Source organism: Triticum aestivum, chromosome 7D (assembly GCF_018294505.1).
Source record: "Triticum aestivum cultivar Chinese Spring chromosome 7D, IWGSC CS RefSeq v2.1, whole genome shotgun sequence".
Taxonomy (NCBI): Eukaryota; Viridiplantae; Streptophyta; class Magnoliopsida; order Poales; family Poaceae; genus Triticum; species Triticum aestivum.
The window spans coordinates 205,428,698-205,491,175 of NC_057814.1; the positions used below are offsets into that span (position 1 = coordinate 205,428,698).

The 62,478-nt window shown below is 45.3% G+C and overlaps 2 protein-coding genes, 2 non-coding genes and 1 pseudogene across 5 annotated transcripts; 4 read left to right on the top strand and 1 right to left on the bottom strand.

Annotated features, from left to right (window-relative positions):
- Positions 1-43,883: 43,883 nt before the first annotated feature.
- TRNAD-GUC (transfer RNA aspartic acid (anticodon GUC)) lies at positions 43,884-43,957 on the top strand. The gene has a single exon. It is a non-coding gene; the product is annotated as a tRNA-Asp (tRNA).
- A 5,757-nt stretch (positions 43,958-49,714) lies between these two features.
- On the bottom strand, positions 49,715-51,499 carry LOC123170559 (ribosomal protein S2, mitochondrial-like; annotated as a pseudogene).
- Positions 51,500-53,576: 2,077 nt separating this feature from the next.
- LOC123165018 (NADH dehydrogenase [ubiquinone] iron-sulfur protein 3-like) lies at positions 53,577-54,382 on the top strand. Its single transcript, XM_044582648.1, has one exon. It carries the CDS (start codon positions 53,756-53,758, stop codon positions 54,326-54,328), a length of 573 nt encoding a protein of 190 aa, XP_044438583.1. The 5' UTR covers positions 53,577-53,755; the 3' UTR covers positions 54,329-54,382.
- A 689-nt stretch (positions 54,383-55,071) lies between these two features.
- On the top strand, positions 55,072-55,154 carry TRNAY-GUA (transfer RNA tyrosine (anticodon GUA)). The gene has a single exon. It is a non-coding gene; the product is annotated as a tRNA-Tyr (tRNA).
- A 347-nt stretch (positions 55,155-55,501) lies between these two features.
- On the top strand, positions 55,502-60,705 carry LOC123165021 (NADH-ubiquinone oxidoreductase chain 2). 2 transcript variants are annotated; one of them, XM_044582649.1, is made up of 3 exons: positions 55,510-55,950; positions 58,362-58,933; positions 60,342-60,705. In XM_044582649.1, the coding sequence occupies exons 1-3, from the start codon at positions 55,797-55,799 to the stop codon at positions 60,528-60,530; spliced, it is 915 nt and encodes a 304-aa protein (XP_044438584.1). In that variant the 5' UTR covers positions 55,510-55,796; the 3' UTR covers positions 60,531-60,705. The 2 variants fall into 2 exon arrangements, with proteins under 2 accessions (XP_044438585.1, XP_044438584.1); XM_044582650.1 differs by lacking the exon at positions 60,342-60,705 and having other exon boundaries at positions 55,502-55,950; positions 58,362-58,957.
- Positions 60,706-62,478: the final 1,773 nt, after the last annotated feature.

The window sequence follows — 62,478 nt, forward strand, 5'->3', positions numbered from 1 at the left end:
ACTAACATTTTGCAGGAGTTCGCTGACGTCTTCCCACAAGACGTGCCACCGGGATTACCACCTATTCGAGGGATTGAGCATCAAATTGACTTAATTCCCGGTGCATCGCTACCCAACCGTGCACCATACCGTACCAATCCAGAGGAGACGAAGGAGATTATGCGTCAAGTACAGGAGCTGCTCGACAAAGGTTACATACGCGAATCTCTTAGTCCTTATGTTGTTCCTATTATACTAGTGCCTAAAAAGGATGGTACGCCGCGTATGTGTGTTGATTGTAGAGGCATTAATAATATTACTATTCGTTATCGTCATCCTATTCCTAGGCTAGATGATATGCTTGATGAATTGAGTGGCTCTACAATTTTCTCCAAAGTTGATTTGCGTAGTGGATACCATCAAATTCGTATGAAATTGGGAGATGAATGGAAAACAGCATTTAAAACTAAGTTTGGTTTATATGAGTGGTTAGTCATGCCTTTTGGGTTAACTAATGCACCTAGTACTTTCATGAGACTAATGAACGAAGTTTTACGTGCTTTCATTGGACGATTTGTGGTAGTCTATTTTGATGATATACTGATTTATAGCAGATCTTTGGAGGAACATTTGGAACATTTACGTGTTGTTTTTATTGCTCTACGTGATGCACGTTTGTTTGGTAACCTTGGGAAGTGCACCTTCTACACCGACCGAGTATCTTTTCTTGGCTATGTTGTTACTCCACAGGGAATTGAAGTTGATAAAGCCAAGATTGAAGCTATTGAGAGTTGGCCGCAGCCCAAAACAGTCACACAAGTGAGGAGTTTTCTTGGCCTCGCTGGATTCTATAGGCGTTTTGTGAGAGATTTCAGCACCATTGCTGCACCTCTCAATGAGCTTACAAAGAAGGATGTGCCTTTTGTTTGGGGTACCGCACAGGAAGAAGCCTTCACGGTATTGAAAGATAAGTTGACACATGCTCCTTTACTCCAACTTCCTGATTTTAATAAGACTTTTGAGCTTGAATGTGATGCTAGTGGAATTGGATTAGGAGGTGTGTTATTACAAGATGGCAAACCTGTTGCATACTTTTCTGAAAAATTGAGTGGGCCTAGTCTGAATTATTCTACTTATGATAAAGAATTATATGCTCTTGTTCGGACTTTAGAAACATGGCAACATTATTTATGGCCCAAAGAATTTGTTATACATTCTGATCATGAATCTTTGAAACATATTAAAAGTCAAGCTAAACTGAATCGTAGACATGCTAAATGGGTTGAATTCATTGAGACTTTCCCTTATGTCATTAAACACAAGAAGGGTAAAGAAAATGTTATTGCTGATGCATTGTCTCGTCGCTATACTATGCTTTCACAACTTGACTTCAAAATATTTGGTTTGGAGACCATCAAAGATCAATATGTGCATGATGCTGATTTTAAAGATGTAATGCAGAATTGTAAAGAAGGAAGAACGTGGAACAAGTTCGTCATTAATGATGGATTTGTGTTTCGTGCTAACAAGCTATGCATTCCAGCTAGCTCCGTTCGTCTTTTGTTGTTGCAGGAGGCGCATGGAGGAGGATTAATGGGACACTTTGGCGTGAAGAAGACGGAGGATATACTTTCTACACATTTCTTTTAGCCAAAGATGAGACGTGATGTTGAGCGTTTTGTTGCTTGCTGCACTACATGTCAAAAAGCTAAGTCACGACTAAATCCTCATGGTTTATATATGCCTTTGCCTGTACCTAGTGTTCCTTGGGAGGATATATCTATGGACTTTGTTTTAGGTTTACCTCGAACAAAGAAGGGCAGGGATAGCATATTTGTTGTTGTGGATAGGTTCTCGAAAATGGCACACTTTATACCATGTCTTAAAAGCGATGATGCTGTGAATGTTGCTGATTTGTTCTTTCGTGAAATTATTTGCTTGCATGGTGTGCCAAATACTATTGTTTCAGATCGCGATACTAAATTTCTTAGCCACTTTTGGAGATGTTTATGGGCTAAGTTGGGGACTAAACTGTTTTTTAGTACTACTTGTCACCCCCAAACTGATGGACAAACTGAAGTAGTCAATAGAACATTGTCTACTATGCTTAGGGATGTTTTGAAGAATAATAAGAAAATGTGGGAAGAATGCTTGCCTCATATTGAATTTTCTTATAATCGTTCATTGCATTCTACTAAGATGTGCCCTTTTGAAATTGTGTATGGCTTCCTACCTCGTGCACCTATTGATTTGTTGCCTCTTCCATCTTCGGAGAAGGTTAATTTTGATGCTAAAGAACGTGCTGAATTGATTTTAAAAATGCATGAGTTAACTAAGGAAAACATTGAGCGTATGAATGCTAAATATAAACTTGCTGGAGATAAGGGTAGAAAACATGTTGTGTTTGCACCTGGAGATCTTGTTTGGTTACATTTGCGTAAGGATAGATTTCCTAATTTGCGCAAATCAAAGCTAATGCCACGTGATGATGGTCCTTTTAAGGTGTTAGAGAAAATAAATGATAATGCATATAAACTTGAGCTGCCTGCAGATTTTGGGGTTAGTCCCACTTTTAACATTGCAGATTTGAAGCCTTATTTGGGAGAGGAAGATGAGCTTTCGTCGAGGACGACTTCATTTCAAGAAGGGGAGGATGATAAGGACATCAATACCATTGTTACACCCATAGCCCCTGCTGCTATACATACTGGACCAATTACTAGAGCTCGCGCACGCCAATTGAATTATCAGGTACTTTCGTTTCTTGGTAACGATTCTAATCTTCATGAGAATATGATGCTGCCTAAATTGGATACATTTGTTTTGCTTACAAATGAAGGGCCTAGCTTGGACAAGAAAGATGAACCTTGGAGCAAGTTCAAGCATGGAGATGGTGGCATGCGCAAGGGGAACAAGAATGGAGCTACAAGTGATGATTCCAGGACTTTGAAGCCACCATAATGAGTGCATGAAGCCTTGGACGAAATATACAAGATGCCACTTCATAAATTTCGTCCAGAGGCTATTCTAGGTGCTGCGTCACCTTAGTTTTGGGCCAGGCCCATGTAATTTCGAAATACTTGATTATAGGCAATTTTTAGAGTCCGTATGTGTGGGGAAACAAGAGTTAGGGTTGGTTTCGGACCCCTCCTCCAAGGGCCACGAAATTCCGCCCTCTATCCTCCATATATACTGCCCTTAGGGCATCATTTTAGACTTTGGGTTTTGTTTAGATTAAAGTTCGCCATAGCTGCAACTTCGCGTACTTTGTTTGTGTTCAACGACCAGACAAAGGCGTCACAGAACTCCACCTTGATTAACAAAGCTTTCCTCTTATGTTCGCAATATCCAGATTGCAACCTTAGTTTCTTGCTTGTTCTTCATTTGCCTGTAGGAAACAGACCTTCATGGTCAGGTTGATCGTGCTCCGGCGTGGTCAATAACCTCTCGGAGTTGGTTTAGCGATTGCTAAGGTGCGACGTCCTCGCACGTTCGTAGTCGGATCGTCAAAGTTGACTTCCTCCAAAACGATAGCCACCATCTCATCGAAAGATGGGACACCCTCGCCTCTATCACCATGGGGAGTCCTACTCCCACCGGGAGTAGGATTCCCCCTTCCCTAGTTGGACTAGGAGTGGAAGGAAGGGGGAGGAAGGAGGAAGGAAAGGGCGCGCCCCCCCTCCCAATTTGGATTGGGCTTGGGGGGGCGCGCCCCCTCCTTTGCTCCCTTCTCGTCTCTCCCACTATGCCCCAATAAGGCCCATATACCTCCCGGGGGGTTCCGGTAACCTCCCGGTACTCCGGTATATTCCCGATCTCAACCGGAACCATTCTGATGTCCAAATATAGTCGTCCAATATATCGATCTTTATGTCTCGACCATTTCGAGACTCCTCGTCATGTCCGTGATCATATCCGGGACTCCGAACTACCTTCGGTACATCAAAACACATAAACTCATAATACCAATCGTCATCAAACTTTAAGCGTGCGCACCCTACGGTGGTTCGAGAACTATGTAGACATGACCGAGACTCATCTCCGATCAATAACCAATAGCGGAACCTGGATGCTCATATTGGTTCCTACATATTCTACGAAGATCTTTATCGGTCAAACCGCATAACAACATATGTTGTTCCCTTTGTCATCGGTATGTTACTTTTCCGAGATTCGATCGTCGGTATCTCAATACCTAGTTCAATCTCGTTACCGGCAAGTCTCTTTACTCGTTCCGTAATGCATCATCCCACAACTAACTCATTAGTTACATTGCTTGCAAGGCTTATAGTGATGTGCATTACCGGGAGGACCCAGAGATACCTCTCCGACAATCGGAGTGACAAATCCTAATCTCGATCTATGCCAACTCAAGAAGTACCATCGGAGACACCTGTAGAGCACCTTTATAATCACCCAGTTACGTTATGATGTTTGGTAGCACAAAAAGTGTTCCTCCGGTATTCGGGAGTTGCATAATCTCATAGTCATAGGAACATGTATAAGTCATGAAGAAAGCAATAGCAACATACTAAACGATCAAGTGCTAAGCTAACGGAATGGGTCAAGTCAATCACATCATTCTCTAATGATGTGATCCCGTTAATCAAATGACAACTCATGTCTATGGCTAGGAAACTTAACCATCTTTGATTCAACGAGCTAGTCAAGTAGAGGCATACTAGTGACACTCTGTTTGTCTATGTATTCACACATGTACTAAGTTTCCGGTTAATACAATTCTAGCATGAATAATAAACATTTATCATGATATAAGTAAATATAAATAACAACTTTATTATTGCCTCTAGGGCATATTTCCTTCACTATTGTCAATGGAGAGTTGCATCATCGCAGTGTCACAGGGGCGCAACGTTGTGTTTCTCCTGAAGAAGGCTATGAGATTCTATGAGAGATTCATGAAGGAGATTGTGGTCATCATGCCGGCTCTAAATCTCTTGTAGCCAAAGCTTTCCGTTATGGGTTTTATTGGCTGACGCCTCATGCGGATGCTGAGGATCTAGTCAGTAAATGTGATGGTTGTCAGAAGTTCTCGCGATGGGCTCATGTGCCAGCTCAAGAATTGAGGATTATTCTTATTGCTTGGCCGTTTGCAGTCTGGGGGCTTGACATGGTTGGGCCTTTCAAAAGATCCAAAGATAAAAAGACTCACCTTTTGGTGGCGGTTGACAAGTTTACAAAGTGGGTTGAAGCAGAGCCGGTTAGTAAGTGTGACGCGGCGACGGCGGTTCAGTTCATCAAAAAAGGTGATTTTCCGTTTTGGCTTTCCCCATAGCATTACCACTAATAATGGCACTAATTTATCCAAAGGTGCTATGAAAGAATTTTGTCAACGTGAGCATATCAGGCTTGACGTATCATCAGTGGCTCACCCCCAATCTAATGGTCAAGCTGAGAGAGCCAACCAAGAGATTCTGAGAGGTATCAAGCCCCGGCTTATGGTTCCTTTGCAAAGGACGCCGGGTTGTTGGGTGGAGGAGTTACCCTCAGTGTTATGGAGTATCAATACTACCCCCAACAGATCTGCGGGTTACACACCTTTCTACATGGTTTACAGAGCAGAGGCGGTTCTCCCTAGTGACATCCGTCACGACTCACCTCGTGTGGCGGCTTATGTTGAAGCTGACAATGAAAAAGCACGTCAAGATGCAGTTGGCCTGTTAGACGAGGAGTGTGACCTCGCGGCGGCTTGTTCAGCGATTTACCAACAAGATCTGCGTCATTATCACAGCTGTCGGGTTAAGACAAGAACCTTTGAAGAAGGCGACTTGGTGCTCCGGCTTATACAGGATCAAAATGATATGCATAAGCTATCCCCACCTTGGGAAGGGCCCTTTGTGGTCAGCAAAAATCTGAACAATGGGTCATACTACCTTATCAATGTTCGAGACCACAAGGACTCACGTAAGTCGGAGGAGGAGACCCGCCGACCGTGGAATATTGCTCATCTTCAGCCTTATTACACCTGAGCTGCCGGCTCTTGTGATGTACATATTTTTGATAGTGTATATAGTATGATGAATATAATAAAGCCGGCATCCCTGATAATTCAGGGCCTCTGTCGTTTTACTTCTTCAAAACTAAGTCTTTCTTATCACCTCACATGATCACTTAAGAGGCTTAAACGCCGAAGTTACAGGGACCAAAGAGAGTTGGATGCACAACACAGCTCAAACATAGGTACCCGCGGAGCATAGCTCAGAAATATATCACTTGGGGGCTTCCTGTTCAAAGAACACAGCTGAAATACCCAAGTTGATTGGCATGGATGCCAGGTGTATTCACCAAAAATCCGGGTTATCCGGCCTGTATCCAAGATGCTCTTCAACCAGGTAATCCTGGATGACCCACCCTGTTCTTAACAAGTCAATCCCTTAAAAGAGACCCTGAACTTGTTAAGGTTAAGACATTGATCGGGTCATGAAAGAGCCGGATTATAGAACGCAAGCAGAAGCTCATGCTGATCAGCCGCCTTCCTTGAAACTTGGTTAAACCGGCCTGTTTTGCACGATGCTACTCCTACCCCGCCATACTCTCGATAAGTTAATCTTTTAAAGACCCTGAACTTATCCAGGTTAAAATGTCGATTGGGTCATGTGAGAGCCGGCTTACAGAAAGCGCGGATACTCCAGTGGCTATCATGCTAGTTTCAATGAAGAAGAAAATTTTGGCTTGGCGGCCTATGAAAGCCTCGTATTTTTTGGGTCTTCTTTTCCATCTTGGATTTATATCCCTCTTTTTTATTACCATATGGTTTTCATAAATTGGGCCAAGTAGCTCTGACTGTCTCATATTTGAGCATCTTTGGGTTTTTATAACCCGACAAGATGGTGGACTTTAAGTCGTCAGCCAATAATAATTTTATGCTTAGAGTTATGGCTCTAAAGCTTGGGATGTTACCCCTTATTTACGGTATTATAATCCTATAGCATGAGTCCATTGAATATGGCGATGTGCTCTCAATCTTTGGGTTAGAACCCGTACTTCACTGGTATGATAAGCCGGCAGCGTGATCAAATATCACAGGTATGATGTTATGATTATATATATATGGTTATGGTTAAACCGGCACTAATTATGAACTGTTTTAGTCACCAGTGGTTTTATATAGGGTATTATGACCCGTCCTGCGGTAAACTGCCAGGGCACTTGTAATCTGCTTGTGTGTAGGGTAATGCTAAATCTTATCAGCATAAATCGATGTTATCATAAGCATAAAGTGGTCGCTTTTCAAATGGTGGATCAAACAGTATTATGCAAAACAAAAACGTGCACGATGGCATGACAGATCAAAGTTTCGCTAGTCTATTACGTGACTCGACGAGCCAAAAGATCCAGTGTTTTCAGAGGATCAAATATATGAACCGCCCAGTGGTTCAATCTTCTTGGCCTTGATGGTTTGAAGCTTCTGGATCATCCTTCTCCGGTTCTTCGTCCTCCTCCGCTGTCTGGAAATTTGGTGATGACCAATCGATGCCACATAAGGCTTGGAATTCAGCTTCATCATCTATAAGTTCGGACGGTTCAACTTCAGGGGCGAAAGTATGATTACGGATTGGGGGATTAGATCCATCAATTTATAAGCCGGCGTGGGCATCTTCTGATTCTCCATGTCATAACCCGGTTGGTATCTGGAAAGATTCATTTCGTTTGCAATCAGGCTGGCCAGGGGACGTATCTCCTTCACGCAGGCAGCGAAGTCTTTCTTATCAAAGGGAGTGCCATCTTCTTTTAAGCTTGGATACCCAGTAGCTATCTCGGCCTGGTCTAGCTCTACTAGCCATGCCTTGGCCCGGCTTAAAGCTGTCACGGCACCGGCTCTTGCAGATGACCGCTTCATCTCGTCAATCCTAGCAGGCAGAACGGAAAGCTTTTTCAAGACATCACTCAAGAGAGTAGGTGCTTGATTTGTCGGAGAAATTGTGGCCAGTGCTCGCTGAGTTCTAGTATATAGATGTTCAACAAGTGTATAAACAGCCTTGAGCTTCACAAGCATCTCTTGGCTAAGATTGCTGCTCCTGGGACCTGAGTAATAATAATGGATTGGTTAGAGGTGGTTTATACCATCAAGGAAGAGATTCAATTTTGATACTAGCAAGGCGACTCACCAAAGATAGCAGAAACCTTCTGGGATATACGATGTTTTAAACCGGTAAGCCCAGTGGTCACCTCTTGAAGAGCCGCCTCCGCCTTTTCAGCCTGCTGCGTCAAGGCAGTTTTCTCTTCAGCCCAGGCGTTTTAAACTGGTCTTCAGCTTTTCTGTTTCAGCCACGCTAAATTGGAATTTTGAATCGGCTTTCTGGGTCTCAAATTCTTGATTCTCCAGCCGGGTCTTTGCATCAACCAATTGCGATTGAAGTTGAGCAATGGCGTCCTGTACAAGCACAGATTTGTAAACACATTCATATCCAAGTTACAGGAATATAAGTCCCAAGCCTTTTGCAAGCAACAACACTTGGCACTTGGGGGCTAATGCCTGCCGAAAAATTCTTCATACAACGGCTTATGTGAATAAGTCCCAAGCACTTTGCAAGCAAGAGTACTTGGCACTTGGGGGCTAATGCATATTGCTTGCGTCTCCTTACTACTTTACGATGACCTGGTTGTGCCGTAAGCAATCACAGCCGGTTCATGGGGGCTACACAGGTAAGCTCTCCTTTATAAACAATGGTGAACAGGACCGGCTCATTCATGCTGATTAAACCGGCCCTTGGGGACTATGGATGCAATGTTCATTGTTTAAAATCCGGTTTAACTCTAATGGTGAAAACCGGCATTGGAAGGATTCTACCAAATATGCTCATGGTTATTCTAAGTCTACCGTATATTCAAGCTTATCATACACAGTAGACTTGGGGGCTAGCAGGATATACATAATTTATTAAAGGACGAAATTGTACCTCATATTTTTTATGCATCTGCTTCACCATATCAATTTCAAGGTCGCGGCTGGTGTGCACTTGATTGAGGTAGCCAGAGAGTACTTCGCTAGTACTTAATTGAGAATAGTTGGCGATGTCAAATCTCACTTTCCGCTTTTCAATGAACTCCTGTTTGGCGGAGTGCTTAGCCAAGACAGTTGGATTTCCCGGTTCTTTAAAGCTGGTGCCAGTGATCATAACATTGTCGGCATGTGTTTCTAACGGTTTAAGTGGGCTTGACGATTCAGTACTCAAAGGATTGAGGTTTGTCTGGTCGCTGGAGAGGTCAGGAATCTCTGGTGGAACATCATGGACAGGCTTGTCGGTTTGTAGCACGGAGGTGTCAGATGCTGGAATTTGTTGTTCCGGCTCATGGACTTTGGGATCTTCAGCCGGCTTGATCACCTTTGCCTTCTTGCTAGGCTTTGCCTTTCCACTGCATGGGTCATGAGAGGTCAGTACAGATATAAAAAGTATAAGGAGATAGAAAATGAAGAAATTGTTATTACCCAGGAGCAGTCTTGAAAGCCGGAAACTGAATCTATGATGAGTCACCAGAAGAAGAGCGAGAAGCCTCTTGGTGGTTTGAATCAGAAGAATTAAGTGGCTGGCGAATGAGACCCGCCAGTGGGTAAAAAGAGTTTAAGTTTGGAAGGACCTCGTTTCGACGTTTCCGCGGAACTGGAGTATTCGGTAAGCCGGAGGATAATTCTTCACCTCTGCTAGTCCGAGTTTGACGCCGGTTCTCGCACTGCTGTTGCTTCAAAAGAAAGTGAGGATCCAAATGAGCTAAGGGGTGTGAAAAGCTTACTTTCCGGGTTACTCGTCGAATTTTCTGTCTTGGCAAAGGTGCTGAGCTGGAGGAAATAATATTTACCTCTTCTTCAACTGCTTGGCTGGCCCCCGTGTCATCCTGATAATAATCAATGTCAATAAGATAATTGAAAAAGGAGCCAAGGGATTCAAGGGCTACCTCCGACTCAGAGCTGTCATTCGGTTCAAACATCTCGAAAGCACTTGATTTCTTCTTATTTTTCTTGGCAGCCCTGGCCTTTTTGGCAGCTTCATGGTCATATTTCTTTTTCCAAAAATCAGATTTAGCCTGTGAAAGTCATCAAAGTTGAGTTAATAGAATATTTGAATGATGAGGTAAAAGTAAGTGATTTAGAGACTCACATCCAGTGGCGGGTTAAGTTTGCAGAAAGGGTTCAGACCGACTTTGCTGCAGTCTTCCGGATCTTCATTCAGAAGGGTCTTTGTCATTTCATTGATTGCCTCATCAGTTAAACGCATGGAGTTGTGGCGCAGTGGATCCTTTACACCACCCGTGTAAGTACACATTAAGCTGGGTCGGCGACTCAATGGTATGATTCGCCAAGAAACCCAGCACCGAACCAAGTCAATGCCAGTCAACCCATTTCCCAGCAGAGCCTTGACCTTTGCAATGATGGGGGCAAGCTTTGCACGTTCAACAGCTTTTCGGGAAGACGATGCTTTGGGTCAAGACACTGGACACGATAATCCGGCAGGGCTTCTCGTCAGCTGGAGAGGTATCTTTGCACTAAAACCATGTCTGGTTCCAATTCTTCGTGTGACTTGGCAAGCAAGCATAGGGGAAGATAGCATCTCTTCTTCGTTGAATTGAGATTCCGTCAAGTTCCAAGCTGGGTCCGTTCGTAAACTCGTTTTGGCGGTTCAAATAAAAATATTCCCTGAAGAGTTCAACACTGGGTTCCTCTTGAAGGTATACTTCGCAGAAAACTTGAAAGTTGCAGATGTTTGACACGGAATTGGGTCCGATGCCTTGAGGATGAAGTTGAAAGAAGTGCAGAACGTCTCGGAAAAATTTGGACCCAGGTGGGGAGAAGCCCCGATTCATGTGATCAGTAAAAACAATGACCTCACCATCCTTTGGCTGAGGTCTTTCTTCGCTTGGTTTGGGGGTGCGCCAATGCATGATATCTTTCGCTGGTAAAAAGCCGACTTTGACAAAATCCTTGAGTGTGTTTTCGGTGACAATAAAAGGGACCCAATTACATGAAGTGACTGTCTTCGGCGGCATTGTGAAGGAAGAAGCCTAAAAAGAAGGAAATTTTGCCGATTCATTAAGTCAGAAGTAAATGTTGCAGTATCTACTCAGACTGGCGGCTTAAACAGGGCCTAATGACATATAACTAATTATAACTGGTGATGTAACCCGCCATGACAGCAATGGTATTCAAGATCTATCAAGAGCGAATTCTACTAAGTGTTGAGATAAACAGGTTTCACAGATTGATACTATGATTTCGGATCTGCGACATGTCAGATGGAAAATATTTTCGACCTAAATTGCGGTGCTCGAGCAATTCATATGTTCAGATTGGTTTTCTTACATAAGGGAGATGGTCTAATAACAAAGACAGATATAACGACTGCCGCCGTGCAGGAGGAGTGCGAAGTTTGAATCAAAGTTACAAACTACATCGAAGAACAAGGACGAACCAGTATAAACTCCCCGTGTCTTTTGTCCCGTTTAACCCCTTTAAGCTAACTTCGTTGCGATGTCTCGACGACTAAGTCCTCACATTAGGACATCAGCCGTGACAATTCCACGACAGCTCTCGTATCACTCTTTCTTCATGAAGGTCCAAATTATATCCTAAAATCATCTTTGAGAATTAATTCTTCTATTCTTCGCATTTTAAGATAAACCACAATTAAATTGATGCAAAGATGGTCAAAAGGGTATAAAAGTAGAATATATCCTAAATTTGTGATGCAAAATACACGTATCAGCTCCCCAGATTTTAGACCTTGCTTGCCCTCAAGTAAAACTTGAACTTGATAAACATGTCCACATGTTTAAAACGCGAGAGGTCGGTAATAAAAGAATACACACATGAAGCAATCACAATTGGCAAAAGTACTTTATACAAGCTATTACAGTAACATGTTCATGCATTTTAAAAAATGTTCTTGGATTTCAAAAATTATTCATGAACTTAAAAAAAATCCCTGGTTAGAAAAAATGTTCACGTATTTCTAAAAATATTCCTGTATTTTAACAACATACACAAATTTGAAAATTGTTTATGTATTTCAAAAAATTGTTCACGAATTAAAAAAACATTAGTCTGCAAAATGATCCTAACTTTCGAAAAATGCTCACACATTTGAAAAGATTCATGATTTAAAAACATTTAGCAAATTAAAAAATCTTCGACATTTAAAAAAATTCGTGAAATGAAGAAGAAAAAACCCAATGCAAAATAGAAAAATCAATGGAAGAAAGAAAACGAAAAAAGGGATAAAAAATGTAAAGTAAAACATGAAAAAAACAGTATTTGAAGGTTCTAGAACCTTCCTCCAAAATCCGGAAGAGGACTAGTTGATAATTGATCCGGCCCAATAGTAAGTAGTGGGGCAGAATAGTGCCCGTTTGATCTCGAGAACTATATCGCACTTACAGCGAGAGGGCATTTCCTATTTGGTGCTGCAGGCGTTACAGTGCAATTTGCAAACGGGAGCCTGCAGCAGTCCAAACTGGGCCGGGCCATTCTTTTTTTCCTTCCTATTCTTCTTCTTGTTCTCGAAGAGTCATAAAAAGTGCTGGGATTGGGGTTCGAACTCGTAACCCTATCATTGTAAGGGCTCGGTTCAAGCCACCAGCCTATCCACCCGCGAGTGTTAAGGTAGTTCATTTTTCTCTTTTTATTTCGTTCTTCAGCTCGGGTTATTCTTTTTCTTTTTTCTCATCTTTTTTGTTTTCTTTATTGCCCGGTTTTTCTAAATTTGTTAACTTTTTCTTTAAATTTGTGAACTTTTTTTCGAAAACCGATGAACTTTTTTATAATCTGCTGAACTTTTTTTCAAATTCGATGAGCTTTTTTCAAATTCGATGATTTTTTCCAAATTTGATGAACAATTTTTTCATATTCAATGAATTTTTTTCAAATTCTATGAACTGTTTTTAAATTCGATGAACTTTTTTCAAATTAGATGAATTTTTTTCGAATTCACGAACTTTTTCCATTTTTGTTAACTTTTTCTTTCAATTCATGGATTATACGAATGCCTTTTCAAATTGATGTTTTCTTTATTCAAAGAATTTATAGGGGGTATTAAGTAATAGCATATATTTAATGTTTATACTGTATGAAAGATTAAAGAGCTGTGTTTTCCTGAATTAATCAGTAGACTAACGCTGGTCCAGTGGTTAACCCTTCTGTGCATTTACTTGGACGTGATGAGTTTGATTACTGCTTCTCCCATGTTAACGTGGAATTTTTCCCTTCGCTGTTTTGCTTCTCAGCAGCTTGGTGGGCCGGCCCAGTTTGCGTCCGTGCGGGCCCCAGCGCCGCGAACCGGCGCTTACAGCGCTGTATAGGAGATCCCCAGCGAGAGTGCCTACCGTCTCGCCTGAAACTTTTGGGTGCCAGTACAGTACTGGGCTGCCCCATATTTACCACTCATTAGCGCGCTGGCTCTGTGTTCGCTCTGTTTTACTCTGTTTTTCAATAATTTCCTTTCTTTCTTTTGGTTTCTTTGTTTCTTCTCTGGTTTTCTTTGGGAAAAGCTTACCTTCAACCGCCCAATCTCGTGCGAGCATCCGTCGCCTTCGCATCCGTCGGATTGACTTTTCATCATACGGCCGAGAGCAAGCCCCTTTGTGTCCATGTTTTCTACAACTGAGCCTTTGTTTTAGAAAAAGAGAGTTTGCAACTGGCGACCAGAGAGGGGTTAGGTCCTGCAGCGGCGGACACTCGTGCGACTGGGAGGGTGACGATGACGAGGACTCTGGCCGGATCTCGCCAGATCCGACCAGGATGGCATGCAGGGACGTCCGAGACATGCAGGGCCTGAGACACGTGTGTCGAGGAGGGCGACGGCGGCGAGGTTTCCAGCCGGATCCCACCGGATCCGACGAGGATGGCACGCGGGCAGGAGGCGGGGACGTCGATGAGCGGCGGGGGCTCGCCTCAGCGAGGTCCGACGGGGTTGGAGGCGAGCTCCACAACGACGAGTCTTCGCCGGCGGCGGCACGAAGGCGGGGACGTGCGGCGCCGATCCTCCGTCACCACCATCTAGCAGAACTCGCGGCGAACAGAGTGGCGCTTGTTTTTGCAACTTCCTCTCTGTTGCAAGATTTTCTATAACATCAATCATGTTGTAAAACATTTCTTCCGTAACATCATACGAAGGTGAAGATTAAAAAATTCTGCAATATTACCACTGTTGCAAAGTTTTTCTACAACAAGACCTTCGTTGCAAAAGTTTTCTGCAAAAGGACGTGTGTTGCAAAGATTTCTGCAATGAGACCTCTGTTGCAGAAAATTCTGCAACAGCGGCTTTGTTGCAGTGGTGAAAGGCGTCGCTCTACCGCATGATTGCGTCACATCAGACGGCTCACGAGGCGGCGGATCTTTTTAAAAGATCCGCCGGCCGTCGCGTAGCACTGCCCGTTTTCTTTACTTTTTCACCGGTTTTCTTCGTTTCATTATAGCTATTCACTTGTGTTTTTCTTTATTTTTTATTTGCTTTGCTTTGTTTCTTTCTTTGTTTTTTCTAGCCTTTGTCATTCTCTTCCTCTTTTTATATTTTTTGTTGACTTTCATTGTTTTTTAATGTTTTCTTTCTTTCTCGCTTCCCACTGTTTTCCATTCTTTTGCCCTGGTTTCTTTCGGTTTTATTCTATTTTCCCCCTTTTGCTCCCATTGTTTCTTTCTTTAGTTTTGTTTGTATTTCTTTGTTTCTCTTTTTGTTTTCATCGGGTTTTTTCTTTCTCTTTTTCTTCAGAACTTGAACCTTTTTGATACATGTCTAACATTTATTCAACTACATGAAACAATTGTACACATAGAATATTTTTTCAGTTACATGATTAACATTTTTAAACATATATTTTCTATGTTAACTTTCTTTTCATGCACATTCTACATATTTTGTGTACACCAGAAATATATTTTTACACGCATTTAGCAAGTTTCAAATAAGTGATTTACATATTTTTAAACACATATATTGTTATGTCTATTTTTTTATTACAGGTTGTTTGTTTTGTTATACACCAGGAATATATTTTATATACACGTTTTACATTTTAAATGCATGATTAACAATTTTTAAATTGTATAGTTTTACGTCTCCTTTTTGCAGAAATAATTGTATATTTATTGTATGCACCAGGAAGATTTTCTAATACACGTTTCACATTTTTACATACATGATTAACATTTTTCATACATATGTTTTGATGTTTACTTTTTAGCATTTTGTATACATCAGGAACATTTGCTAATACATGTTTAAAAAATTAGATACATGATTAACATTTTTTGATGTCTACTATTTTGAGTGCACATTGTACATTTTTTGTATACACCAGGAAAAATTTATTTTGTGCACATTTAATATTTTCTAAATTAATTACTAACAATGTTCATATATACATTTTGACCTCTACTTTCTTCCATACATACTATACATTTTAAGTATACATCAGAAATACATTATTAAACATGTGCAACATTTTTTAAATACATGATTTATTATTATTTTTCATTTATATGTTTTGATGTCTAATTTTTCTCATACACATTTGTACAATTTTTGTATACATTAGAAACATTTATCTATACACGTTCAAAAAAATTCAAATGCACGATTAACATTTTTCAATTTTATATCTTAAGTGATTTTTAGAATAGATTTATTTAGAATATGTCGAATTATTAGCAAACTTAAAAAATGAAGGTAAAAATAAAGCAAAACATGAATAATAAAACAAAAGAGAAAAAGGAGCGCTCAAGGTGAGTGGTCCCTGCCGAGCCGCCCATTTTATGGCCACTCATTAGTCCCTTTAGTGATCCGGTAAAGAAGCAGAAAGGATCCTCGTCTTTTCCCCAGAGGTGACCCTGATTATCGAACTCACGGGAGGACGGTACCCTCTAAGTCATGAGTTTCGAACAAGCTTTTGCAAGAGAATTAAGTTCCAGCTTTTGACCGGATCGAAATCAAGTTGACACTAGAAACACACGGTATGACAATACTACTACAGAAAGAGTAACATGGAGCAATTGCTAGGGAACGCATAAGCTGCCACATGATTTTGATCATACAGAGCATATTATATTACTTTTTACACTTAAAATTAAAGAAATATCATGGCAGTTTTGCAAAAAAGCCACCCAGTTTTTTCAATACACTAAAACTGTCACACGAACGTTCGCGAATGCCATCTCTTGTGACGAACCTTCGCCGGATAGCCAACCCTATATACTAACCCACCGTCATGAATTACTTGTTCTAAAGTTATCTAGATACATACGGATGTATCCAACACACAAGGAAGTAATTTGAGATAATGTTGGATTATAGATGGGCCTAGTCCCATATAAGACAATAATCCCTGGTTAATTTTTGAGGCCATTTAGGTGTATGGCAAGTGGTGGGATGTTTAGTATCATACTCCTAGTGGAGTGAGAGTGGGACCCCTTTATAAGGGCTGCTCTACCACATGTCATTTGGAGCTTGGGAAGAGGAGTTGTACACGCGCGCTCCTCCTCCTCCTCCGCCGCACGCCTCGCCTCGCCTCGTCAAGATGCACGCGCGCGCTGTCGGTGTCAAAACCAGCGGATCTCGGGTAGGGGGTCCCGAACTGTGCGTCTAAGGTCGATGGTAACAGGAGACAGGGGACACAATGTTTACCCAGGTTCGGGCCCTCTCTATGGAGATAATACCCTACTTCCTGCTTGATTGATCTTGATGAATATGAGTATTACAAGAGTTGATCTGACACGAGATCGTAATGGCTAAAACCCTAGAAGTCTAACCCGTATGACTATGGTTATGAGTCTTCGCCTCTACAGACCTAGCCCTCCGGTTTATATTGGCACCAGAGGGACCTAGGGTTACATAAGGTCGGTTACAGAGAAAGGAATCTTCATATTCGGTCGCCAAGCTTGCCTTCCACGCCAAGGAGAGTCCCATCCGGACACGGGTAGAGTCTTCGGTCTTTGTATCTTCACAGCCCATCAGTCCGGTCCATGGCTAATAGGCCGGATGCCCGGGGACCCCTTAGTCCAGGACTCCCTCAGTAGCCCCCGAACCAGGCTTCAATGACGAGGTGTCCGGCGTGTAGATTGTCTTCGGCATTGCAAGGCGGGTTCCTCCTCCGATGACTTCAAAGTGATGTATTCGGCCTTCCATTTAATCTCGTACCCCTCGGCTTATGTGTATCAACAACTTCAGCTTCCACGTGTCAAGCGAATGCGAGAGGTCAGGGCATTTTTGCAGATAGCCCCCCCGGCCAGGCGAGGAAGAGTGTCTATTTAAAGAGATTGGATCTCAGATCCATTCGGCACCACGCGGAAAAATCCTCAGAGATTGCTAGGAAAGGCCACTTCAACATGGCCAGCGCTCCTAGCTCCTCCTCCCGTCCCTGCGGCCCAGAAAAAGGCGAGTGGGAGAGATGCTCCGTATCCCATGGTTAGCTGAAGAAGCTGCAAACACAGGGATTCCTTCCTCCTGCAGATTTGGTCCCTGTTCGACCAGGATTGACCTTCTTCAATGGCGGGGCTCAGGCTGAAGATTTCCCCAATCCATCCAGGGGGGAACGAGTGTGCTTCGTCCCTTTTCTGCTAAGAGGTGTCAGATTTCCAATTCATCCATTCCTCCGAGGGCTTCTGGAGAACTACGACCTCCAACTGCACAACTTTACCCGGCCTCCATCCTGCATATCGCGGGTTACGTCGCCCTTTGCGAGCTATTCTTGGATTGTGAAGCCCATTTTGAATTATGGAGAAAGCTATTCTATCTCGTCCCGCGCAACCACGAGGGATCAATATTTGAAGTGGGCGGAGCCGAAATATGGCGCATCGCCGAGACCGGATACCTATCCGGCACACCAAAGAAGGCATCCAAAGAGTGGCCTTACAAATGGTTCTATATTGAGGACGTCGCACTTCCAGACCCAGTTCGGAGGGGTCTTCCCGAGTTCACAAGCGTTCCTTTGAAGAAACGCCACAGCTGGCGCCCTCGGAGCCTCGAGGAGGAAGATAGTGCGGATGTTCGTCAACTCATGAGCAACATAAGGACGCTTGCTCAGTCCGGATTATCAATAGTCGAAGTAATGGCGACTTCCATAGTATGGGGGGTTCAACCACTCCAATACAGAGGGCTTCCCATGTGGCACTACAATGGGGAGGATGACGCCTCCCGCTGCGGCAGGAAGGGTCCGGGTACCCCCGCCGCTCTAGCCAAAATATTGGCCGAACTGTTCAAAGGGGAGGAGGAGGAATTTCTACGAATCAAGCGCACAGATGGATTTTCCATGTACATTCCTCCTAGCTGGGTAAGTCCCAACTCCTCTACTTACTCCACCCCTGACCTATTTTTAATTAATCCATCCATTTATAATAGCACTGGCGAAAGATTTCCGAGGGGCTTCACAGCCCCGCCCCGCAGCCCGAGGGCCACAATCGGGACTTCGACCCTGGATTCGAAGAGGATCCGGATATATTCGTGGTGCTCGAGGACGGGGTGTTTTACCAGGCGAGCTACGACGACATAGAAGTGGCCATCATCGCCGATTATCCCGGTCTTCTCCCTGCTTCACACGTAAGTAATCAGGAGACATCTCATCCAAAAGAGTTCTCTCATTCCGCCTCACCCACCGCACCGTCCTGTGCTCAAAAGGGGAGGCATTTGGCGCTCCATGCTGCCCCAGGGGCATCTCCAAAGAGAGCGGCCCCCGCGCCGGGCAAGCCTTTGAAGAGGAAGGCGAACGAAGACACGGCCGAGCCTTCATCGAAGAGGTATGGATTTGCAAATATGTTCTTCAGTAGTCGCATCCAATTGTGACTTCTATGTTCTCCTGTATCAGGAAAAGAGTGTGCCGGACTATGTCCAGAGGTCCGGCCGGTCATACTCCCCCTAGCCGGGATCCAGATCCTGCCGTAGAGACGGGGGCTGACATGAGGGCGACGCCGGATTGTCCTCCAGCCAAGGATTCGGATGATGTATCCGTCACCAACTCGGAAGTGGAGAGCGCCATGAATCATCGGCGCCGAAGGGCCGTTTTACGAGACCCCAGCTTTTCAGAAGAGGCGTTTAATGCCTTCAGCTCGACTGATGCATACATCCGAGCTACTCGGGATGGGCTTAGCAGAGCCACGAATCAATATTTAAAAGATGTGCAGGCAAGTTTATTTTGTCTGAATATGATAACCATATGCCAGTAGCCCTCGAGACTTGAAGCAGTTGGTACAACTGATTTGAGGATCGTTGTATAACCAGGTTCTTACGAAGAAGAACAACCTGCTAACCCAAGAGCTAGAAAAGTGCCGGACACAGCTAACTGCTGTTATCGCCGAACTGGAAAAATCGAAAAAGGCATCACCTGGTAATGCCCCCCTCCATCGAGAAAACATGATTATACACCGGCAATGCTGACACTGTTGGTCATCTTATGACAGGATCGTCAGATCAACTGAAGGAGCAACTGAAAGCCGCCCAAACGTAAGAACAAGAAGCCAAAAGGCTGCTGGCCGCGAGCGAACATGTGCTGACACGAGTCAGAAACGAGAAAAACAAGCTGCAGGATGCCCACACCCAGCTGGGCGAAGAACTGAAAGATGTACGGGCCCAGCTGGCTGATTCCGTGAAGGAAAATTAGAGGCTGTGCGGCGGTATATTTGGTATGTGGTCACACTTACCTCCGTGTAGTTTGGAGATGAAACCGTGGTAGAAGCGAGGGTGAGGAAAATATCGGGGTGTTCCTGGTTATGATGGGTGGTCGGGGCCGAGCGATGCACGTTTCTCTCGTACACGCACGCGCGTGGGTGCAAGGCGTTGGGCTCTAACTGAACCCGAGCGAGGCGTTGGGCTCTAACTGAACCCGAGCGATTGCACTGCAGGCTACGCGTTACTGAACCCGAGCGGTCGAGCGATTCCTTCGCTACTGCTGCTAACTGAAGCTGATCGATGCTGCCTCTGGATGAACAGTGAGCGTTGCTGGGGGGTTTGGATGAACAGTTCTTGGTGGGGGTGGATGAACAGGACCCCATGGTGTTGCCTCTGGATGAACAGTGAGCGTTGCTGGGGGGGTCGGATGAACAGTTCCCGATGGGGGTGGATGAACATGACCCCATGGTGTTGCCTCTGGATGAACAGGACCCCGATCGATCGAGCTGGTTGGGGCTAGATGAATAGGACCCCATGGAGGGCTGGATGAACAGGACCACCCCGTGGAGGGATGGATGAACAGTAGACGGTGGAGGGCTGGATGAACAGTAGCCCGTGGAGTGGTGGTTGAACAGTAGCCCGTGGAGAGGGCTGGTTGAACAGTAGCCGGTGGAGTAGCGCGCGGTGGAGGCTGGATGAACAGGAGCCCGTGGATGAACAGTCGCAGGTGGAGGCTGGAGGAGGTCGACGGTGGATAAACAGTAGTCCGTGGAGGCTGGAGGGGGTCGACGGTGGAGATGAACAATATCCCGTGGAGTCCCGTTTTGCGGTACGCCGCACTCCTCCCGATGAACAGGACCCCCGTTTCGACCATAGCGCTCCAACACAAGTCCGTTTCCACCGTTTTGCGGTACGCCACACCCCTCCCGATCAACAGGACCCCCGTTTCGACCATAGGAGGCCCGTTTCCTCCGTTTTGCGGTACGCCAGACCCCTCCCGTTGAACAGGATCATGTTTCGAACGTGGCCGGTCGAACACAAGGCCGTTTCCTCCAGTCTGCGGTACGCCAGGCCTTGTTTCCGTCGGCTGTTCCGTCCAAGCCCTCCCGATGAACACGACGACGCATTCCGTTCCGACCGAGCCGGTTGGCTCCCCATGAACACGACGACGATGCTGTTTCTCCGTTCTGACCCAGCCATGTACACGAGCCCTGGCCGTACGTATGCGCGAGTAGGCATTCGAGACCCTGCCTGTATGTACGTACGTGGCCGTATTTTCTTTCTTGCACACTGGCCGCTGACGTACGTGTACATGCTACGTGCGCGCCTCTACTACGACACGTGCGCGCCTCTACATCGACCAGTATGTACGTACACGTTCGTGACCAGAATGACAACGCTACGTACGCTTCGACCAGGTGGGCCCCGACTGTCAGGCACTTCCTTGCCTGTGAAGATGTAGCTGGTGGGTCCCAGCAGTCAGGGGGGGAATCGTTTTTTTGCCCGGACGCACTTCCTTGCGTGCAAAGATATAGCTGGTAGGTCCCAGCAGTTAGGGGAAACGTTTTTTTTCGTGAAATACAGTTGCCCGTCCAGTGGGTCCCTGCTATCAGGTGGAGGAATAATTATATTGCGCGTAATAAGGAGGCACTTCCTTGCGGCTGCTGTGGACCCAGCCGTCAGCCTCTCCACGTACAATACTCTTCCGATGGAAGTCGTTCCTTGACCACGTTGACCACGCCACGCCGAGAGCACCAGGGCGGTGGATGACAGCGAGGCCTAGGAAGGGGACGTCGCGGAGCCGGGGAAGACGCGGCAGTGGAAGCCCGCGCGGAGAGGAGTACGAGGGTTCGCTGGTTCAGCTACGGTGTGAGGATGCCGTAGCCGCAGGGCCTGGCCAGCGGTGGGAATAGTAGGGGGCGGTGAGGCCTCCGCGGCAGCACAACCGGCCACGGGAGGCAGGAGCATGCGGCACGACCGGCGCTGCTTTGGGCAGCTGGAGCAACAAGACCAGAGGTTGAGGAAGCACTACGGCCGTTGGGTGGACATCGTACGGTCACTGGAGCTAGAATCGTTCATATTGACTAAGTTGACAAAGCACTCCGTCCCCGTCAACTTAGTAGGCCCTCAAGTCAGCCTCCCACCAAGGTGGGTCCCAACCAGCAGGGGGATTATTCATTTTTTTGTGCGTAATAAGGAGGCACTTCCGGTGGGTCTGAGTTGACAGCGGGGGGAACGTTTTTTTCGCGCAATACGGTGGCCCGTCCGGTGGGTCCCAGCAGTCAGGGGGGAAACGTTTTTTTTTCACAAAATACGGTGGCCCGTCCGATGGGTCCCTGCTGTCAGGTGGAGGAATCATTATTTTCCGCGTAATAAGGAGGCACTTCCTAGCTGTCGTCGTGGACCCAGCTGTCAGCCTCTCCACGTATAGTCCATGTCCGATGGAAGTCGTTCCTTGACCACGTTGACCACGCCGCGACGAGAGCACCAGGGCGGTGGACGACGGCGAGGCCTAGGAAGGGGACGGCGTGGAGCCGGGGAAGACTCGGCAGTGGAAGCCCGCTCGGAGAGGAGTACGAGGGTTCACTGGTTCGGCTGCGGTGTGAGGCTGCCGTCGCCACAGGGCCTGGCCAGCGGTGGGAATAGTAGGGGGCGGTGAGGCCTCTGCGGCAGCACAGCCCGCCACGGAAGGCAGGAGCATGCGGCACGACCGGCGCTGCTTTGGGCGGCTGGAGCAAGAAGACCAGAGGTTGAAGAAGCACTACGGCCGTTGGATGGACATCGTACGGTCACTGCAGCTAGAATCGTTTATATTGACTAAGTTGACAAAGCCCTTGGTACGCGTCAACTTAGTAGGACCACAGGTCAACTTCCAAAACGGTGCGCCCCAGATGTCAGGGGGAGGAGACATTTTTTGGGCGGGTGAAGCTAGAATATCCGAGGTTGAAGAAGAAGCATGGCATCCGTTGGATGGACATCCAATGGCCACTGCTGCTAGAACCGTGTGTTGACTATAAGTTGACAAAGCCTTGCATATGCGTCAACTCTTTTTTTGAGAGGACGCCTCAACTTAGTAAGGCCACAAGTGTGTGGCAGATAACTTATAGCCCATTTGTGATTTGTAATAATGTGCAACCAATTTTTGAATTCTAATGGAATTTACTACAACCCATTTACAGTTTGTTAAAAGTACAACCCATTTCAACCAACCGTTCAAAACAGAATTCAATAAAATTTCCCACATTTTGATGGGATCCGAAATATTTTTATCCCCAAATTTCTAGTCAGATTAAATACAATTTCAATATAAATTTATATTACGTAAAAATCCAACAAAACATTGCGCTCGCAACAATTAATGAAATTAAAATTTTCAATATCCAAAAATAATATTTTATAAAGTAATTACGTGTTTGGTGCATTTTTTATAGTTACTGCCCAGTTTTTATAATTACATCCCATTTATTATTTCTTAAAGCCCATTTTCTTGTTAAGCCTAATGCATCCCTCCTAGGAAAGATTTGCAGCCCAGCGGGGCGGAGAATAACAACTTGACCTTGCCTGGGTATTCCTAAAAAAAGTATAGCTGGGCTAGCCATTTTCAGCTTGAAAAAAATTAATATCTGGGCTGGATATCTGGCCTGGGCTAGATATCTGGCCTGGGCTAGACGGGCCACAGCCCGCCCAGTTAATAGCTGCAGCGATGTTTTCGTTGTTGTTCAGAGGAGAAAAATTAATATCTGTGCTAAACATCGCTCAAGAAAAACTCTGCAGTGCTCACACCTCAAAAACACAAATACTGCTCGAGCTGCTTGGTCCCAGCTGTCGTCCGCTTCTTGTGCAATTCTCTCATAGGTTCACAATGGTGTGGGACCGTGATGTCAGGAAACCAGGAGGAAGCAAAAAAATTATAGTTTTATATACTAATAAGGAGGCACTTGCTGTCATCCTCTCCTAGTAAAATCATCTCCTCATCCTCATGTCCGTTGACCATGTTGACAACGCGAGACGGTGGCACCACGACAAGCGCAATAACTCGAAGGACGACGGAGAGGGCCTTGCGGGCCCTACGGATGGTCTGATACAACGCCCGCTGCTCATTCGGGAAGCCAGGATCATAGGGCCACATGTCCGCGACGACATTGTCGTTCGCTTGTTCACCGGTGCTCGTTGAGGAGACGGAGGTTGCAGCACAGGTCCTCCTGCGCTGGTAGCTCTTCCTCCATTAGGGCGTCGAAGTGCGGCCGCACCTGCTCTATGGTGAACACGGCATGAACCGGCTTGGACAGTGGCACCGGCTCCTGGTCGGAAGCTATGTCCATCGTCTGATTGTCGTCGCTCAGCTCGGCGAGGTAGCTGGCGAGCCAGCATGTCCGGCTGCTGGACCGACCCGCTGCCAAGCACGAGTCTGACTGCCCTGGCCCACCCAGACCGCCTCCCTCGCCCGCGCGCGCTTTCCGCCCGAAACGGTCAGCGCCGCCCGCCCCGCTTCCCGGTGCATGCGATTGCTCCGCCTTCAAACGACACAAGTGCCGTCCATCCGTCCTTCTGCCGCCCACATTAATGATACGCGGTTGCCGAGGCGGCTACTCTGGCACCACACGTCTGTCCCTCCACCGCCCACCATTGCTATATAAACTGCTGCGCCGGCCATAGCCGCAGTCATCCGCATCCGTTCCTATTCTCCTGTCCACACCAGTACTTCCCACCATGGCTTCCTCGCGCTCCAGCGCTCTTCGGGACGGGCAGACAACGGACCACAAGGAGATGGCAGCCATTGCTGCCGATTGGCTGGCCGGCAGGCAGCCGGAGGACGAGGACGTCCCAATGGAGAACATGGTAGTCGACGATCCGGCGCCAACCCCCTCCTCCACGCCATCCTCGCCAGTGCATTGCACCATGACCATCGGCGAGGCCCGTGCCCAATATATGGACACGGTGAGGCAGGAGCGTGAGGAGCAGTCCCGGGAGGCACAGGCCAACGCCGCCTAGAACCACCATCTCCTCCAGGAGCACCTGCAGGCGGAGGAGCAGATCGCCGGGGAGCGGGCGGAGCAGGAGGCGCTGCTTGACTCGTACCGCTCCGCCCGCGAAGGCCGCCTCGAGCGCTGGCAGTACCGCATGCGGGTGGCGGAGGCTGCAGCCACCTACAAAGAGGGCGATGAAGCGGTTGAGGCGCTGTTTGGCGAGACCGAGGACGAGGCAGAGGACAATGCGCTCTGACGAGTCCCTGCTCCGCTGGCGTCGACGAGGCCCTGCTCCGCCGAGGCCCCGCGGCGCCAACAACGAGGCAGAGGACACCGCCGGCTCCGCTGAGGCCCCACCCTGCCGGCAACGAGGGGGAGGATTTTCCCCCGCTCCGTCGAGGCGCCGCCCGCCGGCAACGAGACAGAGGACATCGCCGGCTCCGCCGAGGCCCCGCCCCGCTGCCAACGAGGCCGCGCCACACAGAAAACGAGGAAGAGTAGAACACGGTAGGTCGCCGCTGCTCGGGTCCAAGTATGGCCACCGCTGCTACCCTCCGGTTGCTGGCACTGAGCTGTACATCATGGAGCAATTCTATGATTACAGGATGATTGAAGAGCGCTCCGTGGTTGAGCAAGCTCATGAGATACAGTCATTTGCTAGAGAACTTGAGCACTTCAGTTGTATGCTACCGGACAATGTGCGAAGTAAAAAGGAACAGAAGGAGTACAAAGAGTTTGAGCAGCTTTTTAGCGTTCCTGTACATTGCAATCACAGCGATTCACATGTCATAGAGAACATTCAAAACAATCGATGATTATGCATCTCAGCGATTCACATGTCAGAGCCAATATTTACTTCACAAATAAAGAATAAAGAAAAAATGGATCGACGCTGCTGACAGCAAAGGGCATCCCATTCTAAAATATCAAATGCATGTCTTCTTGCTAAAATCAATGAGCAAAATTTGACAAGGTTTTCCCATTCCAAAATATCAAATGCCTACGATTGTGGAATGGGCAGGGTTTGCCATCAGTTCGGACATTGACATGGCACCTCGTGCTAAATAAACCAGCTGTTCTTTTTGTGCAGTTCCACCAAAATCAACCAAATTCGCGCGTAGCTTGTATGATTTCGCCCTTATATGTTGCAACGCCTTGAACTTATCGGCACCTCCTTTCTTGTGGTGGAAATGAATGATTCGATGTATTCATGAACATTTTGTGCAGTTCCCATTGAAATCAAGCTGAGCACCCCTGTTTGCACAAATACAAAAAAGTGATTAGTATAAAGCAAACTGTACTATGAATTGACAGTTTAAACAGGCACCTACATGGTCCATGTAGAGCACACTTTTACAAAAATGGAACTCACCGGAAAGAATCCTAGAACAACATTGTACTCGCGCATCACAGCAAGAAAATGGAGATTTGTCAGTCCTTCTGAGCTGAAGTTAGTTTGGTCTTGTGGGGGGTAATGTAACCATCCTTCAACTGCTCCTTCTGATGAGAAGATAGACATGGCTTCTTCATCCTGGCATAATCGGAACTAGTCACTTCACGTACTCCATATTCTTCTTCAGAGGAGGATGATCCTGTTGTGCAAAGACAAGAGGATAACTAAATGCTAGCATCCCTGTTTGCTCGAAAAAAGGAAAGGAAATATTTAAAACAACACAGATGAAGCACTTCTCAAGGACAATACCACTTTTTGATGACAGCATCTAAACAGTAGCACAACACCAATAGAGATGACAAAGCTCAATCATATGGATGAAATCAGTGGGCGAGTACCAACCTTTGTCAGGAGGCTTATTGTGTAGAGCATACAGATGAAGCACTTCTCCGGAACCATCTGTTGCTATCTACTGTGGTGGCCATGCTTACTATATACTCCTCGATTAGATTAATGTTTCCAACATCTTCTTGTGCAGTTCCACTAAAATATATGGTATCTTCAAAGAAGATCCCTGTTTGCACAAGTAGAGATAATTACGTATTACATTAAGAGTGGCATCAAATCAGTGGCAAAACAATTGCTCGTTCCAGCCATAGCAATAAATTAAGATGCAAAACTATATCATTACTTGTGTCATCACAGTTCCAGTGCTTCATTACAGCACCAGGAGTTGATTTTTGTTTTTCTTCCGCTTGTTCTTCCCCTTCATCACTTGGTTCAATAACAGACAAGCTTCGCCTTCAATGTAAGATTTGGCATGTCAATTAGGTTGCACAAGTATAGCACTAAACAATGACATTAATTTTCTGATGAAAGTGGCAAAATACAGGCCAACAGTTGTGAAATACCCTTATCTTACCTCAATGGGATATTACGGTGCACATACAGATTGGAAGTCTTGTCTCCATTTGTGCAGTTCACTAAAATCAAGCAACATTACCGTACAAGTAGCACAACATATGAAAGCACACTGCAGAATCATGTGAAAGAAGGCTAGTACTGACCTCTCATGACGCGGAATTCAAACAACTCACAAGAAGAAGATCTGAACCAAATTTGCCAACACGGATAGGAAGTAAGATCTCCTCTTGTGCAGTTCCACTAAGAGCAAGCAATCAAGCAACGTTGTCGGTGTGACATTTTGGTTGAACTGCACAAAACACTCTTAAGACAAAAGTGTTTTGTGCAGTGCAACAAAAGGTCACAATGGCAACGAGGTGAAGTAGATAACCCTGTTTACACAGAGGTGCAAAGGAAACAACTAGTGGTCAATAACGGTGGATGACACAGAAGCCAACAAAAAGAAGCATCTACCTTATCTAAATGGGAAAGAAAGCAAGACAGTAGCATTAATTAATATTAAAAAAAGAGATTATATTAACATTAAAATTTGTTAAACATGTAATTTGCTTTTAACTGTGGCATTGCATCAATTTTCCAGCGGCATTATTAGAGGGTGTTTGTTTACAGGGACATTTTGGTGGAGGGACTAAAAAAACTCCGTGTCAGTCCCATCTAAACCAAACAGGAGGGACTTTTAGGGACTAAAAGTGGGCATTTGGGACTAAAGAAAGAAGACCCCGAGGGAGAGTCTTTTTGGGACTTTTTCCAACAGTTGCCCCTGCCACGCATCGCACCTTGTCTCTATCAGTTCACTACTAGGGGTAACATGGTCTTTTAGCATGCCATTTAATAACCTCTAGTCCATGTTTAGTCCCTGGAACCAAGCAGGTAGGGACTAGGGAGTTTTTAACCAAACAGGGCCTTAGATTAACAACAGCTAAAGAGTTGCACGGGACAGTGGATGCACCAGCACCATGTGCATCTACCGATGTACTGGGGTGATGCACAGTCTGTTGCAACAAAGAACAAACAACCAAGGAGCATATTTGTGTTGGTCCCAGTTTTGTTATCTTTAGACACCTTTCCCTATGTGAGCGCAGCAAATCTAGTCCTGCTCAAACTCTACAGCCTTGTCCCCCAAAACAAAAGATCAGTTTGTTACAGATGTGCGTACTGCGTTTGTCATTGTTTTCCCTTTTCGACCAACGTAGGTGCTGGATAGCCAGTCTGTACTAGTACTTTCCCCACTTCCTTTCCTCTGTGAACCACGTCCTAGATTTATGCTATACAACTTTCCCCACTACTTTCCCCCATTCCTGTCCTCTTTGAACCACGTCTTAGATTCATGCGATACAACTTTCCCCCTTCCTTTCCTTTTTGAACCACGTCCTAGATTCATGCTATACAACTTTTCCCACTACTTTCCCCCATTCCTTTCCTCTTTGAACCACGTCCTAGATTCATGGTATACAACTTTCCCCACTACTTTCCTGTTTGATCCAACACCTAGATTCGAGTGCAGAAGCGGAAAAAGCCCACATGCAGCTAGAGCAATGCATGTGGAATAAGTAAATTATACCTTAAGGTTCTTGGGGTGTGGTTCGGTGGGCGACCGGAGGCCGTTCGACCCACACTATGTACGGCGGCGAAGAAGAAGGGGTCGGAGGCCCTCCCGCATCGCCGCTGGGTGAAAGTGAACAGCTGCGCCGGTAGTGGATTCCCTCCCTCGCCGACGGCGACATTGTTAAGCCTCCTTCCCTTCCCGGCGGACGGATCCTGCCGGCTCTTTGACCAGTAGTGAGGGGAGAGAGAGGCGCCAGCAAAGTCTTGTTTAGATCTGGAGAGGGTGAGAGAGTGTGAAGAGAGCAACTACAAGCAGACCAGCAGTGAGGGGAGAGAGAGGCCAACGAAGTCTTGTTTAGATCTGGAGAGGGTGAGAGAGTGTGAAGAGAGCAACTACAAGCGCTGAGGCTCCAGCGTGTATATATATACTTGAGAGAGTGTGAAGAGTCAAACCCTAGAAAACAAGCGCCGAGGCTGCAGCTTATACGTGATGAGGTGATTATACGGTCACTACGAGATCATATAGCTCCGTATCCATCCATTTTGACTAGTCAAAGAATCCTCCTGGCACGAATTATGCTCAAGTGTAGTTATCGAACCCGAGACCTCAAGTTTGATGAGCGAACAGGCTAACCAGCTACACAACCCTCCCGTTATGTTCAACGAGAGGAAAATAACCTTTTATACATTCCTGCATTCGTGTGACAAGCATGCCGTGCTTTTTTGTGTGTGTGTGGGAGTCATTGGGATTTAAATCATAATCGTGTCTTGTGGCTTTGGTGGTAAGACTATCCATAGTGGTGCAGAAATAATGCAGCCTTAGTCACCTTACCTCTCTCCACGTAGTACGTTGGGTCCCACCAGTCAGAGGGTGAAACAAACAAATTAATAAGAAAAATTAAAAGCGCCAGCGGTGTATCTTACCTCACACATCTCGCTACTGCTCGGGAACACTGTCCAATTGATTCCTCTGTTCGCTCACGTACTATTTTAAGTGAATCCTTATTATAACATGCACACAATTTTGGGCACTTGTATTCGACCTAAGTCAGTGTGCCACCGTATCTCGTACGACTCCCTCCATCTAGGTGTAACAAGTCACGCTAGAAGGTGCAGCGGGACCAAGGTGCAAGCAGATTGGAGGAGAAGGAGAAACTTGACCGGTCATTCCTCCAATCAAAGCCCTGATTTCTGTTTGTAAACGCAACAATTAATCCAAACAACTAAGAGATGCCTCTTCTCTTGTACGTACTCCATTTGTATCTCACGTCTTGTGGCTTCGCACTCGCACGATTTCCCTATTCTATGAACCTATGTGTGCGTGTGCGTGTGTGTGTTTAACAACATGTGTGTGTTAGAGAGAGCGACAGATCGGCCTACTCCTGCAGAGAGATGGTGTGTAGTGTACGATTTTAATCGCGAGAGTTGGTGCATCCTCTCGTTTCCGGGCGTCCGGTAGGGACAGGCGGACAGCTACCACGCCCGCTCCTGACCAGCCTGGCCCACCCAAAGCCCCTCCATCGCCCGCGCGCGCTTCCCGCCCGGAACGGTCAGCGCCGCTCCAAAGAATCGGTGCCGCATTCATGCCCGGGCAGAGCGGACGCGACCTCTCACTGGCGCCTGCGTTGAAGGGAGAAGCGGATTCAAGAGTGATGGTTGCTTCGTCCGTCCAACTTACTGCTGGGTCTATGTGATTTGACGGCTCATTGGTCATTATTACTGAGGTGGTAGGACTGCTGGATGTCCCACGCTTTCGGCGAAAGGAGGTACTACTAGATTACAATTTTCTCCAATCTTACGGCGGAGGAGTGCAAGAGCAGTGAAAACACGCAGGCTCAGTGATTACATGGCCCATCTCACACTATCACCATATTTTCTGGACACCGTGCGACACCTAACTCTTTACATAGTACTCCCTTCGTTCCTAAATATAAGTCTTTGTAGAGATTCCACTAGGTGGACTACATACGGAACAAAATGAATGAATCTACACTTAAAATGCATATATATACATCCGTATGTGGTTCATGGTGAAATCTCTACAAAGACTTATATTTAGGAACGGAGGAAGTACTTGTATAGTACCTATTGTAATTTATCAGCGAGATAGTACAATGCTATGAAGCTTCTAGCTTCTTTTACATGTATCTTGCGTCCAAGGTTGCCCGTTGCAACATTTCATCAAATACAAAGGAGACTAACATGCATGCTATTGCATCTCAATGATTGACAGATCATAGCAAATATGTACTCCCTCCGTTCCAAAATAAGTGTCTCAACTTTATGCTACATACAGAGCAAAATGAGTGAATCTACACTCTAAAATACGTCTATATACATCAGTGTTTGGAGTATGTACTGGTAGTTCATATTGAAATCTGCTAAAGGATATATATATTCTAAACAATATGATAATCTCTCTAACCAAGGTAGTAGGGACGAGGAGTAAACGGAGGGAGTATAAAATTTTCTCCTCGTCCTGCGAGCCATCGCGCGCGTGGGCGTGGGAGCGGGCGTAAGGCGTACAATACTACTACTACTCATGTAGTCCCTAGCCATTGAAATAGAGACAGCTAAAGGAAAAAAGATCCGTGCAGTCCCTAGCCCTTGAACCGTAAACCCTAACCAGGCTTTAATTTGCTGGCAACATCGGCGCTTCCTAAGAAATGAAGTTTGCAACCCTTCGACCATCGGATCATTTTGTGCAGTTTCACCAAAATCGAGATGAGCATCCCTGTGGCAAACAAATTGAAGAAGCGTGATTAGAATAAGATTACTGGGACTAGTTGATGAGACATAAACTCATCACAAATACAGTACATAGAAGCCAGTAGAGGTATGTGCGGGGCAAAGAAGTAGAGAAATATCCACATGGAGTGATGTTGGCAGCTGGAGCAGTGGTGCAAGACGGCTGTAAAGGGAGTTGTACCTGAGGGATGTCGGGACGTAGCTCAACCTAGAGGAGGGCGGCGGGAGGAGGAAACTACGCACGTCGCGGTAGTGAGCAATGGACGAAGGCAACCTCACCGGCTTTGAGAGAGAGAATGGCGGGGACCCCTGATCGGGACGTGCCGACAGTGGGTTTTCACCGTCGGTGACGGCGACCGCATCTACACTAAGCATCCACCCCTTCCCCCGGCGGACGTGATCCGCCGGGATGTTAGAGATGTGGCCACAGTGGTTTTGTGCGAGAGAGTGTGAAAACTGAAGAAAGCAACCCCAGCAAGCAACCGTGTAGGCTCGTCCTGCCTATGTATATAGTGGAGCGGTTTCCTTTTTTCTCCATATGAACCTATTTACATTGCGTACGTGCCACTGAAGAAAAAAACTTTATTTATAAATGACGCGGTACCTACTACTCGTTCTCCTATAAACCTTGCGCTTGGCATCTCCAAACTATTAACCTTGCGATTGGCTCTTCGCCTCTTCGGGAAGTCGAGCAATAATGGTACTGCAGTATATATCGTTCTGGCTATATGAGACCGAATGAATTGCGGCACGTCCACCATGTGGCAAGGGTCGAGGGGCGAGGGAGAGTGCGTACTATTACGTCCGTTTCAATATGGACTACATACGGAGCAAAATGAGTGAATCTACACTCTAAAATACGTCTATATACATCAGTGTTTGGAGTATGTACTAGTAGTTCATATTGAAATCTACTAAAGGACATATATTCCAAACAATATGATAATCTCTCTAACCAAGGTAGGGACAAGGAGTAAATGGAGGGAGTATTAGTAAAATTTTCTCCTCGTCCTGCGAGCCACCGCGTGCGTGGGCGAGGGAGCGGGCGTAAGGCGTAGTAAGCAAGCTTCACCTCATCCTGCGAGCCACCGCGCCCGTGGGCGGGGGAGACGGCGTACTAAGCAAGCTTCTCCTCGTTCTGCGAGATGACGAGACACATCAAAAGTACTCCAGTGGATAGAGCCTTGCCTCTAAGGTAGGCCCCACATGGTTTGCCTCTTTTTTCAACATAACGCGTCAAGTGCAATTTGTTTGTTCACCCGTGGTAGACGATCCTCCCTCCATCTAGTGGACAACCAGTACACGTGTCAAGTTACCACGTGGGCTGCCTTTTCGTACAGAAATGAGCTCCACCGTGTACCCGCGCGGGTCTGGTTGGGAACAGTGGCGGAGCCAGCTCAAGTTTAGAGCCTGGGCAAGATCTAAGTGCTGCCAAATTAATTTGTTTTTGCCCAAACAAAATTCTACTTCACCCAATTTTCTGTACTAGAGCTTCATGGAGTTGCACCATGGGAGCCCGGGCAACTGCCCCAGCTCGCCGGGTGCTGTCTCCGCCACTGGTTGGGAAAGAGACGGGAGTACGTGCGCCGTGCGTGCACCTCTTCTCTTCGTGCACGTCCCCCACCTACATGGGTGCGTGTGAGAGATACAAACCTAGACAAATGGCTTGTGCGTTCGTGAGTGTTTTTTGTTTGGGGGGAGGTTGATTTCGTGAAAGTATTTGTGGGAATATGTGTCGATGACATCTCAAACAAAATTTTGCATGCAATGTGTGTGAAATGGAGGCCTATCCATATCATATATAGAGGGTCGGCGCTCCACGAGAAGAGAGGGAGGGGTCATAGATATCGATAGAGTTGAAAAGAGGATCAAGTGGGTGGGTGCGAGATCGGTGAAGAGAGCCGTCGAAATTGTGTGTGTGTGCAAGTCAAAGATATAGGGCGACTGACCTAGCTACCGGAACGTCAGAGGGCACAGGTCAAGTTTGTGTCTGGCAGGGAGACATGACTAGAGCGCTCGATATATCGGTGTGTGTGTGTGTGTGTGTGCGAGGGGGTGGGAGGAGGGGTAGGCAGAGGCCTAACTATAGAGGTAGAACGACTCGTATATGTGTTGAGAAGGAGAGACCCAGCTATGTCTTGAGGGAGATCGGTCGACATCCATACATAACTAAAGGACGAGAAATAGGATGGGACAGAGAGAGAGAGAGAGAGGAGAGAGAGGGAGGGAGAGGGGTAGAGTGCTGGATGGGTGATGGAGTTGCTTCTCGAAGATGGTGGGAGAGGCCTACTAGAAAAACTGAGGGTGGAACTGCAATATTATCAATAAGAGTGGGGATGTGTTTCTGTGTGTGTCTGTGCGTGATAGATCTGTCGGGACACATCCATGGATGATGAAGGGGAACCATGTGTTTGGTAAGCAAACCTAACTAGATCGGTAGATCAATTGTTGTTTGTCGGAGGAAGGGAGAGACATAACTAATGAGGTAGATCGATCGACGCGTGGGGAAAACGAGTTATAAGGACCTAGCTAGCTATATGTATAGTGGGAGATCGGTTGGTGTACGTCCATTTGTTAGAGGCAAATAAGGCCCGGTGAGACGGATAGACAGAGAGAATGGAGCTAGGAGGTGGTGCGAGAGGCCCAGCTACTAGCTAGATAGGGGGAGGAGTGTGCGGTTGTGAGATCGATGAAAAGAGGGGCGAGAGTTTACACGTGAGTGGGACCATATGAGAGACACGAGGCAAGGACACATAAAGGAGGAGATTGAAGGTGCGTGTGTATGTTGCAGGCAGACATCGCTGGAGAGGTTTATCGATCGGTGTGTGTCGGAAAGGAGTTGTGGAGACTGTGGGAGAACGACCTAAAGAAGAAGAAAATGAATGTGCGCGATGGATAGAATGCTGAGGGAGGGGGAGGGCGAGGAGGGCGTGTGCATGCACGAGAGAAAGTTAATGGTAGCTACAAAGGTTAGAGGATTGTGTGGGTGTAAGAGACTAACAAATATCATAATTTGATATGAAAGTGGATTCATATATTTGAATAGGAGATCATAGTGTTTTAAACATATGCATGCATGAATATAGCGGTGATACGCGTGTTGTGGTTTTGCACATGTTATACCATAATGTGATAATGCATGGCGTTTGCAACTCACAGCTAAATGTCAAACAATCTAAACCATACTATACATCAAAAAATCTCACATTTTATTTAAATTTGTGATAATGTGTGGCATTTTCAGCTTACAACTAAATATAAAACAATCTAAACAATACTATATATCGAACATTCTCACATTTTATTTGAATTTGTGGTAATGTGGGGTGTTTGCAACTCACATCTAAATACTTGTAGGCGTAGGGGGCGGGGCACCATACATAATGTGATAAACACATTATACATATGAGACATGGTTTAGTTTGTGAAGATCTAGCTAGAGCTTGAAATGTACTATGATTTGAAATCAACATAAAGTGGATTCAAAAAATCGAGTTCGAGTTCATATAGTACACATAGTTCATATGTAACTCGAGACTAATCATGTGGTGTGATGTGAAGATAATACACAACCGATGGTTTAACTTGACAATAATGACGATTGTAGATCTTATTAAAACAGAGAAACGAATTCAAACGCTTTGACTTCACAACAATCATTATTGTAGATCTTATTCAAATAGAGAAACGAATTCAAATTTAGTTCATATTGAAGCGGTAGTATATATGTTTGGAATGCACTAAAACGTTCATTTGAGTACTAGGTTGCATGCATTATACATGTAGCGAAATATTTTAATTGAACATAACATGAATTCAAAGTTTTGAATGACATTTGTAGTGCGAATTGATTTGGTACAGTACACGTTAGGCTTGTCCAGAAATTTCTACCCGCGCCTTGTTAGCCTGAAATATTTAAGATATATCTTTGTCTCGTTGTGCTCCGACAACTCCCACCATCTCAACCCGCGCCTTGCTATTCCAAAATTACAACGCGCGTGAAAACTCCCACCTCCTCTGAAATCCCGACACGGGAAATGCCCGTGATACCCCTGAACCGAAAGAATCGCCTCAAAGCCATGGTTCCCCACTCCCATCCCATCCGCCCACCCATTCGTACACTGAGGCCGGGAAAACCCGCGAAGCCCCACACCCTCCTCCGTCCGCCACCCAGCCAGAGCCTCTTCCCTGACGATGTCGTCCATAGCAACACCTCGACGTCCCTCACCCACCATACCGGATGAGGATCCGTCGTCGATCTGGTCATCCTGCCGGTTCAGCCACCCCGTCCTCCACCTCCAAGGAGCTGCCCCGACGTTCCCCTCGTCTTTCGCGCCACCTCTATTCCCACACCGCCGTCTTCACCCGCACCACCGGAAGAGCATTAGCATCACCGTTTCCTCGGATGAAGCTGCGGCCTAATCGGCGCCACCAAAGAGGTTGTACACTAATCGCCGCATTTTCTTCTTGATTCGATCTCACGGTGCTGCTGGCGCTCGGTCCCGAGCCGACACGGCGCGGCTCCATCCACTGCGGCGTCGCCGGCCACTTCCTCCACGGTGTCGCTCCCTCGGTGGCGACGTCCACATCAGTAGGAGCTGCTAATGCTTTAGCTCTCGCTCGCGCTGCTGCTCTGCTCTTGCTCTCGGTCCTCTGCCTGGTTTGCTCTTGCTCACGCTGCTGCTCTCGCTCTTGCTCTTGCTTGTGATGCTGCTCCGATTTAGCTACACTTCAGTCAACTGAATCGACTTTTGGGTTAGTCGATTTTCAGGGGGTGGGGGCTCGTCGGAGTTAAGGAAGAACCAGCCGCAGCGAGGAGGGGTGCTCGCCGGAGAAGTACCCCACTATCTATCTTAGGGTTCAGGGTGGGGCGGTGGTGGGGCGGTGGTGTGGGGATCGCCGGAGAAAAATCTCGGCACGGGGGGGCCTAGAGGGATGGCCGGGGCGGCGGCGGACCGGCGGTGGGGAGTGTTTTCGGGGCGGGCGGGGCGGCGCACCGCCGGCCGCGGGCGGCGGAGGGCGGCTGTTTGGCCGGTGGTGGCTGGCGGCTCAAGGGATGGAGGTTGAAGATGAACTGCAGGCCCTTGATTTCGTATCCAACAGCTGCAAAATTGACTGACCAGAGATGAAAAAGTCAGTCGACTGACGTGTAGCCTCACCTCTAGTGCGTTCAGTTTCGACAGTAAAATTTAGTTTCGACAGCAAAATTCAGTTTCGACAGTTAAGTTCAGTTTTGATAGTTAAATTCAGTTTCGACAGTTAAGTTCAGAGATGAGCGGCTGATGTATACATCTAGCACTTTGTGGTTATGTATTTTACGTCATCTATTGGAGATGCTATTAGAATTCCACTCAAGTTAATGTTGTCTCTCTTGTCCCGCTTCAGCCTCGGTGTCGTACAACTCACCGGAGCTGCTCCAACGATGAAACCCTCCATCACAGCGGAGCAGTACCTCGAGCTCCAACTCCAGACGCCTAAGATCTTCTTCCCCTCCGCCGACAGCCAAGTCAGCCGGAGCATCCTCACCGGACAACCCAATCATGCTGAGATCGACATGGCTTCGCCAAAGAGGTTGTACACTTCTTGTGGTTTGACTTAATCTCACCATGCTTCTTTGCATCCTGTGATCTTCCAATTCTTGTGAACCAAACACGCAGATTGGCAGAAATCCTGTGTTTTTAATTCTCTGTTTTGCACGTGCATTCCTATCCTATTCCTGTCTATTTCCTATCCCTGCATTGTTAGAATCTTCAAATTCAAACAAGCCCTTACACAATTACTTCTGTTACAGATATGTGTCAAAGAAAACCTTGTGAGGTTTGTCCTGCTCCTGCGGTGCTGTGTTCCACCCCAGCTCAGCTGCTCCAACGACGGAAGGGTTCACCACAGCAGGGATCCGCTCTCCAGACTGTCTTTCGCCGCCTCAGATCTTCTTCCCCACCGCCGGCAGCCACGACAACTGCATTACCTTCATCAACTGAGCAGATGACCTTGAGGACTACACGGGTCCGCAAGAGAGGTCGCACTGTTCCGTGTCTGCTTACGTTATGCATCGCTTAATATGATGACATGCTACTTTATCGTCGTGTTCACCTATTAGACTCCGACTCACGTCCAAACTGATGCTGAAACTCGAGTTTTTAAACGGCTGTGGGGTACATATTGGGGCATCAATCAGTACTATCTGTCTACTATCTGGTTAATCTCGGGTGTCTACTATGAGTTTCATGTTGGGTGCAAACAAACATGAAAGGAGCCATTATCTGTATTTTTTAACTAAAGCTATTATCTGCCTGCTATCATTGGTTTTGGGTCTATCCACAGTTTGCTACCATCACTCTGGATTTGTGCATGCACTCCTACATAATCTCACTATGTTTTATTCCTATGCATGTCAGTTATTGTACACAACGGAACTGAACATGTAGAGCAAAAGAGACGAGCCTTGCGTGGCAATAAAATTTCATGCAGACGTCGCTCTATGGTGGGCGCAAAGGCAGCCCCCCTCCACCTATTTACCCCATGAGGTCTTCGCTCTAACTTGGCATGCTGATGTTGGTTATATCATGCATATGGTGCCTTGCATTGCTTACTTTATACATCAAATATGTCAACTGCTTAGTTTAGACATGCTTTGTGTGAATGCCATCTGTTTAGTTTATTCATCATTTATGTGAATTATGCAATGCCATCTTGTTTAACCAGGCATCATATATGTGAATTTTGCAATGCCATCCTGCTTAGCCAGTCATCTTATATGTGAATTATATCAGGCCATCCTTTTTTTGTTACATATTACATTTGTCAACAATGTTAGTACATTCAACTACTCTTCGTGTGCATCAGCCATTTGACACGATGGTGGAAAATTCTGGAGTGAAAACAAGGTCTTCAGAGCAGACTATGCTATCTGATGAAGCGCATTTCTCGCTAGTTACGGATAGCTCCTCAGAGGAGGATTCAGAGATAGATGACCAGTCCTATTCCCTCCGAGGTGCATGCTCTAACTTGGCAGGGTTATGTTGCTCATATCGTGTGTATGGTATCTTGCATTGCTATGTCATTTGCTTAGTTTAGACATGATTTGTGTGAATGCCACCTGTTTAGTGTCTAATTACCATATATGTGAATTATGCAATGCCATCTTTTTGCAAGACATTATATACGTGAATTATGCAATGCTATCTTGTTGCAAGGCATTATATATGTGGATTATGCAATGCCATGCTGTTTAGCCAAGCATCATATATGTGAATTATATCATGCCATCCTTTTTTTGTATTTCTCATTGCTTTTGTCGACAATGTTTGTATATTCAACTGCTCTTCCTGTGCATCAGCCATTTGAATTGGTGATGGAGAAATCTGGAGTGAAAACAAGGTCTTTAGAGTAGACAATGCTACCTGGTGAAGCAGATATGTTGCTGGTTATAGATAGCTCTTCAGAGGAGGATTCAGAGGCAGATGACCAGTCCTATTATCCCCCTGAGGTGTATGCTCAAACGTGGCAGGGTTATATTACTCATATCATGCATATGTTGTATTGCAATGCTTAGTTTTTACATCATATACACGATACTGAATGCCATCTCCTTAGCTGACACATCATACATGCGATTGCCCTCTGCTCACTTCCTTAGTATATAAATCATATATTTGAATTATATCATGCCATGATGTTTACATAGACAGCATGTATTTGAATTATGGCATGCCAACCCATTTTCTAAAGACATAATATAGTTATATCATCTCATCCTGTTCACATAGTCATCATATTTTGAATTATGTCATTCTATCCGTGAATTATATCATGCCATCATGTTTCCATCGACGACATGTTTGTGATTTATGGCATGCCAACCACTTTAATAGACACATCGTATAGTTATATCATGTCATCCTGTTTATATAGTCATCATATTTTGAAGTATGTCATTCTATCCTGTTTAGTTAGCCATCATACATGTGAAATTGTGTCATGCTATCCTGTTTAATTAGCCATCATATATTTGAAATTATGTCCTGCTATTCTGTTTGGTTAGACAACATAAATGTGAATTATTTCATGCCCTGTTTTCTTCCCTACTATCCATTGAACCTATCTATCTTACAATGTCTGTACATTCAATTACTTTTCTTGTTTATCAGCTATTTCAATTGGAGGGGGTGATGGCAGTATCTGTGGGAGTAAAAACACGGTCTTCAGAAAAGATCGTGCTACCTGTCGATGGAGATAGAACCACGGTTGTACTTGCCCAAGAACCAGCCCCACCACACATAACCCAGACTCACGCAGATTGTACCCCTACCTAGTTGGACAGAGAACCAGCTACACCCCTTCTAACCCCAACCCCAGCAGATAGTAACCCAGTTCCCGTTGACACAGCACCGTCTCCACCACAGAGCACCCAAACACGAGTAGTTAGTAAGGCAACTGCAGTGCCCAAAGCACGAGGACCACCACTCCGAACCCCAAGTCAACGCTTAAAGCAGAAGAAGAATTGTTCTTAGGTCAGGTTCCGTAGCTATGGTTCATACTACTTTGCTCTTGCATCACTGTATTTACTCATACCAACTAATTTCAAATTTGAAGGATGCAATTGAAACTCCAATGGCGCAACAGGTATGTTTTAAACCTATTTCTCTAACGTGTTTGCTGTTGTAACTTGCTCTATGTTGATTTCAGTTTCAATTGAATAAACAGTTATGTTCTCATGCCATGGACATTACAAGTGTTGTTATTGCTGTGTAGTTTCCCACACTTATATTCTGTCTATGCTGCTTTGTCTTAAATAGATATGATTCGAACTGTATCTATCTTGATTTGGCAACATAAACTAGAATATAGACCATACAGTGACCATACTACATAGATATATGTTTGTTTCATGCTGTTATCCTGTCCACCTTACTACTGAACTGGTTTACCAAAATGAGTTTCATATACTACATTGTAAACCTGTGATGTGTTTGTTTGTTTCTCCTTTAGAACGCGGATAAAATATTGGAGAAGAGTACCCCGTTATGCAATGGTAAAGGAAGTAATGCAGACCAGGTTCAAGATAGTGAGACATCCCTGTTGTTCTCCAAGAAAGCTGATAAAAACTATATTGAAGACACTGAGACAACCCCAAAGTCCTGTCTTGATGTAGTGTTCGAGTTACTGGCTACTACTGCTGGCACCAGCTCTTCGTACTCGTTGCCTGAATCAGTTCAGCTTCTTGAGTCTCAACTTCAAGTTGAAAGACATCAATCAGATGTTATGCGACAGGAAGCCGAAGGACTGAGGAAGTCCCTGCAGAATTCAGATGCATACTTTCTGGTGCAACAGCAAGTGCTGGAGGATTTAAGCGCCAAACAAGACAAAGTTAATAAGCTTGCTAAGCATCTTGCCAACATTATGGGTACCCAGGATATTGTTTCTTGAGCTCTTCTAAAGTGGTTTCAGTTCTGGACTTGTTTTGCTGCGGCGTTTATATGCTGCTTTGTTCCCTATATTTGCATTTGTGGCGAACTTTGATGCCCAGTGGATGTAATATGTGTAATAGCCGTGACAGCCTAGCGTAAGTTACTTGCTTATTTATATCCATTGTCTTGTTTATTTGTTTTCTTGTAGTCAGTGCAGTTCTTTTCCGCGGTTTGCTAGTGGCCGGAATAACCTATTTTTTAAAACTAGGCCACATTAACAATGGGTTACATATTTACTGTAGTTAACATGGGCCTCCTACTGGCCGTAGAAACAATGGGCCTTCTAAGGGCCGTAGAAACAATGGGCCTTCTATGGGGCGTAGACACAATGGGCCTTCTACGGGGCGTAGACACAATGGGCCTTCTACGGGCCGTATCATCAATGGGCCTTCTACGGGCCGTATGATCGGTTGGCCAAACATGGGCCAATAACAAACCACATTATGGCCGTAAATGGGCTAGAGTTGAAATCGTCCATTCATGGGACGACCATAATGGGCTGTCGTTAATAGGCCGTATTTGATGACGCTATGAAAACGGCCCAACGTATTAACGGGCCACAAACGGGCCGACTGTAACCACGGGCTGTATTTGGCCCACAAGCAGAAAATGACAGTAACAGGCCGAAAGTAAACGAATGCTGGAAATGAGCCCAAGAATAAATGGGCCCTAAGAAGGCCGAAAGATAACATGGGCTGGAAACGGTCCAACGGAGTAATGGGCCGTTAATGGGTATAAAGTGATACACTGTTCATTACGGGCCAGTTTTACCACGGGCCGTTAGTGGGCCGAGGGTTACTAAGGGCCTCATATGGGCCAAAAGACGTCATGGGCTATACATGGGCCGGAAGTTAAAACGGGCTGGAATTATATTGGACGGCCCAGGTGACGCTACTGGGCCTAATTCAGATAGGCCGTAAACGGGCCCTGGGTTAGCGGGCTATAAATGGGCTATATGCGAACATGCCGTTAACAGGCTTGCCGTGGGCCGGCCCGCCACCTTTTGACCAAGTCAAATGGGTCGGCCTTTTTACAGGAATGGGCCTCTGTTGGGCTGTGCCACGTGTCGACGTATCATAGGCGCTTTGTGTCCAATGAGTGGATGACGTCTGTCCCAACGGTGAGCTGGCACGTGTTTCCTCCAGCCAATGATGATTTTACACGTGGAAAATCCCCATTGGTCGGGGCTGTTAACGGGTTATCGGATCCAAAACCGGACCCGGTAGCTTAACGGCGTTCCGTTACGGTGGATGCCACGTGTCGGTCACCCTTGACGAAAGCACTTCTATGATGTGCGATTTATCGTCATGGAAGTGGACACTTCCATGATGATAATTTTGGTAATGTCATGGAACACTTCTACGACAGCACAGGTATGACTATCTTGATTCTGTCATAAATTTGTCATGGATGTACATGCATGACAGAAAACGTGACCTACTATGACAAACACGTATCATCACGGAAGTGTATTTTTTTTTGTAGTGCATGGTGAAAACATGGTACACCAAGCTTGATGCGAATCATATGGCTCGGGTCAGACCTCTAGGGTCAGATGGGAAAGAAGTTCCCGTTAATTTGGTATATGACCAAGTAAAAGTAGCCGCCAAGTATTCCTAGCAGGATTGCAAGTTAGACAGCCTGCTGGACGGGATAGAAGATGATTTTTTTTAGTCCAAGTGACTATGTACTTTCCTTCTAGCCGAATTGTAAAATGATTGTCATGGTAGACCTTTTCGCTTCGACCTCTGGACGGAAGGTGCAGAGTGTTTTGCAAGTCAAGTTTGGGGGGAGGCGGGCGTCGACCCAACCTTATGAGTATTCGGACTATAACAGTTCCGATGAACAGTCACTCACTTTTGACAGTTATACGATTCCAGAAGATGATCCAGAATTGGGTCAATCACGTTTATTAGAAGTTGACAATAGAGTGGTTGTACCAGCCAAAACTCATCTACGTATGATTGTAACACCCGCTGATGTACCTCATAGTTGGGTTGTACCTTCCTCAGGTGTCAAATGTGATGCTGTACCTGGTCGTTCAAATCTTACCTCCATCTCGGTACAACGAGAAGGAGTTTACTATGGTCAGTGCAGTGAGATTCGTGGAACTAATCATGCCTTTACGCCTATCGTCGTAGAAGCAGTGACTTTGAAAGATTATGCGGATTGGGTATCCAATCAATTAATCCTCCAAACCAACTAAACCGGGGAAGCTGAAGCGGAAATGCAATTCTCGGGTGAGGGAAGGGGGAAGCTCCAGGAAGGCTTCGCTCGCTCGCTCAAAAAGCTCTAACGCTCGTTTACGAGTGGAGTGCATAAGCCCTTATTGAAGTAGGGTGAGGCCTTACTACACGAGCTCGTAAGTCAAGCACGGAACGAGCCTTGTCTACGAAGCTTCGCTTCATCATCTTGCTTGCTTCTGGCGAAGCTTAACGCACTATAACATAGGCATGCATGATGGTATGGTAGGAAGACTCCTTTTAAGGCCGACCACTACATAGGAGCGATAGGAAGCCAAGCCGTCAAAAGGAAAGGCGAGCAGCCCTTATTGCAATAGCAAACGGCCTACTTATAGCCCTATTTATACCCTTTCTTGGGGACTTCAACGGGCCTTACAAGCTCAATAAATTGCAATTCTTCACCTTTTCCTCAGATAGTGGGAATGCATTTTCTTACTTGATTGACATTGACAGATATGTGTACCACACCGAACAAGCAATATGTCATATGCTTGATGTACCAGCCAAGCCAGCTCTTTTTTTCTCAGTTCCCTTATCCTTAGCGCAAAAGTAAAAAGAAAATGAAAGAGAGTTTGTATTTGCAAATGAAATGAATATGGATCTAAATAAATTAGATAATCAATAAATAAGAATTGGAATAATAGAAAAAATATCCTTCGCCCCTTATCTCTTCATCATCGTCGGTTCCGTCACTTGTGGTATTCGTTTAGAATCTTGTTGACCCTACTCGCTTACTCCTATTTTCCTTATTTCTTTTTCTACATAATTAATTAGAACTTTCTTGAAAGAATGGGGTTCTCTCTGGGGGGGCGCACCCTCTCTTCCTTTTTGAGAAAGATGGGCTTGTTTTTTTTTCAATAAGTTCTATTGCTTTGACACATTTAGTATATAACATAATATATATAAGAAAAGTACTAAAGGCGAAGGGCATTCTGTTGTACAGCTACTTTGGTATAGTTACAAAGGTAACGGGTAGGTGACTGTTGAATCGACAGTAGTTACGAAAGGGGGAAATAGCTCAGTTGGTTAGAGTGCTGGTCTGTCACGCCAGAAGTCGCGGGTTCGAACCCCGTTTTCCCCGCCCGATCTTTCTTTCTTCCCGAGGTCATACCTCTGCCACTTTACCCTGAGTTTCACTAAGGCATATAACCCCATTCGGGTAAGAGGAGCAAGCAGTGGGGAACATCTATTTATATGCGTGTTAGCATCAACAGCATCTTTTTGAAAGTAAATTACATCGATCCTCGGTGCTAGGTACTCAGGTAAGTAAATCCTGAGGATAGAACTAGAGCAAGTAAGCTCATCGCACTATCAAGTCAGTCAGGAACTAGTCCGCCAAGCTTAAGAAGAAGTGAAAAGTAAGCAAGTTGTCATCTAGTGAGGGCTAAAAGACACGGAGAACATCCCCCCTCTATTTGCCAATAGCTTTCGCCTTCCTCTCTTTCATTTCATGCCAGTTCAGCTGAGCCAATAGATTCCATAGGCGGGTCAGTTATAGCTGTAGTAGCCTTTGATTAGGTCCTTTCAATAGACTTTCCGTAGCTATAATTCGATAGACTTTCCGTAGCTCAGTACTGCTGATCGTTGACGCCCGCAACTGTACTTACGGCTGTACTTGTGAAAAGAGATAGAGCCGTCTCGCTATGACTCAAAGATGGTCAAAAAGCTAATAGATGGGCCACAAAAGGTAGAGGAGAGGGGGTAAGAAGAGTAGACTTACTACTGGATACAAGATAGGGTATACAGCTAAAAGGGTGAGATAGAGGAATGAAATGAGCCAGTGAAACGGTCCACGACCACAAGTATTGAGCTATAACCATAAAACTTGGGGAGTGCCTCAAGAAAATCCATTGAAATAGAAGACCCAGGTTGTAATGGAACAGACAAAGGTTGAAGAAGACCAGCAGGAAGGGTGTGCTCACTCTTGTTGAGTTGACACACATTACAGTGAAGAACAAACTTGGAGGGAGAAAAATAAACCAGAAGGGACCCATTGTTTCTGTGCAAGTCAAACAATGATGGAAAAGCATCCAGTATGTAGCCGACATATGCCAACAACCCAAATGCACATATGCTAGTTAAGTTGAAACTCCTAAATTAAAGTGCAAGCAATAAAACTACTTTTTGGAAGGCGCGGAGCGTTGAAGAAGAGCATAGCTCGATTAACACAACTAGGGGCAATATGGTTCATTTTCCTAGAACACCACAACAAATGTCCCTACCAGCTGTTGCCAGTGAAGCTGAAACCATGGCTACCCCTCAACAAGCCTCTAGCTCTTATCCTAGGCCTGAACCGCCTGAACCTCCAATTACCGTACCATTGGTACTGAATACGACCACCACTCACACCTATTCCAGACCTTTAAACCCCTGACCACCTAGACCTCTAGTAGCAAAGCAACTAAAAGACCCAATCACAAAAATAACCCTCTCTATCCCCCTCAAAACCTTGGCACGAACACTTGTTTCCAGCCACCTATGGCCTTCCTCACAGCTCAAAACATGATAATATTAGACCTAATCCTGCACCTCCACCACCACAACCAAGACCCAATTCAATTCCAAATATCCAATTTTCCCAACCAATACTTTTGCCCTATGCTGGAAATTCCATGAAACCAGAAGTGCCAATATATACTTACCTTAACCAACCGCTTCCAACTCAACAGCATGACCCGTACCAATACCTGCAAGAACAAAGGCCGCAAAATCAATATCAATATGGGCAGCAGATACATCAACCTCCTAGAGTTTATTTTCCAATATTTGAAGGGGCCAGGTCTTGGATACAAAAGTGTGAACATTACTTTTCGGTGTACCAAGTTACGGATTGGTACAAGGTAGAACTTTCGGCTATGCACCTTAGGGGGAGAGCTGAAAGCTGGTACAACAGTTTCTTAGTGAATAGGGGACAAGTATCTTGGCAAGAGTGAATTCAAGAGATTGTAGAGAGGTTTGAGGTAAGAAATGTGGTTGGTGTAGTTGATGAGTTTAATCACTTGAGGCAAAGAGGAAGCCTAGAAGAGTACAAGTCACACACAATTGGCAGAATTGAGGGCTGCCATGTTGAGGTGCAATCCCTATTACGATGACAACCTTTTTCGACAAAGTTTTCTTGGGGGTAAGGGTATTGTAAATAGAGATAGATGTTTCGTCCGGCTCTGAGAAACAATTCGGCAACCCCGCTCTTCCCTTTGCCTCTTCCACATCTATTTTGGAAACTTGATTCGGTTGAGTTTGAAGCAAGGATCTAATCAGATAACGCTTTGTTCTCCAATGAATGGAGGTGGAATAATTTATTGAGATAGAGAAAGCTACATCTCGACTTTATTTAAACGAAAGAAAAAGGTTAGTCCTGCTCCTAGACTTCCAATTCCAAGTAGTAGTAACGGAAAGGAACAGGTTTAGGAGAACTTTTTTTATGTCTTTCTTATAGCGATCGCTGAAAGTCAGTCAATGCCCTGGCTTCAATGAATGAAGACCGATGGGCTACGAAGTGGAGATGATGTCGTCGTGTCATTGCTCGTGATGTCTTCACCAGGATTTGACTTACCAATGTGAAAGGTACCGTGCCAGTGGTTCTATCATTTGGATAGAGAGTGATCTTTCCTTCTTGTCGAAGAAAGATATGACGTTGGGAAGGGAAAGGGAGTAGAAACATTTTCGTAGCCTTGGGGCGAAGGGCTGAGAGTTCCGTGATCCAGTTCTTTGAGCATACATAGGTTGAGGATGGAACTCCTATAGCAATCGATGTGGAAAAAGGCAACAGCCGAGAATACAAAGCAGAAAAAGCGAGTGAGATCTTGACTTTCTATTATCATACAACATAGAAGTATTTAATCAAATCAGAAAGAGCCCTGGGATTTGACCAAAACGGCATAATTGAAAGCTCTCGTCTCAGTCGCTCGCCTAAAAAAAGGTACCGGGTTGCTCCGTGATGACGAATAAGCAACCCAACCCAATCCTTGCTTTCATAGAAAAAGGTGAATTTACTCGAATATTCGTTCAATGACTCAATATTTAGTAATCAAATCATGCGTTTGTTAGATCATTTAGTGAGAAATAAAACGAGAATAAAGAGAGAGTCCTCACCTCAATATCGACAACAATGACCTGGCAAGTGAAGTAAAGTAAAAGCAAAGTAGAGCCCGGTTGATGTCAAACGTTTTCAAATCTTACCCACCATATCCATTCATGCACGTTACTAGATGAAAAGTAAAAAATAAAGCAATGATGGTTTTTATCAGAGTCACTTTACAACCGGTTTAGCAACTTCTTCATGCCCCTACGAACGAAATATTTGGAGTTTGACAACTGGTTGACGCCGGTTGATACTCGAATGAATATATCGCCGGTAGATACTTGCTTTTCTAATGAGGTAGACACTTTTGCATGTTAAGGTTTCCACTTCAAACCATCCAGATTTACACTTCAATTTCTCGTTGTTGACACGGTTTACACTTGACTTCATTCAAACTGACACTTATGTATCTATCTAGGCGGGCGGGCACTTAACCAAACTCAGGTTGACACAAACTATACAAAAGTCTTAATTAGGGTGTTTTTTTTTCGATCAACCCGAAACTCCGAACAGAACCGACCCTGACTAGACCTTTTCCCAAGCAACTCCGAATACTAGAAAATCTGAATGAAATTCGATAAGAGAAATCAGAGCATGTTTCTAAATTTGTGATAACTACTTATTTATGAGTGAGAAATGCTTCATGCGAGCACCCTTGGCGGCCTGCTTTTGAGACAGGGAGGCCATGCTCGTATCTATGCTTTTCATCATTGGTCTGGTCTACTCGTACCCCACCCCACAAGGTACATCTTCGACTACCGTGCTTCTTATCTTGACGCTATACATTCAGTTCAGTCAGTCCCAGAGACTTATCCTTCAGAAAAAGGTAATCCACCCATATTGGACTTTTCTTCACCTGGCCTCGCGGATTCAATACCGAATTCTCTTCGCATACCGGCCTGCTAATTCCGGGATTAGCTGTTCTCAATGACTGGTGGATGCCTCTTTTCTACCTTAGAAATCCTTTTTTTATGTACCTTCTCCCTCTCTACACCTTTTTTCCGCCTCGCCGCCCAGAAAGACCTATAGAAGAAGGAAGAATTCAATCCGTATACTCCAAGCGCCGTAACTATCGCACTTTCCAAGCAACCCCCCAATGAAGAAAGTGCAATTGAAACAATCAAGAACGAAAAAATAATTAGACTCCCTCGTCAATTGTTTGGATTGGAATTAGGCTCCTCTACTCTAGTCGTCCTCTTCTATTTCGGGCAGTAGCTCAGCCCGTTCCGGGCCTTCCTTTACTGAATCTATTAGTAGTTGCACTTTTCGACATATGCCTTTATTTAGGCATTGGTTGTAGGCATCCCCTTCTCTTCAAGGAATTTCTGCGCCCGGTTCCTGATCAAGTGTTGGAAAAACCGGAATATGATGCTTTCTACTTCAGCAGTAGGGTTGGCCTGAAGCCAGCCCATAGAATAGATACGGGCGTGTTCTACACAGGAGTTCTTGTAGAACATGTTCCAATCAAACCTCTTTCCCTTCGTCTCCGGTTTTCAATACGAACAAGTGTCATCCTCTTCTCCCATCGTTTGGATGGAATACCCACGTGGAGCTGACCTTCACTTTTCAGAGACAGGGGCAAGCCGATAATTTGTAGCCTCCCTGGTTGTTTTCTGGAAATTTCAGTAGAAGTGAAGCCCTGTAGGAGCTCCCTAAGGACTCTAGCTAAGACCTTTTTGAGACCCTGGGTGACTCGCGTGGACTTATCCCCTCTCGGTAAGCCGAAGACCATATCGTCTGCGTAGCGTGCATAATAGAAGACTACGGCCCCATCCTCTCGGACCATTACCCTTTCAAGCTTGGCATCCAATATGTGGAGATAGCAGTGAATGAGGACAGGTTCAATCGGGCTTCCGAGCGGTATTCCTCGCTTCTGGCACGTGTAACTCTTACCTTTTCTATCTACGTGTGGTTTTCATGAAAACCTATTTTATCAACCTATGGACTCCTTTCAATGACAGAGTCTTTGGAGCAAATTGGTTCAGGATTCTAAGGTTAGAAAAGAGTTACCACTCAAGGGAGGAACAGGATATGTGGAAGGCTATCCTGGTGGCTCAAGACTGACCGGTATACCTGGACCAGTCTATATTGAGCCATATTCATCAATTCGTCAGGCAATTTGGCCTCACACAATGTATCCCTGTTCCACCAGACGCTTAATCAACCCTGGAACACAAGAGAACCCTTCTTATCGAAGAGAATTGCGTATTAAACAGATGAGAGAAATAGCCCTAAATATGTGCATCGAGTAAGTCATTACCTTCTATTCGATCTCCAGTATCGCTCATCAAGTACTTGATCAGATTCCTCTTTTTTCTTGCAATTGCAAAGTGGTGGAAAAAATTTGTATTTCGGTCACCATGTCGTAGCCAATTGGCTCTGCCCCGCTGGAGCCATGCTACTTCTTCTTGTTCAAACAGGTTCTCGAGCAGCAGTCAAATTGACTTCCCCTGCTTGAGCGTAATGCCCGCCCCTGGTGTGGTGGAAAAAGCCTCGTTTTCTATTCCTTTTAAAGCTGCTGATGCGAGCTACCGAACAAACAAGATTAGTACAAAAAGCCACAACTAGCACTAGCTTTCGTGATTGCTTCTTTCTACCTTTCTCACTCCGGTAATTGCTCCTTCTCCAAAATATCACTACGGACAAGATGAGCTAATAGAAAAAGTTAGGGCAACAGATGATAGCGACTCGCCAGACTCGAACTGGCATAGGCGGATCGGATCAAATGAAATTAGCCTTTCTTCCATCAACAGGAATCGCTTTGATTTCGCGGTTCAAGAGGATGGTGGGGGCAACCTCTCTACATCTGCGGGCCGGTAGGCCAGCCAACTAACTCTTCAAATGAAGAACTGATTACTCCACATCTATGAACCTATCATTCCCCGCCCTTGCCCATTATTTCTTTTTGTATCACGCTAGGACTTTGCCTCTTTTTTTGAGGAAAATATGGAAGTAGAATCTCCTCTCTTTTAGAGGCGTCTTCCAAATCCAATTTAAGATCAATGAGGTCTTTCAGAGAGCCGCTGCTCTTTCCATTAAATTCTAGGATCTCTTCGATGCTATGCGCAAAAGCAAGGTGTGAGCCCGCGACCCCTCGATCGCTCTCAGAGTCAATCGGCCCAAACCGGGTTATGAGCTCAACGAAAAAAAGTATTTTTAGAAATTGCCTGCAAAACCGCCTTGCGAGCGTTAGCGTCAGCGTCAGCGCCATCTCCCGATGGATATTTTTTGCGCATCTCCAATAGCGCCTTGGCCCTATTTTCTTCTTCGTCTATTGGGGAAGAAGAAGAGGTGGAGTAGCAGGCGGATCTCATCCCTCCTGCGGACTTCCCCGTACTCAAAGTGACTCTGAGAGATTGCGCTTCTCTACTAATCGCATTCTGTTCAAGAATCACTGTTTTCATGATCGAATGACGAAATAGATATACGAACTGTATAGGATCATTCGCTGGGATGGGATAAGTGATTCTTTTATAGGATTCCCATGGGATCGTAGAATCAACTAAGGATGGAATAGGTATTTGTGATAGATCAGCTTCCAGTATGACCGAAGACTTTCTATCTGCATTCAGAATAACCACACAATCAGGTTGTTGGTTCAACCCAAAATTGATCTTCTTCTTTCTTGAACGGAATTTTTTTTATTTGCAAAAGAATTGGTCAAAAACGCCCCGATCTTCCATTGAGAATCATCGAAACAATGAGAATTCACATTTCTTAAATAGCTTCTTAAATAGCTCGCCATTTCTTCCGTTATCTCATAAATAAATAAATGATTGGTCTTTAAAAAGAAGGAACGGCCTTTTTGATGACTGGGAGATCCTATAAAATGAAGAGCGTTTCGTAAACAAATCAGTGTCTTGTCTGAATCGAGAATAGCAATTCCATTTCTTGAACCACGGATATAGACTTTGAAATGGTGATCAGCTACCCGACGGCCGAGATGTGCATTCGTACAAAGTAATTTAGTATAGACTATCGAAAGCATTGTCATTTTGCGATTTGAGTTCCGGAGATACAGGTGGTAAGTTATGGGTAATGCGGGGGAACTTTAAGACGAGATAGAATACCTAATATGGGAGTGGTTTAAGTGAGAGAATAGCTCCCTTACCAAACCAACTGAGCTATTTGCCATGTTTTTGACAAATGACCTAACTTTGATGTGATGTGCCCGGCTAGCCCGGATCATTCTTAGAGCAGTCGAGGTTACCGGAATTACGGCCTTCCGTACAAGAACTGGCACTATTGTAACTCGCTATGGGCCTCCTGCCTTCTCGAAAGAAACTGGCTTTTGAAGAAATTACTCTATTTTACGCATTTAGTTGAAGCGGATTCAAAGAGCTCTATCGAGCAAGGAAGGAGTATACTATACTGTAGCTGGATAAGCTAGATACCAAAACTTTGATAAAGATTGAGGCAACCCATTTGAGGAAGAACCGGACGGACCCCTGTGGAGATGGCATAAACAATCCTTTGACGAACTTTCTGGTTAACATAGAATCTATGAGTTTTTTCTTCTAATTACTACTACTAACATTATTCAATCTGGTATCCAAGAATTTATTAAGCTCATCCCGCAAGCACATGTACACATCTTGGATTTTACCGTCTTAAGATGGAAGAAGATTCGTTCTCCTACCAATTTCTAAGTTAAGCAAGAGATAACTCATAATTTGATATGCACTCGCACTCGCATCTTGGGTCACTGGAACCTGATGATAATTACTCACTCCTTCATCCTGAGAAAGGATCTTGGCTATGAAAAAAAATGGATCACTAGCTTGCGCAGCAAATTGAATGAAACTTTCGTCCGAAGTAAACATTTCAGTCTGGTGTTCGTTATACCATTTAAGGGCATCATCTAAGTTCGAGAACTTTGGATACTTAAAGGCTGCAGCACATGCTAAGTGTTGACTGAGATTCTTTTTTTCCGACAGGTGGTTTTGTGCTTGAGGTTGAGGATGATCGGCAGAAAAGAGTAATAAACTTTTTGACAAATCACGCTCATGAAAATGCAATACACCTGAACGGTAGATTCTACCACGGAAGTCCATGAATGCTGGCAAATAGAATTGATAACCTTCGTATGCTGACGCAAGTCTTATTACAAAATCTTCATAACTAGCCTGCTGCACCTGTTTTAATAATTTATTTAACAGTATGTTATAGCTACAAGCATTATTAATACCTTTGACGCTATTGAAGTAGCACTCCCTCAATATGTCTGAGGCTTCTGTCGGATTCACGCGAGCCAGAGCATTTGGTAAAAGAAGCCCACACTCAACTAAACATTGACGATTCTTTTCCAGAAATCTCAAGAGCCTTTTGTTTATTTCAAACGCTTGAGACTGAAGCCCATTCAAAATATCACACATCTGCTTGTATTCTTTTTTATGTAACTTTATATAGAAGTGGTTTAAGTCATGGGAAGTTAATAGCCGAAAGTGATTCTAGATATCCCCCGTGGGTTTGCATAAGTAACCTCCTATCAGATCCGATAATGTATCAGGATCAGACCCCCTCTCTGCTGGTTGCCAATCCAAGGGTTTGCAAAGCATCGGAAGATTGAGTTTGATAGGGAGCAAATTTATGTTCAAATTGCACATAACATAACAAGAATTCTCTATATACCCTTGACCTTTCTTAAGAACCAGCACTGGATCTTCTTTTGTTACTCCCCTATCTGTTGATATATGTAGAACATTTCTTTCAATCATGAATTGGAGCAAGTATTTCCCGATATCATAATGACACTGAATTTTTTTATTTTTCTCTTTTTTGCTAGCACCTTTGGGCTGAACAACATCCTTAACTGATTCTACCTTACTAGTGAGTACTGCTTCCACCTTACCACTACCTGGTGCTTTGTATTGTAGAAACCTTGCTTGTTCTCGTACAGTTGAATTAAGTTGATCTATAAATCTAGCTGCCTTAACTGCGGATGATTCCTGAAGAGTGTTGAATACCAAGCCTAGTACATGAATCATGATAGCCTCAAGCGTATAGATACCAAACATCTTAAGCATAGGTAAGCTACTTGGTAGGCAACCCTTTAGATATTGCTTAGCGTTAGGCTGATCTTTATTAATCAAGAACTTTACTATGTTAGGAGTTACTTTAAATAGATTATCCTCATCGAACTTCATTGTGCAATTTGCAATCTGATTCTGTAAATCTATTAATTCAGTATCGGAAAACACACCATTTTGATTCTTCTTTTCATTAATCAACAACTTTCTAACATCATCCTGATACATATCAACATTAGAAGTCTTTTTCATTTTGTCAATATCCAACAGCTTAGCGTAGTAATCGTTCCAGAACTCCTTAATAATACGTGCATTTTGCAAAGATTTCTCATTCTCAATGCTATCATCATATGTCTCGGAACAATAAAATAGAACCTGCATACTTTTATTTGTTACCCTTACTAAACCGCAGTAAGGATACGAATACGACTGAAATAAACTACTAGAATCTAAATATAAGGAAAGGATCAGAATAAGTACTAATGCTCTGTATAATACTTTTCTCCGAGCGATGGTTTAGCGGATTCGGAATTGTAACCAAGCATCCTGGGTTCTATACCCGATTCAACACTAGAGCATGCAGCCGATCCTGGATACATAACTATATAAAGTGTGCAGTTTTGGATCTTTATTGGTAGCCAGTCTTTCACTTCTGCCTCTCCACTCCCATGCCTTTCTTGGTCGGACCAACCCAACCGGCGATTTCCGACAAGTCTTTCTGCTTAGAGCAAGAAGCGGAACCAAAATAAAGCTTTCTTTATTTTCATTTATGGATAACCAATCCATTTTCCAATATAGTTGGGAGATTTTACCCAAGAAATGGGTACATAAAATGAAAAGATCGGAACATGGGAATAGATCTTATACCAATACTGACTACCCATTTCCATTGTTGTGCTTTCTAAAATGGCATACCTATACAAGGGTTCAAGTTTCGATCGATATTTGCGGAGTGGATCATCCCTCTCGAAAACGCAGATTTGAAGTTGTCCATAATTTACTGAGTACTCGGTATAACTCACGCATTCGTGTACAAACAAGTGCAGACGAAGTAACACGAATATCTCCGGTAGTCAGTCTATTTCCATCAGGCGGCCGGTGGGAGCGAGAAGTATGGGATATGTCTGGTGTTTCTTCCATCAATCATCCGGATTTACGCCGTATATCAACAGATTATGGTTTCGAGGGTCATCCATTACGAAAAGACTTTCCTCTGAGTGGATATGTGGAAGTACGCTATGATGATCCAGAGAAACGTGTGGTTTCTGAACCCATTGAGATGACCCAAGAATTTCGCTATTTCGATTTTGCTAGTCCTTGGGAACAGCGTAGCGACGGATAATTCCGAATCTACATAGGTCTAGTCCAGGGGACAAATCAATAGGAAATGCTATTTGCTTCTTAAGAAGAAGAACTTTTTTGAAATGAAAGAGTTTCCACGGGCGTCGGATATCATTTCTTCAAATAAGGAAGAAGTGTTATCGAAGGATTTCCTTCCATTCTTCCTAGTATGGAAGAAGTAAAGAAAAAGTACTGCGTCTCGATCTATACGAAAGGGCACTGGTTTTTTCTTTCGGTTTCATTGATAGCAGAAGAGTACGCTAGCTAGCGGAGCCTGAAAACGCTTGCTTGCGCCCCACCCCTACGGAAACTATTGCCTATGCTTGCTGCTCGCTCAGTGTCAGTAGAAGGGAAGAAAAGATGGTCACTCCTTTTAGGAACATGGCGAGCCTTACTTACGACTGTTGCACTTCACTCGCTGCTCGTTCATTCACTTGCTCATGAACTCGCTGCTTCGCCAGAAGCGACTAGTCGCCTCCTTTCCTCCGCCGAAAGATGCTTAGCCAGAAGCGACGAAGGAGGGGAGCTGGGGAAGGCCGACGATGGCAATGAGGGGGAAGCTGTCGTAGAAGCTTTGCCCCTTGCTTTACATAAATTCTTATGAACTTACTAAATGACCTTATTTATTCTCCCGGAACGCTAGCAAATCTAATAGTTCCATCTGCTCTTCTTAACTTAAGAACGAAGGCCGCCATCCTTCTTATTCAGGAACCCTTTGTTTGAGGAGGGCGTATCCCCGGGAAGGGGAGAGTGGCCGAGCGGTCAAAAGCGACAGACTGTAAATCTGTTGAAGGTTTTCTACGTAGGTTCGAATCCTGCCTCTCCCACTTGTTGTAGACTTAAGAGAAGAGAAAGTAGGCGGAAGCCTAGGAGGGCCAACTGAGCGAAGCTCTTTTTTTTGCCGTGCCGTGAAGTGCAATTTTCTCGTATGCGTTTTAGAGAGGTTTTCAAAAAAAGACGATCTATAGAGATTCCCCATCTATATCCAATCGAGAATAGAAGCGAGTCGCTTCCGGCGTCGGCTTGTAGTCTCTGCAGTCGGCACACGCACGCGCCCGCCATCATGCCTCCTTGGTTCGGGACGAATCCAAGCGAGACATACGATAGACGAAGGAAGCGCCCACCCAGCAGGAGGGCTAAAACCTGTAGTTTTGAAGTTGCAAACTCCAGCTTTGAAGCTGGAGTGCTTTAGCCCTTTTTAAAGCAAGAATCACCGTCTTGAGCGCCTTGCGCGCTCAAGAACAAGCAAGGGATGAGCGCTTTGTTGCTAAAGCGGATACGTTTTCTTGCTGGGGAAGGCTAGTTTGATCGAGGATTGGAGAGGAGGGAGAGGTGGAATAAAAAGCTCGGGATGGATTTTGGAGTCTTTGTGCGAGCCGTATGCGGTGAGAGTCGCACGTACGGTAAGGAGGGGGGTTCGCGTCTATACGTGTAGTGTGGTGGTTGGGCCTACCCACCCTATTTGTTCCATGATCTATGGGTCTACTGGAGCTACCCACTTCGATCAATTAGCCAAGATTTTGACCGGATACGAAATCACTGGTGCTCGATCTAGTGGTATTTTTATGGGGATTCTTTTTATCACTGTAGGATTCCTATTCAAGATTACTGCAGTTCCTTTTCGGACGGCTGTAGGACGGACGGCCCCCTATAGGTAGTAGGGTAGGGTGGGTGGTACCGCTCAGATAGCGGCCAATCCTCCTAACTGCGCGCGGGCCGGGCTTAGAGCGTGTGAAACTCATCACTACCTCGTAAGGGCGTTGAGACCATAGCATGTTACCCAAAAGCGCCGCTTTCTCAGGAGTGTTGTCACATAGCTGCCCGACTAGAAGAGCTACTCGCTCTGTAGTGTTGTCACACAAGATAAGCACGCCGCCCGCCTGCTGGCCGGGCGAATCAAAGTTATCTTCCGGTCAACTATCCACCCAGTCAAGTGCAAAAAACACAGTGGAATCACGCAACGCACGCTGCTGGTGTGCTTCCTGCCCACGAGGAAAGAAGAGCGACAAGGTTCAGATTTGACTGTTTGCAGCATGGGAGCTGATTACCCAAAAAATCCCTGGGAAAAAAGAAAAGATATCTCGGTAACGAAAACCATAGGAGGCTGTATTGGCGAGATCCAAGGGTTCACAGCAGCCCAAAAGAAAAACCGCCTGGAAGTCCGAGGACCTTTAGTACCATACCGAACCAGCAGCCTTCGCGCCAAGCGACGACCGCCCTTGTCCCTTTCCTTTTTCCATTCAGCCTACTTCTTAGCTTTGTTCCGTCAGTCTAAGGCAAAGCTTAAGTGGTTTGCCTACCTTACCCACTTGATGAAAGGGAACGAACTTCGTTTCCTTGGCGGCTTTATGGATGGATTCAGTCAGAAAAAACTGCTTCCTTTTGAAAAAAGTGACGCTTTGCGTCTTCGCTTCCGAGGGTTAGGGTATAGGCCGTTTCGAGCAAGCTTTCGCTTTTTCTCCTGGCTTTCTACAACTTTCGCTTTAGCTTCCAAAGGCAACCCAATGACCTTTCCGGAATTGGAAGTATTCGTCGCCCTACCTAAGAAAGAAGTCACTATAAAACTGCTTGCCCTCCAGAAGTACCAAAGGTGCGCGGAGCCCGGTGGAAATGAATATGTTTGCTACTGAAAGAAGCCTGCCTATTGACTAATATTCGTCTTTAGAATGAAAGTAGCTATGAAGCCCAATCTACTGTTGATTCAAAAGGGGGCATAGTCATATGGGTGGGGTGTTTGTGGGGAGCTGCCTTGGATATGAGGAATTCCTCCAATCTAAAAAAAAAGAACAAAGAAAAAGTCCGTGACGAAGATCTTTCTTTTCTATCAATAGATAGGAATGAGTGTTCGTTATAGGGGATAGGATCCATCTGCTCTCTCTCTCTCTCTATTTTCTTTGATGCAATTTAGAGAGAAAGAGCAGTGCGAATTAGAAAAAAAAAGAGAATCGGGAGATGATTCCAAAATAGATACATAGACATCTAAAGTAAAGGGATGTATATATTATTCCTATATATATCATCTATCTATGAAAAAAGTAAACAGAGTTCGTTTTTGGGTTCCCCGAAGCCCCGAATGGATTGGATCGTTTCTGCTTCTGCCAACGAAATGAAGGCCTCGCCCCTTCCGAATGCTTCTCCGATCCTGAAGTTCTCGCGAAGAGAATAAGATGCAGCTCCCCCTCCCTCTGTCTTTTTCCGCTTTGCTAATCTTCCCCTCTAACGCGGGCCGGGCTTAGGCGGGCGCGGGAGGAAGAAAGAAAGTCGAAGAGCGTCTTCTCCTTTGTCCTTTTTTCAGTGCAACACAGGAAAGCACCCTCTTTTTGTAATCCCTGCAGCTTCCCAGAGGCTTGCTTTTTTTTATTGAACGCATGGCGTAGCTAGGACCCCTCCAATCATGTTTGAGCCTATGTTCACCCGGGGCCAAAAAAGGAGAATTCCGGAATGCCTGCCGACGTTCAGATAAGGTGCATATCCCTTACCACTAAAGGAAAGGCTCGACGAAGGGGGGGATATTAGCTGGGTAAGGAAAACGCTTTCGGAGATTGAGATGTCGATTTGTTTTTCATCGAAAAGGAAGAAGGCCGAGGGGATAGCAGCCTTCCTTCGGGCTTTGCCTGCCGACGTTCTAATAAAGAATTCCGGCTCGGCCCGGGAAAGCGCTGGCAACAACATAAAGAAAGGGGTCCATGTAGCTGCTGCGCCCGCCCACTGAGCAGCAGGTTCGACATCTACTACAAAAGAGAGAATCCACTTCAGATAACCACGTCTCTGCTAGGCAGCGTGTGGAATGGCCGAGAGCGGACCAAATGGATATATAATCCAAGCCGAGAGTGGAGTTACGTGAACAGCCGTCTGATGGAAAACAACTTTCACGTTCGGTTCAGAGAGCACTTTTTTCGTTGAGAATAAGTCCTTCCCTTTTGTGTGAATTCCCCAGCGGCGAATTAACAACTTGTGGGGCCCTATCTATTCAATCTCTCGAGCCCCAAGAAAACCCCCCTCTCCCTCGGACTCAATCTCTCTTTTGACTCTATATATGTGGGCACCTGATATCTATGAGGGTTCACCCACCCCGGTGACAGCATTCCTTTCTATTGCGCCTAAAATCTCTATTTCTGCAAATATGTCACGTGTTTCTATTGTTGCTTCCTATGGGGGTACATTACAACAAATCTTCTTTTTCTGCAGCATTGCTTCTATGATCTTAGGAGCACTGGCCGCCATGGCCCAAACGAAAGTCAAAAGACCTCTAGCTCATAGTTCGATTGGACATGTAGGTTATATTCGTACTGGTTTCTCATGTGGAACCATAGAAGGAATTCAATCACTACTAATTGGTATATTTATTTATGCATCAATGACGATAGATGCATTCGCCATAGTTCCAGCATTACGGCAAACCCGTGTCAAATATATAGCGGATTTGGGCGCTCTAGCCAAAACGAATCCTATTTCGGCTATGACCTTCTCCATTACAATGTTCTCATACGCAGGAATACCCCCGTTAGCCGGCTTTTGTAGCAAATTCTATTTGTTCTTCGCCGCTTTGGGTTGTGGGGCTTACTTCCTAGCCCTAGTGGGAGTAGTGACTAGCGTTATAGGTCGTTGGGCGGCCGGAAGGTTGCCATGAGTAAGGTTGGGAGACCGAAGGCAGTTTTCCGTGCATCGGACACGTAGCTTACCGAATCAATTGCAACACAGATGGGAATGCATGCTACGAAAGACAGGGTCGAGTCTGATACATCAACCGTCGACTCCATATCCTTGTACGAGTCCACAATCACTACACGAGATGAACCTGGGTTTGGTGAATGGAAGTTGGCCTTAGGTGTAATAGGACTCCCAGTTACTACGCGCGATCGTATACTGAGGTGCTCCCCGTCGGTTGTTGGAACGACGCGAGCCGGGCCGGGCCTCGATTCCTTTCAAAAAGATGAAGGGACAAAGGTGACTAATTCCCCATCTCATTTGGGGCGGAAAACGAATCGACATCTCGATGTGATACAGCCCTTTCCATTTTCGTTGGGAAAGAACGGCGAAGTCCATCCGAACCCTCCAATGAAGAAATAAGAGGAGAGCAAAGCGCCAATGGCGCGCGAAGCGCATGCGGAAGGGGCACGGAGAAATAAAGAAGTGTGGGGGAGAAGCAGCCGAGCTCATTCCCTTCGCTTCCTGGGCCCAAAGCAGTGCTTTGTTTCCTGGCCAAATCAAGGATTTGGGGATGATTGCAAAAGATATCTGAATAGAAAGATAGATCCATCCATCTATCCAGATATCTAAAAAAGAATCAATTTCGATTTCATGAAACCTTTGATTCAAAGAACTGCGCTTAGCCCCCCCGCTCATGAAACGGCTCTGCTGCAATGGATGGCAGAGGGTCCGTAGTACCCGAAGCACTGGAGTGATCCAGTAGCCGGGAAGGGGCCTAGAAGTGCCTACTACTACACCACACTACACTTGGCTCTACACATTTACAGAGCTTACCCCTGTCCAGTGTCTGGCAGAACGTTGGGGGCTTCAATCGTCGACTCGTTATCCCCATCTCAGCCCAGGCTAACGGAGCCTGACTTATTCAGGGGAGAGAGTGGAGCCTATCGAAGCACTCTTGAGAGTAAGATCCTTGGCTCCTCTTCATTCTCTACAGGGGTCTCTGCCCACATGGAAGCGGGGCAGAGATGGATAAGATCAAACACGGGAATAAGAAGCATTTGAAATGCCTTTTTGATCATTTTGATAGAGGGGGATGGATAAAGTGGGCAAAACAGACTCACATTTTGCAATCGAAAAGATGGGTTCCTTTTTCGTCTCGACAAAGAAAGAATCATCTTGAAAACGCTCCTAACCCCTTCATAGGGCCGTGTATAGTAAGTGATCCGAACCTGCCCGGAGCGAGCCCCCCTTAGAGGCAAGTGAAGTTGGTGAGCCGTATGATGGGCAACTATCTCCTGCGGTTCGGAGAGGACTCAGCTGTTAGTTAGTACCCCCTTGGTTTCGGGGTGGACCCTTTCACTCTATTTTATTATATACGCTTAGCGAAAAGAATGTTTTTTGATAGACCTAGGACATGGATTCTATATGAACCAATGGATCGTGACAAGTCGTTACTACTAGCAATGACTTCCTCTTTCATTACTTCATCCTTTCCATATCCCTCTCCCTTGTTCGATCTTACTCATCAAATGGCACTCAGTTCATATCTATAAGTTCGTTCGATCATTGACAAGGTTCAAAGAAAGGGTGGGCCATTCACCATGAAGGCTAAAAGCGAGATAGGCTTTACTGGACATTTTCGCTTACAAAGGCGAAGACAATTCCGCGTTTTTTCAGCCGATTCTCCGAAATTTAAGACAATTATCCTCACTCAAACTTCAAAAAGTCCTTTTTTCTGATGTAAATTCTGTCTGTCTCCTTTGTCCTTCCAAACGCTAGTCTAGTCTCCGATTAAAGGATTGATACGGGCGTGCTTCCTTGCAGAGGGTTGTTTTAGACACCTACCCACCAGAAACTTCGCTTTGCCACCCAGGTATAACCAAAGCCTTCCACAAAGGAATATTTACTACTGGGTCCATCACGTGTCCAGATACCGGTGCATCCCTTGCCGTTTCCCCATCGGCTGAAGTTGGATCAAAGTCCCCGGACGCGAATGCTCATTATAGAAAGAACTAGGCCTACTTAGGTAAACAGGCACCCCATCACTACCGTAGTAGTTGAAATCTCTAACTTAGGTGCGTTTGCCCATTACTTCTACCCATCTACGCGATTCTGAGATCCAGCCATTGGAACTGAGAGATCCCCGCTGTTTGACCTACTCAAGTAGGCTTTCTATTGAATATCCACCCGTGGTAATTGCTTGACTGGTAGAAGCACCAAGCTTTGGTACTATAGTCGTACTCGAGACCCTATTGAGCTCTTGAGCGCTATCTTTGATGATCTTCAACACATCTATTTGAATTCCCTGCGAGTGAAGGATTTCTCGTATGGAGAAAAACCTCTTGAGCGCTATCTGATCTTATTTTTGTATTTCAAATATGGGACCTGCCTTTTTAATGGGACATCCCGGCAACAGGCCTACTCATGCATGTGGCCAAGTACTCGACCAATCCTCGGAGCGAAGGGATGAACGAATTCTCGAGGTCTGGTTCATTGAGGTCAGCATCACATGAAACCTTTAGCACTTCCGTTCGATATTGGATGGAGTATGGCTGGAAGGTCAGCCTAGCTAGTCTTGTCAACCGGCCCTGACTCGTCTTCTCCTTGGTACCTACCGCTATTGAACTTCGGTACCTATATTCCTGAAACAAGACAGACCTTCATGAAGACCTTCTATTTTGGAATAAGATCGGACATTTCCACATTGAGGTGAAATTACATATGAGGAAAATAATCCTGGACTACGAAAGTTGCCCTTGTGTGGTAGAACCAGGTCTTCCACCGGGCGGTCAGCCAAGTACTGAAGCCCCTATCTTGATATAGAATAGAAGTGAGTTCACACTAAAAATAGAAGAAGCCCTATGATTTTTTAGCCCTGCTATCAATCACTTCGGTAAAGGGATTGAAAGATTATGGTCTGAAATAGAGATTTGAGAGTCCCTCGTGTGAGTACGTGCTGAAGAGCAAGGAGTGAAAGTGCGTTCATCTTTCTTTCTGCTAGTTGTTTCCTGCTAATAGTGATTAGTGAGTGCCCCATACATAGCCAATGTCCGCCCGTGTTCACATCCAGTCTTCTCTGTACACTAGTGCAGCTTCCAGCTCTATGCTATGTATGGTAGTCGTTTGACTCGGGAATCCCTGATAAAAGCTTTTAGTCCGTGACTGGCAGTTTCAGCCGTGGTCCAGTCCAGCAGCCTCTTTTCGATCCAAGAGTCGCATGAGAAGAAAGCTTCCGGTTAGCTTCAGTTAGTGTTAGTTAAATAGAACGGGAACCTCGTAACTATGCCAAGCCCGATCTTGGTTCCAATGCTGCAGAGAAAGGTTATGGGTAAAAAGAAGGTCTTTATCCTGGTGCTGCGGAGACCGGTGTTGCTGATCGAACTCATTTTCTTTCGAGGAGATCGAAAATCTCTGAATTTCTGCGAAACGAATTTACATATTTATTGCGAGGGGCTTTGAAAAGCGAAAGGATGAAGACTGATTTAGATCCTCTGAAAGCGC

What these genes read in the sequence shown, in the direction of transcription:
- LOC123165021 (XM_044582649.1), top strand. Translation starts at nt 55,797, where the DNA reads ATGATCTATGGGTCTACTGGAGCTACCCACTTCGATCAATTAGCCAAG. An exon ending in GATTACTGCAGTTCCTTTTC is followed by an intron (nt 55,951 to 58,361) that starts GGACGGCTGTAG and finishes TTTTGACTCTAT; the next exon opens with ATATGTGGGCACCTGATATC. An exon ending in TGACTAGCGTTATAGGTCGT is followed by an intron (nt 58,934 to 60,341) that starts TGGGCGGCCGGA and finishes CCTTTCACTCTA; the next exon opens with TTTTATTATATACGCTTAGC.
- LOC123165018 (XM_044582648.1), top strand. Translation starts at nt 53,756, where the DNA reads ATGGATAACCAATCCATTTTCCAATATAGTTGGGAGATTTTACCCAAG.